Source organism: Polyodon spathula, chromosome 8 (assembly GCF_017654505.1).
Source record: "Polyodon spathula isolate WHYD16114869_AA chromosome 8, ASM1765450v1, whole genome shotgun sequence".
NCBI lineage: Eukaryota > Metazoa > Chordata > Actinopteri > Acipenseriformes > Polyodontidae > Polyodon > Polyodon spathula.
In genome coordinates this window covers 46,805,972-46,878,060 of record NC_054541.1, presented here as the reverse complement: position 1 = coordinate 46,878,060, position 72,089 = coordinate 46,805,972, and the positions used below count along the sequence as shown (strand labels likewise).

The following is a 72,089-nucleotide window of genomic DNA, read 5'->3' as shown; positions in this document are numbered from 1 at the left end:
TGACAGCATGTTGGCACCGAGCCAATGACAGCAAGTCACAGATACCAGTGGATAACAGTATAGCAGTATAACAGTTGTGCAGTATGACTAAGACTGCTGTGAGCTTAAATCAGAAAACATACAGCACTATACATTGTTGATTCAAAGGAGTAACAACCAAAGGGTTCCTGAGGGGCTCACCTGGTAAAAGCACAGCCATGTGGCATGCTGTGTGAATCATATTCCCCCTGAATATGACTTACCCAGCACACCACATGGCTGTGCTTTTACCAGGTGAGCCACTCAGGACCCAGCACTGGACTGGGTCCTGACTGTGCGAAGTCGCCGATCTTTGCTGGGGATTCCACATGGTGCGTTGCATTGGCTCTGACGTTCCTGCAGGTTGGGGAGGCAAAATCGTCAGGGATTGTTTCTCCTCACTGCAGTTCAGCAGACCCTACTGGCCAGGTGCCCAGTGAGCTCAAGAATACACTTATCCTTCAGGGGCCAGCATCTCTGAAAAATTCACTGTAGAGGGATGTAATCAGATGATTGGCTTGCCGATGAGATCGGTGACAGTCCACTGACCTTCAGTTCAGAGCCATTGGGCTGGGGTTTCTGCAGTGAGGGGACATAATGGGGCACAAAAGGGGGAGAATGAATAATTGGGCAAGCCAAAAAAAAATGAAATAAAAGAGGTGTAACAACCTTCTTACCTTTTATTAGCATAACAACATTTTCATTTAACTTTTTAAAAACATTTTGTGTAGATGAAAAAAAAAAAAAGTCCTCGAACTTCAGTTCCTGTATTACTGGTAAAAGGACCATGAAATCATATTACAGGTAGTGAAAGAGGGCATACAACCAAGTAACACTAGTATAATTCTGTGACAGAATAAAGGGGCTATAGTTAAAATAAAGCTGTGCATTACACTGTTCAAGTTTCATTATAGTATGCTCACTTCATCTGAAACAGTTGCTCAATTAAATCATATCTACAGGGGCATACAGCTATTGTACGTGATATCTACCTCTTTAGGGTGAACTAGAGTAAATAAGCATTCCCTGGCATGGTATATGTAAGTGACTAGATCAAATAAATAAGCTGCTTGCTTATACTGTTTATCTTTATGTAGGGAATACCACATGGGGGGGACGGGGAGAGTCCTCCCGGGGAAAGCAAATTATTTCATCCTAGTTAATAGAAAACAGGGTCCCAGTAGAAAAGCAATTTACAACAATATTAATAATTAAACTTGTACATGTAAAAGAAGATCCAAGGCTGGAAAAGAAGTGAACAGTTTTCTTAATAAACAGGATATGCACCTGTTGATTCATTGAGTTTCTTGCGTTCATATTGTCTCTGTAAGATTAGGATTTCCTTATATGTTTTGTGAGGTTGTCAGGTGCCAGAGTAACATTGAGGATAATATTTAATGTATGAGTGTCCAGACTTCATTTTGCTTTAACCCCTCCAGTTAGACATCTGTCTCCAAAACTCACAAAATTTAAAAGTACACTTCTGGTTGGTTACCAATGTTAACTATCCAGTAGGTTAATTATTTGTCAGGAAAGGCTGGTAAAAAAAATTTAAGGTTTGCTCTTTTCCCTGTGCTGTGTCATCTTGTTCCACCAAGGCAGCTGTTATAACCATCTGGATCCTGCCCCATAGGCTACTGCAAATATGGAACCCCAGAGAGATGCATAATATTGTCTTCGCAAGAGTGGCCTCTCATAAACAAATACATGCTAAAATGCAATGCAAATGTATGCTACCCTCATATCTGCCTTGTATAAAACCCTGCTTCCATTAGCAGCTTCACATCTGTGCGCAGCACAGTTATGAAACAGAGTCCTCAATGTTTGTTTTGTGGCATCTGTCAGTTTCAGGCCCAATCACCACAAATGCCATCTACTGCTTCTGGTATAGATTTTGCCGTTGACTCAATTTGAAGAAATGTATTCACCAACATTTCAACCAATCCAAATAAATACTTTGAAAAAGTAGGTCACTGCAGAGTCCGAGCAAAGTTTGATCAAATAAAGCTGAGCCGTCCCTATAGCACCTTGATTTCTGTAATTCAGTACACCTGAGTGTTCTGCTTCTCCGGTTACCAGTGCTTTTAAATAAATGATTTGACCATTCTTAATAATACCACTCAGTTTTGAAGAGTGCACAATTTACTGTGGCATGTTTTGGGATTGATGGCAATTCCTTTCATTCTGTATGATTTACTAACTTGTACTGTAAGCTCTTAATAGATTGTGAACACTTTGTGCTGTCCATACTTTATACTTTCCTCTGGATTCCTTATGCTTGTTTTTTTTTTATTATTTTTCGATGTTAATTATTACAGCATGGTATACTTTTTGCAATATTTATATAGCGCTCTCCTATAACCTATCTTTGAATTCATTTCACTACACTATTCCACATCCAAAGACAAGTGCTTGGAAGCTTGGAAATCATTATTGAGTTTAGAAAAAAGGAACATGCTGAACAAATAATAAACTACAATTTATTAAACAAGGGAAACATTCATTACAAGAAAATGAATTTCCCCCTAAAAGTCTCTTATAGATTGTGCCACCCTTTACACCTGATTCATTGATCGCATTGTTTTCTTTTACAAATTCTCATTGACTGCGGTTGAGATTTTGTTTGTTTGTTTCATTCATGTCAATTGCATTTGACCTAAAAACACTAATTGTATCTCAAAGCTCTATTAACTGTAGATTGAGGTAAAGGAATTTAGCGGTAATTGAATAGCGACTCTGAAATGGTTAATAAAAGCTGTGAGCAGCGACAGGTGTGCTTCTGTGTCCCTGGGGGTAATCTGTAGTCAGTATTTCTCAGTGGAAGTTATTGGATTTTAAAGAGTTTGTGTTTTGCTTTACACTGCCAAAATGAATGGGCTTTTAATCAGGAGCACTGTTTTTATTCTTTTTGTTTGGGAAAATGCCATGTTCAGTCAAAACACCAACAGGGCCAGTATACACAGGTCTGTACGCTGTGGCTTTAGAGTCCTTTTTTAACTGCCATCTGTCTAGTTCTGGGCTCATATGTAATTGGGAAACAAGTTTTTAAAACAAAGATTTACTCATGGGAAAAGTAAACTGCAAAGTGTGCACATGTCAGTTGCTGGTGACAGTTACAGTAAGTTCTCAATAACAGTAGTATTAAAAGGTTCTCTGACATTGCGATCAGTACAGACTCACACAGAGGTGTTTGATATTATCACTATCCCATTTTAACTCAAATTTAACTAAGTGTATAATGACTACCCCAGGGAAGACTAAATGCTGGGTAAAAGTTATAGGGCTACATCAGAATCACCATGGGGGTTTGAGCTTGCTGCTGGACTTCATTAGGCACTGCTGGAAAGAACGCGGACCATGCCAGCAATTGGCCTATATAAACCTACAGGAACTCGATATGCAAAATGACATGAGAATAGAAAAGTTCTGATTCGCAACGGAAACAAATCTTGATACTTCAGCACTATGTCATTTCTGCAAATATGTCAAGAGTGTGCTGGTATTTTAGGAATAATACAGTCACTTCATATATTGCAGTATCATTTTCTAAGGATGTTTGTGGTTTAACTTTATAATTCACATAATTCCAGGTTTGATTTTTGAATTTCAATTTCCTAAAAGCAACACAGAGCGCTCAAAATTGCGATTAAGATAACACACAATAGCGCCCAAACCATCTTTGTTTGAAATGAGCCATAGCCACACAATCTGTGAAATCTCGGAAGACACAAAGCTTTACTATCAGACATTTCAGCTCAATTTAAAGATAATGAATTATTGTTAGGCATATGAGTTTTGCTTACCTAATGTGCCTTTATTAAAACAGTTTTTAATTGCTTTCTAACTTCATTGCCACCCCCCCCCCCCCCCCCCCCCCCCCACCCCACCCCCCCCCAGCTTGGATTGATAGTCAGGGTCCACACTACTGTTTATAAATATCATAATCTCAACTATCTGCCAATATGGATCCAAACTGAAGGCAACTACTGCGTGGTATTTACATTGAAGAGCAAAAGATAAAGGAGATGTATTACATTACAGAAGAATCTTAAGGTTATGTTACAGGCTTTGTAAGGTGTCTGGTTTCAGTATTTTCAAACCATATTCTGCAAACTTAAATATATGATTATGCTGACTGACGTCTAAGAGGAGAAAAACATAATTTGCACAAATTCTGTTTAAATGAATGCCTATAGTTGTCTGCTGCCTGACTCAACCATAACCGAAGATCTTATTGAAAGAATAAATACAATACATAGCAAAGGTCGGCTTATCAATTGAAATTGAAACAGGGAGGAACAGGGAGCAGCAAAATGATAGCAAGTACACCATAAATGGATGAGCAATATTGTTCTATCTAAATTGATTCACCCTGGGTCTCTATTGATCTCAAAAAGCACTTTTATAAAACAGGACAGTATACTGTATCCCTTAAGTATTATCTGGTTGAATTACATGCTTTTTCTTTTTTTAATTCATAAATGAACACGTCGTCAAAACCACATGTAAACACTCCCTGACACTTGACCATACACAGCTGTACAGACAACTTGACAGCCAAGTTGCAATTCTGTACTGTAGATTGAACAAATGGTGTTTTGTGAAGCAGCCAATTAGCTTAGTGCATCTGAGGCCAGAAGCTGTGACAACGCGCTAGGGCTCTTCATCTTCAAGAGCAGCGGATCATAACCAGGCTTGCTGGAGATTGCGTGGATGCTGCCAGAGCTCACTCATCCTAAGCTGCTTTAATGTCCCAAACTGGAAGTTTTTATCACTAGCCACACAGGTCATTCTATTTTTAGTTCCCTCATAAGGCCTGCGTATTTTCTGGTTCACTGGGCCCTAATCACAGAGCTTTGGATGGTTTCATAAGGTTTAGTTACCGCTAAAATTGTCTGTTCAGTCAACTTGTATTTGTTTTTTAAACTTTCAATGAATTTGACAGGTAACACTTTACATTAAGTGACTCTAAGTGCATTTTCATAGTGTAACCTTGTAACTATACATGCACTTATACATAATTACAATGTTAGTGTGCACAGTTACAATGTACTTAACTCTATCCCTAACCCTAACTTTAAACCCAACCCTAACTATTTTTTATGTACTTACATATATCATGTAAAAAAATGTGTACGTTAAGTACATTGTAACTATGCTTAATAACATTGCAATTATGTGTAAGTACACATGTGTTTATTAAGTAACTACTTAATCTAAAGTGTTACCATTTGCCCTTGAAAAATCTGCTAAGCATACGGTAAGTGATGTGGTACAGTATGCCAATAAACCATAAATACATAATTCAGGCATTTTGAACTTGGTCTTTCATTTGAAACTTTCATATAGAGACGTGGAGATGATCCACATCCTCTCCTATTCGGGATCCTATTACACGGTGAGTCACTCCACTCAAATCGAATTTCGGTGATATTTTTACATATCTTACTTAGAGGACAGACACTTATTATAATGTATTAGAAAGCTTAGGAGTCTTACTGTGAGGGGAAAACCGGTTAGTAATTTTGGAAATTAAATGGAGTCCTGTAGTTTTAGGTACCGTTTCTTTAAATGGTGGCACAAGAAATATTGTATACTATGAACGATTAATCAGTATTCTGTTTATGCCACAAGCATATTATAAATAAATAGCAATAAAATGTGTGCATCTGATATGTGAAATCAATTCATTCAGGGATTATTTTACCTGAGGGTTTAGGTCAGCCAGGGTGTCCTCAGCTCACTGTGCACCAGCAACCCCTGTAATCTAGCCGGGGTCTATTCCTATAGTATACTTTGATTTCTGGAAGTCTTGGTAAAGCAACAGAATGAAGTAAACTTAAATGCCATTGCATTAGACCTAACCATTTTCTTTATAGTCGCTTATCTACTTGTTTCACTTTCAAATTCCACTGTCTTGGAATGCCTGCTCTAATGCTGGGAAACCTGTGCTTAAAGCACCAAGCTATAATCTATGATCTGAACTGTCTGGTAATGTTTGCTACTGTGCACATGTTACAAAAGAAGCACTTATTCAAATGACTGTTTCCATGCCTACAGACACTAAGCTGTTTCTACTAAGTCTGACTGTAAATCAAATTAACGTTAACGATGTTTAAAGGCAGTTAGCTTGTTTTAATGTTCTATTATCATTGTAAGACTGTCACCAAGTATGCATTATAGTTAACACCCAATAAAGATAAATAGCACAACATTAAGATGTCTTTTTTGTGAGAAATCTTAATAATTTCTGCTTCATGTCTCCTGATTTAGCCACAACATATGCTCATTACCTCATTATCCATTTTAAAAAGGTTTGAAAACATTGCAAAATATTAATATTAGTACCATTAGTATAAGAAGGCAGCTTAGACAAGCAAAGACACAGTAACTTCAGATTTACAAACAAATTTAAAATATATATCAGAATATGTTATCATACAATAATATGACTTGATTGGGCAGCAATACACTACACATAAATAGTTGATTATCCTTCATAAACCTAGACACCCCTCCTCCAGCTTGCAAGTGACTTGCAATTTTGATGTAGGCATTATAAATGTAAATGGTTCTCAAATTCAGCATGATTCAGGGTTCGGCTTTGTGCATACCCCTACTGCCTGATAATAATGGTCCAGCTTCCATTTGTGACCTGAAAAATATGAAAGTTCCATTCTGTAATTATTAATGCTTCATTAAATGTGGGATGTAGGGTAGAAGTAAAAGGTTGTAGCTGGGGTATTATGATTAATGCAAGTGCTTATCAGTGCTTTTCATCTGAGTTAACAAAGATGTGCCTGGAGCCCTGTCGGCATCTGAAAATCAAACACCACTGAAAGTAATGGTCTAAAGTCTATGAGTAGAATAGCTCGAGTAACTGGTCTCCCTACTGCTGAATTTGACTTTGGGCTTGTTAGTTTGGGCAGTTCTGTGCAGCTCTGTATAGCCCTACAGCTGGTCTATTCACAGGTAATCGACTCTGATTGCCTGTATGTGACATGGGAACATGCACATTGTAATTCTAATAAGGCGTGTACAACTGAGCTTTCCGAGAATGCATTTCAGTGCTGTCAAATTGACTAGTATACCACTGCTGTGTGTTTTTCACTAAAAAGATTTAGACATTAAGTACATTGCAGCTATGCATAATAACATTGTAATTATGTGTAATACTATGTAAATACACAGTAATTATATAGACACTTAATGTAAAGTGTTACAAAGAATATATTGAAAAAAATAATAATTTCAGTGTGTTCTGGAAATGCTAAAATGTAAATATGTATCACCAGGATTTGGTGAGTTGCAGTTTAGATACATACAGGGCCATAAGTCAGACAATATAAGCATAATTGCTAATGCAGGTTGCCTTTCTGTATATTTCATGTGTGAAATATTTTTATACAGAGATGAATGTATTCCAATAATTTTGATGTGTGGTGCAGATATTTAATGATGTGAGTCCGCCTGGTTTAACAGACAACATCCTAACCATCATGTTGTGTGATATTGCATCTGCCGGTTCTGTGTGTGTGTTTTTTTTCTAAACACACACACACACACACACACACACACACACATATATATATATATATATATATATATATATATATATATATATATATATATATATATAATATATATATATATAAATTTTTTGCCTAAATTATAAAACAAACGCTTTGGCCTAAATTTTTTGGCCTAAATACAAAGCGTTATGTTTGTCTCAAACCCAACACATCGCATCACCTAAAGAACACAATCCCTACTGTGAAGCATGGTGGTGGCAGCATCATGTTATGGGGATGTTTCTCATCGGCAGGGACTGGGGCACTTGTCAGGATTGAATGAATTGAGCAAAATGAATCGAGCAAAGTACAGAGAAGTCCTTGAGGAAAACCTGCTGCCCTCTGCAAGAAAGCTGAAACTGGGACGGAAGTTCACCTTTCAGCATGACAATGACCCAAAGCACACAGCCAAAGCTACCCTGGAGTGGCTAAGGAACAAAAAGGTAAATGTCCTTGAGTGGCCCAGGCAGAGCCCCGACCTAAATCCAATCGAAAATTTGTGGCATGACCAAAGAACTTGACAGAGCTTGAACAGTTTTGTAAAGAAGAATGGTCAAATATTGTCAAATCTAGGTGTGCAAAGTTGGTAGAGACCTATCTTAACAGACTCACAGCTGTATTTGCTGCCAAAGGTGCTTCCACCAAGTATTAACTCGGGGGTGGAGACTTATCCAGTTATGATTTTCAGTTTTGTATTTTTAATATATAATTTTTTTTTTCTCAATAAAACAATGTTTCCCCTTAACAGTGTGGGGCATGGTGTGTAGATACATGGAAAAAAAAATCTCATTAAATGCATGAAACTCTGAGGCACTGACACAACAAAATGTGAAAAAAGTTCAAGGGGGTGTAGACTTTCTATAGGCACTATATATATATATATATATATATATATATATAATATATATATATATATATATATATATATATATATATATATCAGTGTTTTCAAAAATACCTTCACCCTATAAAACAATTGCAATGTTGCCAGACCATTGTGATTTACATGAAAACATATATATTTTTGTTTTATTGTAATTTTTTGTAAGTGATTTTAATTCAGGTTTGTATGTGTACTGTACATTTTGAAGAAATGTTATTGCTTTGAGACCTTTGAGAATCTGGAGGCTCACTGCACTCAGCAAGATGCTCTACGTTTGAACATTTGAACAACTGCTGGAAAATAAGATGCAAGAACGGAATGTACTCCAGGGGTCCTGCTGACCTCAATAAATCAACAGAATCGTTGAGATGGACATGTTTTCTTGATACTAGCAGGAACATTGGTCTGTAAATGTACTAAAGAGGAAATAAGGTTTTAATAGAGTATCATTTACAAAGGAAAAAATGTGTTCAAGAATACAAGACTGTGCAGGCACCTTTATTATATTACATTGGATTTGTGAGACACAAACTCTTCTTGTAACATACATTCCAATATGTGGTGCTGCACAGTTGAAATATTTTGGTAACATTACATTAAGTGTCTCTAATTACTATATATTTACATAGTACTTACTTAGTAAATACATGTGTACTTACACATAATTACATTAAGAACATAAGAACATAAGAAAGTTTACAAACACTGTCAATACCTTTTAGAATTTTGAATGCTTGAATTAGGTCGCCAAGTAGTCTTCTTTGTTTAAGACTAAACAGATTCAATTCTTTTAGCCTTTCTGCATATGACATGCATTTTAAGCCCGAAAAAATTCTGGTTGCTCTTCTTTGCACTCTTTCTAGAGCAGCAATATATTTTTTATAGCGAGGTGACCAGAACTGCACACAATATGCAAGATGAGGTCTTACTAGTGCACTGTACAGTTTTAACATTACTTCCCTTGATTTAAATTCAACACTTTTTACAATGTATCTGAGCATCTTGTTAGCCTTTTTTATAGCTTCCCCACATTGTCTAGATGAAGACATTTTCAATTTCAGTATCTCCCATATGATATTTATAATGTACATTTTTATTTCCTGCGTGCAGTACCTTACACTTTTCTCTATTAAATATCATTTGCCATGTGTCTGCCCAGTTCTGAATCTTGTCTAAATCATTTTGAATGACCTTTGCTGCTACAACAGTGTTTGCCACTCCTCCTATTTTTGTGTCGTCTGCAAATTTAACGAGTTTGCTTACTATACCAGAATCTAAATCATTAATGTAGATTTAGACATTGGTATGCATAGTTACAATGCACTTAAAGTGTACATGTTTTTGAATGATTTAACCCCAATCCTAACCCTATCCCTAACCCTAACTATAAACCTAACCCTAACCCTTTTCTGATACAGTTGTGTACGTACATATATTGTGCAAAAAGATTAACAAGTTACGTACATTGTACCTATGCATAATAACATTGTAATTATGTATAAATAAACATGTATTTACTATTTAACTACTTTGTAAATACACAGTAACTATAGACACTTAATGTAAAGTGTAACTAACATATTTCAACAGCGTCCGTTGGGAATTTGATTCAACCCTCTGATTGGCTGTGACTTGAGCCACAGCTGCCATGTGTACGTGCATTGGACTGGATGGAAAAGAACAATCCTCAAAGACACCTGGTTCATTAAACATGTTTACAATCCATTGCATTCACTCTCACCCTCACAGTAAATGTGAAGATATTGCAGTAGCCAGAACATCTTTGCTGATCTGCTTTGCTAAACCTCTAATTAATCTTGTGCATGAAATAATCTTTAAATTGTAATGGTATTTCATGTTAGCTGATCAAAGGCATTGTTCTTGGTAAGATTGTGTACACACTCCAATCAGGTCATTTTTTACATTACGAACATACATTCCCTTGACTAATTAAATTAGGATTTGTATGCATGTGCCAGATGGCTATAAATTGGTGATTAAGATGTTTCTGCTGGAATGTTTACAGACTCTTAATGCATATTTTAAACTTTATATTTCCTTATTTTTAAATATATTTTAACAAACAGGGGGAATTACATTTTAAAACCATACAGAAACCCAGAAACCCAGTCAGAATCTTATTGATTCAAGTCAGACATTCAGCTTTAAAGATACAAACCCATTGTCCTTCAAATGTTTCTGTTCATACCAGTGCATTTACTTTGTCTTATTTATAACACAAAATGGTGAACCTTAATACACATATTACATTTTTTAATTCACACTTGATCCCTTACAATAAGCGTTTAAACAACTTGTGAATATATCATCTTTCAAGCAGGCAGCAGCCAGCTTGATAGTTGGAGTCATGAATAGTTATTCTCTATGTTAAAATGAAATTGCATGAAAATAGCATTTTAACAGAATGGCTCTATTGCTGTCTTGAAAACTAAGACTATTGAGAACTAAAATAATCATAAACAAACCAAATAAACTTTTATCTTGTATTACCTGACCAATTCCAAGTATATATATATATATATATATATATATATATACAGTGCCTTGCAAAAATATTCAGACCCCTGACCAATTCTCTCATATTACTGAATTACAAATGGCACATTGAAATTTCGTTCTGTTCGATATTTTATTTTAAAACACTTCAACTCAAACTCAATTATTGTAAGGTAACATTGGTTTTATGTTGGGAAATATTTTTAAGAAAAATAAAAAACTGAAATATCTTGCTTGCACAAGTATTCAACCCCCACACATTAATATTTGGTAGAGCCATCTTTCGCTGCAATAACAGCTTTAAGTCTTTTGGGGTAAGTATGTACCAGCTTTGCACACAGTGTCGGAGTGATTTTGGCCCATTCTTCTTGGCAGATTTGCTCCAGGTTGTTCAGGTTGGTTGGACGACGCTTGTGGACCGAAATTTTCAAATAGTGCCACAGATTCTCAATGGGATTGAGATCAGGACTTTGACTGGGCCACTGTAGGACATTCACCTTTTTGTTCTTGAGCCACTCCAATGTTGCTTTGGCCTTGTGCTTGGGATCATTGTCCTGCTGAAAGGTGAATTTCCTCCCAAGCTTCAGTTTTTTAGCAAGACTGAAGCAGATTCTCTTGCAGTATTTTCTTGTATTTTGCTCCATCCATTCTTCCTTCAATTGTAACAAGATGCCCAGTCCCTGCTGATGAGAAGCATCCCCACAGCATGATGCTGCCACCACCATACTTCACTGTAGGGATGGTGTGTCTTGAGGCATGGGCAGTGTTAGGTTTGCGCCACACATAGCGCTTTGAGTTTTGGCCAAAAAGCTCTATCTTGGTCTCATCTGACCACAAAACCTTTTCCCACATCGCAGCTGGGTCACTCTCATGCTTTCTGGCAAACTCCAGACATGCTTTCAGATGGTACTTTTTGAGTAACGGCTTCTTTCTTGCCACCCTCCCATACAGGCCAGTGTTATGCAGAGCTCTTGATATGGTTGACTGGTGCACCATTACTCCACTCCCAGCCACTGAACTCTGTAGCTCCTTCAAAGTGATTGTTGGCCTCTCTGTGGCTTCTCTCACAAGTCTCCTTCTTGTTTGAGCGTTGAGTTTTGAGGGACGGCCTTTTCTTGGCAGTGCCTGAGTGGTGTGATGCAGCTTCCACTTCTTGATTATTGATCCAACTGTGCTCACTGGGATATCCAAACACTTGGATATTATTTTGTACCCTTTCCCTAATCTATGCATTTGTATTACTTTATCTCTAACTTCTGCAGAATGCTCTTTGGTCTTCATTTTCCTTCAGATTCACAGCCTTACCAATGATCCTTCAACAGTGGGGTTTTTATCCAGAAAATGTGACAGCAACTTTAATGGTTCACAGGTGGAGGCCAATGGTAAGGTAATTGTGTCCTCGTTAGGGCAATTTCTTTCATCGGTGCAAACTGGGAGCTTCCACAGCACAGGGGTTGAATACTTATGCAAGCAAGATATTTCAGTTTTTTATTTTTCTTAAAAATATTTCCCAACATAAAACCAATGTCACCTTACAATAATTGATTTTGAGTTTAAGTGTTTTAAAATAAAATATCAAACAGAACAAAATTTCAATGTACCATTTGTAATTCAGTAATATGAGAGAATTGGTCAGGGATCTGAATACTTTTGCAAGGCACTGTATATATATATATATATATATATATATATATATATATATATATATATATATATATATATATATATATATATATATATATATATGGAGGTGTGTGTTACACAAGAGATGTGTGTAGTTATGTGAATATAAGACCCATTAAAGTCACATTTAAAAGTACCCACAAAAAAGCTCCATATGTGTCCACAATAGAAAACAAATCCTGTGTTAAACGAGCAATGACAAAGGCTTTAAAACTATTTTATTTTCTCATTACAATATAATTAGAATGAACATCATATTATAGATAAATTAGTTTTACAGACTTTTTTTTCACTTCAGAATCAAATAAAGCCCATTATAAGCCCATAACAATACTGTACCACTGGTATTAGGATCACACCTTACACCACCTGTCAGCAAACAAAGACAGTTTAACATTTAAAGTGGGGCCCTAATATCTGTTGCTCAAGGAGTCCATCTACAGTGCTCTTGATTCTGGAAAACGAACAATGTACAGTACAAAAAAATGTTGAGATGGTGTGCAAAATAATGTGGTTATTACCCCTTTTATCAGTTATTTATATGCTTCTTTATTTAAATATAAAGAAAAAGCTTATTTAAATACCAATAAAGAGCTGTCATGATCATATTATCCCACGTTATACATGTTCTAAAGCGACAATATAAACAAGGTATAATATATATGGTATATTCCAATTCCTGAATGATAAAGCAATGTCAAGTGGAGACATTTTAAGTTCTGACTGTCAACAAACGAGGACAGTGTAACAAATTAAAACTGCTGCTGATTAGAAAATGCACCAGACTATAACATTAGCAGTTATCTGCAGGAGGCATGTCTTCAGCTTAACACATGCTTTCAGAAGTTGCAGTGTTCTGTGTTACTATGGTGATGTGGTTCACAAAATATGGATGTGAGGGATTTAAAATGTAATCTGTGGTGTGCAGCTGCATTGCTTCCCTGGGAAATGGGTGCTGGTCAGGTGCTAGTAGTCATGGCACCAAGGACTTGGAGTAGGATGTTTTAATATACATTATATATAAAGAGAGAGAGAGAGAAGCCCCCTGGTGGTTTATTGATGTTTACAGACAGAAATGCACTATATGATTTTCATAACCCTGGTACACAAAGGTCCCTATTTGAATGATCTAGACAGCGGTATGTGGAGCTGCTGCTGTTAAGATAAACGGAACAGGCCCCAATGTGTTAGTACTGTATGTATAGGTCATACAAACATAGTTCTTTTTTTTTTTTTTTTACCTAAATTCAGTACCAATTAGCCAATCTTATTCAAATAAAGCGAGCTATTACAAGCTATGCACATTGCAAAGGGCAACTGAAAAATAAATTAAGTGAGTATAGCAGACTGGCTATTGTGCTTGAGGCCAATGAAAATACATTTTTCAGAAGAGTTTTCACTCTTAGTCATTATCTTTCCTTAGTTTAGACAATCACGAGGCAAATATGAATATGGAGTCAAAAGGCTGCCCACTTGTAGAGAAGCAGCTATCTGTTTCTTCAGAAAAGCCTGTTTTTAATCAAAACGATGGTGGTCATAGCCTTTATAAGATATAACTATAGTGGATTACAGAGGCAACATGCATTTGTGTTAACAGCACAGTTTTAAGTAGCTGACAGATTTTGGTTGAATGTTGATATCTGTCTTGACAACACAATGACTAATGTAGATTTAACTGAAATTAGTTGTGGGTGGAATATGATTCAATTCATCGTGCTTGTACAATGTATTGAAGGTGACTCTTTATTTATCAGCTTTGATGGCTCAGCTAGTTTATTTGGTTAACACTTTACATGTTCTAAGTGTCTCTAACTGCTGTGTATTTATGTAATAGTTACATAGTAAATGCATGTGTACTTACACATAGTTACAATGTTATTATGCATAGTTACAATGTATACATGTAAAAATGTTATTTTATGCAGAATGTATGTGGATTTGAGTTATATTGCTACAACTAAAAGGACATTGGAAGCTGCTTACTTATTAATGATGATAAATTTGTTGAGATCCTCTGTCGTTTAGTTCAGTTGAATAGACATCATTACATGCTGATCTAATGTATTGTTATGTGTTGTTTGTGTTTTAGAAAAGACTTTTCAAGCACAGTATTTATTGCTATGCCAAAAAGCCATTCAATCTTTATCCGGGTGGCTGATGCTTGGAAATCATCGGTACATTAACACTGTACTGATGTGAAGAATGGCTGTTATTAGCTTTCTTTTTTTTTGTATTTGGCTTTTAGATCCAGAGCTTTGCTCATTTGTGACGGGTAATCTTTTAATAGTTTATTCTGTTTGTTCATTCAATACAAATGATAGCATTCAGATGAATAACTCCTTATTAACCCTATATATATATATATATATGTGTGTGTGTGTGTGTGTGTGTGTGTGTGTGTGTGTGTGTGTGCGCGTGTGTGTGTGCGTGTGTGTGTGTGTGTGTGTGTGTGTGTGTGTGTGTGTGTGTGTGTGTGTGTGTGTGTGTGTGCGTGTGTGTGTGTGTGTGTGTGTGTGTGTGTGTGTGTGTGTGCGTGTGTGCGTGTGTGTGTGTGTGTGTGTGTGAATTTATTATTTTGTTTAAGTTGAACTCTCCACATTCTGCTCATTAGAGTAAAGGACTATCAGCTTCTTATACAGGCTATACAATTAAAATGTGTGCTTGTTTTTATTGCCAGCTAGCTTTTGTTCTTTATAACGTTGCCTTCCTAAATAGCAGTTTACAGTTTGGCAAAGAGATGTTATCAAGGACATGATTAAGGCATCATTGTTTTTTTGTTTTCTTCAGTTGAATACTTAACCTAATTAACCTAAAGGACAAGCAACCCCAAGGTATTGACCTTACTAACAAAGCATCACTGAAGGGCAACTGTGATGCTAATTGTTTCTGAACTGGAAAATCTTCCAATCAACAACTTTGTACTGGAATGCCTTTTCAGGCAGGGAAAAGTCAATTCCCCATAACTTGCTTGGTTCTCTTAATCCAGTTCATTTTAAAACACCACTGAGAAAAGATGTTACCTACGATTTTCACAACAATATTATATTTGCCACGTTTGTGAAGAATTGACGGGTGTCCTGTGTAATGGACTCTGCTGTATAATGCTGCCTCCCCTCTAATCAACTGTATAACTGTACATTCCTGTTGCCTCTTGGGATCTGGATTCAGAAAGGGTTATGGGAGCTACACATGAGTAGGTAATGGGCATGGAGCAGTGATAATAGACTGAAGCTGTTAGGATGTCTGAACCTCTTGGAAATCAATTCATTAATACAAGAAGAATGTGTGTGAGTGATTGTATCTTGAGATAGCCAGTCAAGTTAAGGTTTATCACGTACCTGGAAAAACTTGATAACCCATCAACATCTCCATAACTGAGTTGTTGTGTACAGTTGACATTGGCTCCTTGTGGAAGACAATACATCTTGTGGAACACAGTAAGTCTTCTCATGAACAACACTTTGAAGCACCAGAAAAGCAATATTTAATAGGCCATAGATTTGATATCATAGTAAGTCCCAGTTGTACATATTAACTTACTATAAGTCAACTCAGTAAGTCGCTTTGGGTAAAGGCATCTGCTAAATAAACTAATAACTAGTAATATTAATATATATAATAATAATATAATAATAATAATACAGCTGATGCATAGTTCATAGTGGTTCATTCACCTAGTCTAGAGATCTTGTAAAGTGATGGTGGGCCACTATGAAAGGGTGCTATATAAAAGAGAAGATCTTCTTCATCTTCTTCTCTTCTTCTCGTCTTCTTCTTCTTCTTCTTCTCTCTCTTCTTCTTCTATTATTAATATTATTATTATTATTATTATTTATTATTATTATTATTTTTATTATTATTATGTGGGAAAAAGAGACAAGGAAGCACAGTTACAGGATGCCATTGCGGCCACCAGCATGTCTATAAAGTGTTAATAAAATGATGTGTTCTGCCTCTTAACAGTTAACAGGCCACTAATGAAAACCATATGTGCTGATCTAATTCATTTATTTCCCTGGTAAAGCAATTCAATAAATAAGTGTATGAAGCTCATCCTCATGCTGAGGACTTCTTTCTGACTTTGGAACTGTTTCCGTGGCAATGGGTATGGATTTGGACAATCATTTACAATTGAAGGGATAAGATCTCAGACACTGCTTTGAATACACAGGCAGCTAAGTAAGCCTGTATCGTTGTTAAGTATCTGTGTTATCATAGTTTACCCTGGAAAATGTGCACAGTCATTTTGCAATATACCATGCTTTTCCTGTGTAATGGTTTACCTCACTACTCCATGCATTCTCCATAGTAAACTGCAGTAAGCTTTTATAAAGCTTCCAAAATGTTATTGTCGCAGAATGATTGCCCTGCACAATGGGAAATTAGTGTCAGTGTATGTGGAAATTAGTTTTTTTGTGTGTCTTTTTGGAGTTGATTTGTGTGATTGAATTATTGTTTACAGACAAGCGCTCAATTGAGATTTGCTGCCTGCAAGGCTTGGTTGAGGGAAAAGGCAGCAAGTGATTGGTTGTGCTAGTCCTCAATCAGCAGGTAGGCAGGTCTTGACCGAGTGTCCGTCAGTTCAAAAACATCCACGGGAGATGGCTCGAGGCTGCTGCAAGGCAATGAAACTCTGCGCTACGGAGGTCTGGAATCCCTCTGGAGAGACTGCTGACTACTGTATGGGTTAACCAGGGTCATGGTCACAGGGCTTGGATATGACATAATGATTAGTAGGCAGGCTCTCCTTCTAGAAGTACAACCAAGTTTTCCAAGTAAATACATGTGTACTTATACATAATTATAATGCTATTATGCATAGTTTCAAAGTATTTAATGTGTAAATCTTTTTTCACAATATATGTACACAATTGTATCAGAAAATGGTTAGGTTAAGAGTTAGGGTAAGGTTTAAAGTTAGGTTTAAAGTTGGTTTTATGGTTAGGCATAGGGTTAGGATTAGGATTATATCATGCAAAAAAAGAACACATTAATTATATTGTAACTGTGCCTAATAGCATTTTAATTATGTGTAAGTACACATGTATTTACTAAATAACTACTATGTAAATACATTGTAATTCCAGACACTTCATATAAAGTGTTACCTATGTAAGAATTACAGGTTCTGATGCAGGTTAGGTTTCCTCTGCTTTATCCTACTTTATCCTTTACCTGCCCCTTTATCCTTAGTAATGGGAAGCTCAAGAAGCTCAAGCCTCGCCTTTTCATCCTACCTTCATGCTGCCACATTCATCCAGTCAGTGCCCCTCTTAGTAAGCCAGTGTTCTGCACAGTGGGTTGTTTATGGTAGTACTTGTAGCAACTTCATTCAGAAAGCTCTGGAAAGTCACATGGCTTTTACCTCGACATGATGTCACAAAGCCCTTTCTAGTGTGCATGCATGCTTTAGGTTAAGTAAAGCTTATCTAGTGTTACATAGTTAACCAAACACTTAAACTCAACAGCAACACAACTGCAACCCAGTTTAAACCCTTAGTGGCAATGCTTTTAGCTACAGGGCACATGATATTATAATGCAATTACTGGGGCAGTGCATTAATCATGCTGTGTGGGGCTTATAAAGTGTGGACACACTTAACAGATCAGGTCATTGCATGTAGCACCTCCTTACTAATGCTAAATGATAAAACAGTGGTTATAGCCATGTACCTGAAAGGGATCTGTTGCTAAGTAGTTACTGCTAAAATAATTACCACATATTGGCGCTAATATTACTCTAGTTAGTCCCTCTAACGATATGTAGTTGCAAAGCAACCAATGTAATTTATGTGCTTAATGTAATAATGTAATATAAATGTAATTTATATATATATATATATATATATATATATATATATATATATATATATATATATATATATATATATATATATATATAAGCATTCTTAAAAATGAGTGTCAAAGTAAATTAAAGAAACAAAGTCAGATTAATGTTTTATATTGCCCTCCAGCTTGTTTCCACTTTTTTCTTCACAAAATGGAATATTGTATTATCATAAACTGTGATGTGATTTCCACAACACTCAAGGTATATTTATATTTAGTATATTTATTTGATATAGGAGAAGTTTTATTTTTCAAATAATATTAATGTCTAGATACTAATTAAAGCAGTTCAATTTATTATTATTATTATTATATTATTATATATTATAATAATTATAATAATCAGCTATATATGTATAAATCTGCTGAGTTTGAGGTAATGGAGAAAAGCATCTCACAGAAAAAAACAAGCTCAAGAGCTCAATGATTTCACAAAAATACCAATATAAATAAAAAAGGATTGATGACCAGATGTCACATTTATTAATATTAGCACTCTTTTTTTCTTCTCTTTATAATTGTGTGCCTATCGTATACATCTACAGCACTACAGTGTAGATTTATTGCATGGGTTTTCATGAGTAATACAGTAAGATGTGGTTCTCATACACGTTATCAGTGAAGACTGAACCCAGCTAGCCCCAAAAAAACAAAGAAGACAGACATCGATAGCTTGTGTGCAAGGTCATTATGTACAAGCCGTGATGTCAAGATGTGTCCATTTAGTTTGCTTTGTTTCCATTGAGCAGCAGCTTCTTGGTTTATCATGGTGTGTGGTTCACTCTTTTGGGTTTGGCTCAATCTGTCCACATTTCTGGTGACCATCTGGCAAGATCCGTTCACTCGCAACCTTTTTTCTCAAGCAGAAGTCCGTTTCCAGAACCTCCCTGGTTATGGTTAAAACCCAATGTCCACTGTGACAGCCGTTCACGTCAATGAGAAATGCTGTACAACGCTGCAGTCAATAACCAGCACCAATATAATATTAATAGCTAACAGCCTTTTTTTTTAAATAAATATCTCTATTGAAGACGCCAACAACATGTTAACAATACACATCTCTAAATATCAGAAATGTTCATTTTGAATCATAGACTGTATATTGTACAAGGATTCAGACATGCAAATTCATGCTATAGGATTAGAACTATATACAGCAACTATCATATAGTTTAACATTAACATATACTGTATATATATATATATATATATATATATATATATATATATATATATATATATATATAGATAGATAGATAGATAGATAGATAGATAGATAGATAGATAGATAGATAGATAGATAGATAGATAGATTGACTGATTGATTGATTTTAGTGTTGTTGTTTTTTTTTTATTTTGTTTTACTTAATATGTAAATCCCCACCATAACAAAAGGGGTAATTCAGCAGTTTATGTATGGCCACATTTAATGATGTATATTCTATGTTTATATATTCTATATGGCTGGTGAACAATGTAAAACATGCACCGCAAGGAGATAATACTTGTTGTTTTTAGGGCTGTTTTCAGGTAAGTGTTGAATAATTGAAACATTTCGTTTTTTATAAAATGCCAGCCGTTATGTCAGTGTTACCTTTCTGTCACGCTTGTGTCTTCCCGAAGCCATTAAGAAAGAGAGCTGGCCTCTGCTTGCATGTACCCAGTAATGACAACCTCTTTGCAGTTATCTGCGTGTATAAACAACCGAAGACACTCAGTTTGGGAGCCTGCTAGTCGAAACTCCAGTTTGTACAGCATACCAGGCAGCAACCAGCACAATATATTGGCACATGCAGAAACAAGTTGGCTGATGCATTGGTGTCAGCGAATGGTACAAGGCGCACACACATAGTCAGTGCCATCTGCGTCCCAGCAAATTTAACAACATTGCTTTCAAACGATGAGACAGGATGATCCATGCAAAAAAAGTGATCAAGACAGGGGTCCACATATCTTCAGAATGGATAAAAGTCACAGAAATGAAGCGATCCAAAAAAGTTATATCATTTGGAAGCACATATTTTCTTTGTTTTTATATATGTATATATCTATATATTCTCCCTAATATAAAACATGTTATTCAGCATACTGGCCAATGAGATCCACTAAATGTCCTCTTATTGCCAGAAGTAATACAGGACAATTAGTTTAAAAAGGAGATGCACAATGTTTAATAATGTTAAAAGTCAAAGATACACAGTAGGGATCTTCTGTTTACAAAATATTTCTTGCCTACTATTCACAGTTGACCTCATGTACAATGTAAGCTGAACTACTGTACTAGTGGCTAGATTTATTACTACATGTAATGACTTCCTTTATGCAGTTACAATGCTTGGAATTGAATTCTACTGGACCCACTGCTGCAGCCTCGTTTTACAAGACTGATGGAATGGGAGATCGAGATCGTCTCAAAGGACAGGGTGAGCTGTAGGGTGAAGTTACTGGAGACAGCCTCAGAGCATTGTTAGCCAAGCCAGTTATGTTGTTTAAGCTTCTGGATTTTTCATATCCTTAATGCAAGAAAACGCACAAGACAATAAGTTTGAGTCAGCCTAAGAAATTAAACAAGACACAAGACAAACAGTGCAAGACTTTCCCTCATGCATCTATCCAGAAACACGCTGTTTAATATGTATATATGTGCCCATTAATTAACATGCAATTAGAGAAATATTAGCTTTCCAGTTAATGTTCTTAACCCAAACATAGTAGAAATAATCATTTCAATATATTAAGAGCTGTTATCAATGCATTAATAAACTTTAATGACATTTCCAATTTCATTCAATAACATCATACCTGTTTCTTAGTTGGTTAATTCTGTGCATTAATTAATGGACACAAAACAATATATTACTAACGGTTCCATTCATTGATAAATTATGCGTTCATTTCAAAACATACTAACATTCTGTTTTATAATAATAATAATAATAATAATAATAATAATAATAATAATAATAATAATAATAATAATAATAATAATAATAATAATGTAGGTGTTTCTTAAAATCAGTAAGCAAACATGACATTACAATTATGGATCTATGATTAAATAGTGTATGGTATATTGTCTCTTGTAGGAATATACCTTAAAAACAAAATACATGTCAAACTATAATTATTTGCAAGCAACAATAGCATGGGCTATTTAAATCCATACTTACATAAGAACTTTCAATGCACTTGTAAGTGACCATTTAAATGGATTCTTAAAGCATCACATCTATAGAATGTAACTTAAAAATATTCCAGGAACATTGAGGATTGTTCTTTTATAAAGAAGCATCAATATTCAGTACAATTGTACCTATCTGGTGAACTCAAGGGAATCTATAATACTGGAAAGTCTTTGAGATACAATTTCAACTATACAGTAGGTTAAAGAATAAAATACACTTTAGTTTACAATCTTTATAATACATTTTAATCTGGACCCCAAAGTCTACATATAATAGTGTACTTGTATCATTTATAAGGGGAGTTTAAATTCCAAATTGTATTATTTCATTATAAGAGAGTTACAGTGTTATGGAACTTAAAATCAAGCATATCTCTTTATCAGTGCGTACAAAAAGACTCCAAGAACATATGCTACATTATAAAAGTATGGTGTGGTCATTTTGCAGTTTACTGTAGCATGTATCCCATGGTTAAAGGCGTACAAAATAAGGATTTCAAATCCATTTAATTTGGTATTATTGGGGTTTGCAATTTTATCACTTGTCATCCTTTTCTTTTGTTGAGTATCTTTTGGTGTTCTGCTTTACTTTTAAGGATATAAAGACTTTTGCACCCTGGCAGCTCATCGATGTGACACTGAAGACACAAGAAGTGAGTAGGAGCCAGGAGCAGCAGCAACTTTTTAACTGTTCTTGACGTTTTGCACATATTTTTAGCATAAGGAAAAGGGTGACCAGTTATAATGATGCTAGTGCTTATAAGAGGCAAGACAATGGATTGCGAACCCTTGATTAGCAGTCCTTCACTACTACAATTGCACTACACTTTTACCATGGCATAGTCCAGTTAACTTTTATAAGGGATTCCCCATAGCATTGCACTGTTCTATATGTGTAAATATAGTAAGCACACAGCATGGCAGCGCTGTTGTCTAGTTTCATTGAGCAATGCTTCTGTAAATGCTTTTAGTTTCTTGTTTCTGACAGCTGCATTTAATCCTGTGTTTATGCCGAATGCAGCTGATATGACAAGTTGACTGCCAAGTTCTGGAAAGCGCTAGAAAAAATAACAATATATGTTTCAGCACGTGTGTGTGTGTGTGTGTGTGTGTGTGTGTCTATATATATATATATATATATATATATATATATATAATATATATATATATATATATATCCTGTTCCCTGTCTGCTTGCATTTCAGCATTTCACGGATTGCATAAACAGCACTGGTCATATATAAAAAAAAGCAACATGGAATGTAGCTGTTCTCAGCGGAAAGTTCTTATGTAAATTAAGATAACCATGAAAAGTTTATGAAATGAAAAAATATATATACCTATTGTATTTTTCCCCCTTTTTCAGTAACACTTTATTTTAAAGGACAGTTCTAGTAGACAAGAAAAGAAAGAAGAACACAAATTAGAAATGGGCTTTTTTCATATTTACTCCTCCCGGCCTCACAAATAACTAATAAAATCAGCTCATTCATAATTTCTGTGAGTATGGTTTTAATGAGACACAAAGCTTCTTGATATAGAGGGAAATTGCTTGCTTGTCACATGTGTGGTACCAAACCTATTCCCTTGAAATACAATGTAGCAACTTAATATCCGTGGCAGAATGCTATTGTAACACACAACAGTCATATGACAAAATATGTGTTTGATTGAGTAAACTAAAGAAAGGAGTGGGACAGGGAAAGGAGCACGTGAAGTTCTGTAAAGAAAAGTTTCAAATTGTGGCCATTGTACTTAATATCCTACATTGATGCAGTTGCCTTATATATAGTTACTGAGTCATGTAAACAGATGCAAAGGCGCCACAAGGGTTCACTGCAGGTGTCAAGCGCTTAGTCGCCCTGTGTATCAAGACTCAAAGCAGCACATCTCGTCATGTTCTGTTTGCTCCTATAAAAACAGCAGAACACGGTTTCATTCAAGTCTTGGCATGCATTATGATGGATGGAACTAAAATGTATTTATTATATTGTGTGAGTATATATATATATATATATATATATATATATATATATATATATATATATATATATATATATATATATATACTGCTTATATATTTGTCACAAAAACATCAAATTGCCTGGCATTCTCCCAGGAATCAAAGTGGTGCATTTTCCTTCCCTGTTCACGTGTCTGCCGTGCTTGTGCATGTGCAAATGTAATTATCAGGGTTGATCCAGCCAGGCTATTTTTCCACCTGCTTGTTTCACATAACGAGTACCCAGAGCATTTGTAGTGGTGTGTGGGGAACACACCCAGGCAAGGTTACTAGCCTGCATAACCAGTGATATTTGTAAATTGATCCTTAATAAAAGATTAGAAATGGCTGGCAATGACGAGTACTTTTTTGTCCACTTTGAGCTCTGAACTCACCCAAGGATTTGATGGTGTGTTTAAAGAAGCAGTTTTCTTTAAACCACTAAGAACACAGGATTTCGATAACTGCATATACAATTATACCTTGATGCTAAGTAATTAGAAAAGGATTTAATGGAATCAGATATATGTACTGTAATTAAAACTTAACTTCTAATGTACCTCACTTCATGATTAATTGCTATTTAACTTCAGGCTCATTGATTCTTTCACAAGTGAATCTCTCACTTTAATTTCTCACGAAACAGTGTTCACATATTTCCACTAGTGTACAAGTGCTGTACGTTAAATATTCTGCAATGTAGTGCATCTAGTAGAATGCTAAAAGCAATGAACAAGTAATCTACAGAAAAGTTTAAAATACTTGGATGGCCTTAAGGGGCTCTTCCTCATGATTACAAAAATGTTTTAATAATTAAAAAGCAGACAGAACTGCAGAATGATTTTAACATTTCTTAAAAGGACTGCAATATTCATTAAGGATAGGAGTTGCAGAGTACAGCACAAGACCTACCATGCTCTTAATGTTAAACCTGAAATAACCTTCAAAAAGTTTAGTTATCCCCCCAAAAAAATATTTGGCAATTAATTATTATGGACAGATAACATCTGTTTCATAATAATTAATTAAACTATGTATTCATTTATTAGTAATGAAGGCATAATTTCAAATCGAAAAACAGAACTTAAAAATAAAGTGTTACCCTTGTTTTCTTTTTTCGTACAAAATACAATGTGGCATGATAATGGAATTTGGAGGGATATCTCAAGGGACTAAACTGATTGAACTAGCTTTAAGCTGTGGCAGTCTTCCGGGCAGATCTATGTAGCCTTTATCTAGTGAAATACATCCATACCTTTCCTGATCCCTCCACCTGTAGAACACGTGTACTCGCTTGTTGTCAGTAAGAAACATGTTCCCCCTCTTCTGTTGTCGTCTCTGGTGCTAGACCGTCTGATTGGGAGCCTTTCGTCAGGTGACAAACGCAGGTCACTTCCTCCACTGGCTTCACCTGACAACACCAGTCAAAGCACCACGCCATTTACAGACAATCATGAATTATACTTACAAAGAGCTGTAGAGTGCTGTGTAATCACTGTACACCGAAACAATATCAAACACCAACATCGAACTAACGCTATAAAGATGGAGAATGCAACGGCATAATAAGCTGGGTTACAAAAGTAAATTAACAGTTTTAGTCTGAGCTATGTGTGCATATATTTGCATGTGTGACATGTTCTGGGTGCTGGAGTCCTAGATCTAAGCATTATCCAGGTCTGAATCCCCTAAGGGTGTTTAGCGCCTTTCGTTATTTTTTTTTTTTTTTTTTTTAATAAGGCAATTGGATTTCATCTTCTAAATAGCAGTGGATCTAAATATGATTTCTTTAACCCCATTCGAATCCATCCTGCTTGCGCGCTGACTGTTTCACCACCCTTATTATCAGTACCTAATACAATAAAAAACAATACAGTGTCGAACATTGCAATTAAAAGACAACAGTATTTTGATCCACTACTGTTTTAAATAATTTAGGAGACCCATACGATGCAAAACTGCCATATAAATAATGGTATTGTACAGTTCAGCATATGCGTATTTATTCATATGGCTAGGCGCTTGTGTTTGATTACACACCATGCTGAACTACACTGTCAACACATCACAACAAAACAATACATTTTGCCATCAAGCACATTCACGTGCAATTTTAAAATAAGCACATATAGTCAAAGAGATGACATGCACATTCCATTCATAAAAAAGCACAGTAAGCTGAACTACACAACTTATTTTAGAATGCAAGGACAGTAAGTGCACTGGAGGGTGAATGACTAGAAATGATCATAGAAACAGACACAATATATTCCCCACAACACCTGCCTAAAAGGGCTGCTATTTTTACCATTCATTTCCCTCATCCTGGGGCTTGATTCCATGATTTCACTATATCTCAAACGCTTGTGGTGTACGTGTTCATTCTGCCGGTTTCCTTGGAAACCAAGGAATGAAAATGCACTGCATGGAACCGTGGCTTCTGTAATCAAGTCTCTCGGTAACAATAGCACATTGTGTTGATTCTAAAGAACGAGCTAGGTCTATATAGTCATCGTTTGCTGAACGAATCTGCATGCTCCCATACCTGATCTGTTGTGTTCCATCAGCCTGTTCTCCCTGGCATGACAAGCGTCACTGAGGGTGCTATTGCAAGGCATGTTCAGGTCAGTCTTGCAGAGCGTAGGGGAGCCACCTTGAGGAGCTTGAGGTATGTACTTCTTTCTCTTTCGTGGAAGCTTCTGCTTGGCCATGGCTAGTGAGTAGTACATTCCAAAGTTATTGACGATGACGGGCACAGGCATGGCTATTGTGAGCACCCCGGACAACGCACACAGAGCTCCCACCAACATGCCCGACCAAGTCTGAGGATACATGTCGCCATACCCAAGTGTGGTCATGGTGACAACCGCCCACCAGAATCCGATAGGAATATTTTTGAACTGTGTGTGGTCACTAGCAGTTGGGTCATTGGAACTTGCTCCTAATCTTTCGGCATAATAGATCATGGTGGCAAATATTAACACTCCCAGAGCTAAAAATATGATGAGCAACAAAAATTCATTGGTGCTAGCTTTCAGGGTGTGCCCAAGCACTCGTAGTCCTACAAAATGACGGGTTAGCTTAAAGATTCGTAGAATCCTGACGAACCTAACAACCCTCAGGAAGCCAAGAGCGTCTTTAGCAGCTTTGGATGAAAGTCCACTCAGAGCCATTTCCAGGTAAAATGGCAAGATTGCCACACAGTCAATAATGTTCAGGAGGTTTTTAACAAATTCAAGCTTGTCAGGGCAGAATGCGACACGCACCAGAAACTCAAGAGTAAACCACAGTACGCAGATGCCTTCTACATAAGTCAGAGCGGGGTCCGTTACAATCTCGTACTGTGCATTCTGATCAGATAGGCTGTCGTTCCTTATCAGTTCAGTTTTGTTTATGATTGTATTAAAAGCCTCGTGGGTCTCCAGACAAAAGGTGGTGATTGAGGCAAGGATAAAAAACAAGGAGGCGAAGGCAACAAACTGGAAGAGAAGAAGACAAAGGTAAGAACAATCTCAGACATTCATGCTCTGCAGAAATGGAATCAAGAGAAGTGAAAAAAAGATAATACATATTACATTGAATGCCATTGAGTATATCACAGAATTTTGAATGTCAAATTGAAATTTACATTGGTTCAGTGTTGTTTTGCTAAACTGCTCAGCAGAATATCCTTCATTTAATTACTTGTCTCCACTTAAATCCAGGTCAGCCAAAGTTGGAAATAATAATGTGTCAACACTGCAAATGACAACCAGCTTTGTCCTACCTGCCTAAATAAAGAATATGAAACCTCCACCAAAGGTCAATGGGTTACAGCCCACAGGTTCTGCCTCTTAAGTAGGAGATTGCTCAGTTGTGGCAAATCATAGATTTTACTAGTGTGTTGCACAGTTGTGGAATTGCATATAAGCAATGATGGGAATGTCCTGTAAATACCCAAGGTAGTTCAGATTGTCACCTATCCACAAGGCTTTGTCAGCTGTTAACCATTGAGCACCACCAAACCTATTGAACACACCTTTTATTAAAATAACTGAACAAGGAAGATAATGACAAGACTACTTGGGCTAGGCAATGACTATATAATCAATGACCTTGAATTTTTATAATAATGTGGTAATTATTGTGGTAAAGCTTTATTAAAAATGTATATTTTCTTTTTTTATTAACCACTGACATAATAAACTAGAATTATGAAATAGGTGTGTCTCTTTTTGAGAAAGATGTATCTCAAATCTCTTCTCTCATTTTCTGTCTTTATCATGTCAGCAATGCTGCCAATGCTAATTACTGAATAGGCCATTAATAGCTGTTTCATTTTTTAACCTGTGGCCATGTCTATAATAACACATCACACACTTTATAACAAATCCATTTGACTTGATGTTTACAAGCCTTTCAATCACAGATGCCATTCCCCTAACATTATGCTCACCAGGGGGTTTGGTTATTGTTCTCAAATGATTTTTTTGCTGAATAGTTGTGAGTAAACAATAAACCATGGCAGGCTGTGCAGGGTTGTGCAATAACCATACACCTCGGGAGCGTTGTCGTGTTTTAATCAATCCCTTGTGTAAGCACCTCTATTTAAACACATTTTTACCCAGCAAGGGATACATAATGTGAGAGAGTAGAAAATGCTGATGTCATATAGACTACCAGTCTGAATTTATCATATACACCCATTCATACCAGTCAAATGAGGTTCAGGTCAAATAAATATTAAAATCTCTCACTTATCTCATGGGTGTTTCATGCAAACTCTGGACCGGTGTGAACATCTGCCTTATCGTCTCCATTATTGTCCCTGCTGTTGTCTAAATATGTTCAGTAAATATAATACCGTAATTCATGCATACAGGCACTGTATACTCAATAAAAAGAAATGCATCAACAGAATGAAGGTGCATCAGCATTAAAGCATTGAGGTAAAAAGAGTTAATACTTGTTTAATAATTACAACCATGGTACCATATAGCAATATACTGTGCCAGTATGCAACAGGTTTGCCTAGGTTTTCTTTTGGGCAATACAATGCAAGCATAATGGGTAACACTTTACAGTACGTCTCTCTAATTACTGTATATTGACATTGTAGCCACTTATACATGTGTAGGCTACTTACATATAATTACAATAGTTACAATGTACTTCATGTGTAAATCTTTTTGCACAACATATATACGTACACAGTTGTTTCAGAAAACAGTTAGGGTTAAGGTTAGGGTTAGGGTTAATATCATTACAATGTTATTATGCATAATTACAATCAATTTAATGTGTACATTTTTGCACAATATAACCTTGACCCTAACTCTAAACCTAAACCTAATGCTAAACCTTTTCTGGTCAATTGTGTACACACACACACACACACACGCACACACATATATATATATATATATATATATTTACAGTATAATTGTAAATCTCGAAACACTTCTCACTTCTAAATCTTTTGTAGTCATCTTTGAATTACTTTGGTATGAATACATGTTAATTTGGATTCATATGTTGTTTTTTTCTGACTTTATGTGAACGAAAAGACACACATTTGCCCATTTTCCCATTGGAAATAGTGATATTTTGAAATATCACTGTCCTGGTCACAAAAACAAAGTTTGTGGGGAATAATAGCCATTTTCTATACTTTTGAGGCATAAGCAATTAGGAAATAACACTTACTACCCAGGAACAAAAAAAACATTTTTTTTTGTTACAGTGTAATTATTCTGCTGGCTGTGTGTTTGATGTGTATCTCCATCTCTGAAAGAATGGAGGAATACAAATGAATCTTGAAATATGAACACTTTAATGCCCTAATTAACAATTCTGGCGGTCCATAGTGAGAGCATGGATCTTATTTGACATGAGGATGTATTTCTGTATGCCAAGGAAATGTAACACAAACTTTGAAGAACCACAAATTAATAACTTAGCTGGTAATTTGATTTGGTAAATTGAAAGAGTAAGCATATTCTAATTAGTTCAGAATAGACCTAGCAGAAATCAGGTTGTGTCTGTGTTATGGAAATATTTCCCAGTTATTGTTAGGGGGTGGTGCTCCTAATAAATAAGCCCAGTAGGCATAATTACAAATCATTGCATACATTATATTACATTTAACAATTAAAAAGACAATTTGATTTAAAAATGATCAGATCATAGCTGTGTAGAATACAAATGACAGAATACTGGAAGCATCCTGAATTACATTGTAATTCACAATGTACTATAAGCAAGGCATGCCAAGGAAGCAGGAAGAAAAAATATAAACCAAGACATCTAATTGACAGATGAATTGGAGATCACCTCATAAGGCAGGCTGATGCAGAGTGAAATTGGAAATGAAACAATCATTCAGGTTATAATATTCCATATGAAGCAATTGCACGTAAAGGAACATGAAAGCCTTTGACAGATCTTTGCTGAAATGTGCATGATGAATAGATGACTTGTTTTTCATTACTCTTATCATAGATTTAGCCTCCTATAGATAGGAGCTTATAGATCAGATTGCATTGGGAATAATCCAATACAAACTGATGATTCTATTCTATTATATTGCTGTTGATTGAGTGCTCTGCTCCACCTCCTGCTGGGTTTGATACATGATCTATCTAGTCTGTACTTGCTGCCCATGGCCCAACAGATCTTGGACAATACAACAGTACCCCTAAGATTCTCAGTGGTCAAGGTTCAACCAAAGAGGTTTGCTCCTGAGTCCCTGTCAAAAATGTATGTTTCATGAACTAGGGGTCAGGGGAGTCAATGTATCAAATTGAAATCACTCTGACTAGCTCTGCTTGTTTTTAGTAGCATGTTCAGTGCTTGTTTTACATTTGAAGCGCCTCACTATTTTGAGTTTGTGAAAGGTGCTAGAATTAATATAACATGTTTGCGTTGTTGTGATAGGACATGGTGAGGAGAGCTTGCACTTTGACCACGTGATGTTCTGCCTTTTCTTTGAGTTAATAAAGGCATTGTTCCTTCTCCAGAAATCTCAGTTCTGGCACCTTTCACGACTACAAATATGAAAACAGGAACCCAATGACACAATGTGTGAGAATGGCCAAGCTTTGTTCTAGTGCTTCAATACAAAAAATAGAAGGCCGCTAAACATATATTGTGGTGTGTGTGTGTGTGTGTGTGTGTGTGTGTGTGTGTGTGTGTGTGTGTGTGTGTGTGTGTGTGTGTGTGTGTGTGTGTGTGTGTGTGTATATATATATATATATAGATATATATTTGTTTGTTTGTTTGTTTACTTATTTAACTGAGTATAATAAAAAAAAAACTGTTTGTAAGACATGCTTATTAATGCAAAGAGGGCTTCATAAAACAGGAAGTGTTGTAGTGTTTGGGCAGGTGATAAAACTGTTTGCTTGATTAAAAGCAGCACTTCAATAATACAATTCCATTTTATATTACAATTCACACTGTTCATAATGTTAATCCTGATCACAGTGTTTTCTGTTTACAATCTCTGATGCAAAACAAAGACAAAGCCATCTTATCATTCTTTACCCCATGTCAATGTGAACAGAACACATGTTTGATTGTTCCATTATCGCATGATAATGGCCTTGTTGTCTAAATGTCAAGATCATAATGTGTATTGCTTCGTGAAACCTAAGAAGGTGCCCCTTGCCACTGCTGACATCTTAGTGAAATGCAAATGTATTTCACATACACAAGACATGACATTAAGAAATAATGGGTGTTTATGAAAGTAAGGCTTAAAGTCTCTGGCCTTTAAACATGAACATGGGGTTAATGTTGCAGTAATGGTATTTTAGCCTTGTAGGTGTAAGTGTGTGCATATTTTTAGAAACTGTCTGTGGGAAGATGTTTGCGGTTGACATCACACCCGGAAATGCAGGAGACAGGGTTGTGGGTGAATAAATGTGGTGGTGCGCCAGTTTATTAAACAAAACAAAACACTGAACAAAATAAAACGGCACCAAACCCCAAAACAAGTATTGTGCTGGTACTTCCAACACGCTTAGCAATTGCTTTATATTATTTCACCTCTCTCTCTCCCATTCTCCAGTGCCTGAACACACCACCCTTTTATCTACAGCTGTGCCAGGGCTCGCTTGCTAACTTGCTATTTCAAAACGGAGACAACATGAGAGTGGATAAGACACCTTTAATATGCGGATTTCGGAGTAAGGCACATGGTGCACAGGGTAAGCATTCTGGCTGAGCAAAGTTTATGATGTCTGCTTGGGGTTCCTAATGTTCTTAATGTTCTTAACTTAGCAGGTAAGCAACATTCTCAAAGACTGTTTCTGTTCCTTTGTTACAGTGGACCCTACTGACCAGGAGTCTGATAACCATTAAGCAGACCTGTCCTTTTGTCCACAGAACCCGTTATACCAATATATTAGGCACTTGTTTGGTTCTGGTTTTGTGGAATTAACTTTTCACCTTTCTAAAAAGTGAAGTTATTTAAAGACTGGAGTAAAGGCTTTGAAAATATGCTCGACAGCACCAGGAAGAGACTGAACGAGACTGTGGGACTCTACAGATTGAAAGATTCTGCTAGAATATGTAGTCCTGTATCAATGAGTAGGCCAGTCCCTTTCTCCAGAGTGTTTACTCATCTTAAATGAAGATGACCGCAGATGCACATCATACACAACAATAAGCATGAAGGGAAATCTCCACAACCCCACAAGCAATCTTTGTGATTACCATTCACCCTACACAAATAATATTGTATGTGGGTCAAGCTGCGTGTTTGGTCTGCTGTTTTATATAGCCTTTACACACAGTACATTGCATCTGTTAGGTTCTCTACATGAATGTCACTTAATTGAAATCACAACGGTCTGAATACAGTTAACCATAATACTGTTACAACATATTTCCATTTCCAAAAAACATTCAGATAGACAGACAGACAGACAGACAGATAGATAGATAGATAGATAGATAGATAGATAGATAGATAGATAGATAGATAGGCAGGCATACAAACCATTACTGGTGGTAATAATACAACAAAATATTAGAAAACTTAAGTTGAAAACATTGTTAAAAGCTATCGTTTGTACACATCCCCACAGTTTGCTGGCTTTGAAAGTTAATGCTTGCAAATCATTCTCAAAGTACTTGAAGTAAGTTTGGACATGACAGTGGTTTATTTTTTATTAGAATTCTGCACAAGGAAGGGAATCAATCAGCAGGCTATCAGTACATAAACATTTGATGTAGAATATTAAAGAAATGACAGAGCAAGCAGAGCATTTACTAGAGAAATCATACCACTTTCCAGGCGTAATCTTACCATCTACAGCACACAGGGATGCAGGTCTATCCAGAATACAGCTTAATGTTGTCATAAATAAACCAAAAAGAAACACATTCACAGATCATCCCTTTTAAATCATTAGATTTGTATATGGGGATGAGATTTCTATATCTTACACACTACTTGAATAAATGATTGTGATACAGTAAGTAACCATTTAAGTACAGTTCAATGCTAGATTAGATTAAAACACTGTTCAAAAAATGTTTTTCAACTAATTTCAGTTCAGTTCACATGAGCACATCTGAGTTTTCTGGGCACTTTGCTCATATTTAGAGGATCAAAGGTGGGTTACAGCTGAGAAATCATATCATAAAAATGTGAACTTCTATTCGCTATACACTGAAGTATGTGAAGTTTTGAAAGAACCACATGCTATAGAAAACTAATATATAAAAAATATGTCATTAATATTTCTTGAAAGTAGAAGGATGGCTCTCTTTAACCGAGAATTGACCTAAAATCTCGGTTGACCTAAAATCCCTTGCCAGAATACAGCGCAAAAATCATGGGGAACACTGCACTTTATAAAGATCATACATCACAGCGATCCTGGCTACACTCCATAGAATCCCCCAGTAGGAGAAGTTGAGTTAGAGCTGCCTGCCCAGTCAATCCTCTTCATCGGTGCCTGCCAATAGTGCTCATGACCAGTAGCAAACTGTGCAATTAGCAGCAAAGGACCTTCATTTCCTCCTGAGTACCTCCTCTAGACAACACCCATCTGTTCTAGCCAACTTGTTTATTTATTTAGAGAATGTACACAGCAACACACACCCTCGGTTTTCCGTAAGCATTTCCTGCAGGGGCCAGTATTCATATTCCACAGTCCCAGGTGCGCCACCCAGAAACACCTCTTAACAAAACCAGGACACTAAGTGCTATTTATGGTGTTGGTTCCTAAATCCACTGCTCAGGGTCCATTGCCTCAAGCAGGACCTAAATAGCAGTAAATATCAGTTTGGCATTGTTTTTCAGAGTGCATGAAACACCAGACAACAGAACAGAATGTGTGGTAATTGTGCTTTAGATCAACACTGCTACAATGAAGCAAGCACGCCACAGAAAGACACCACAGTTGCAATGTCAGGTTTGTTTTGGTGTTTGTTTCTTCTATACACTGGTGAGGCGGTGCAACCCCTTAGTACTCAAACACAGTAAATATGGAACGCAGAGCCACATAAACTCAGTAACACCAACTGCTAATAATATGTTCGTTAACGTTGTTCTGTTTATCCGTTTTTACATTTAACTTCTACGATTCTATTCCTGACGTCACTGTTATCTAACGGACAGAATGACTGGGATTCTACATCATCAAACTCAATGTAAACACACAGGAAATAATATTAAACAAGATGTTCTTTCTCCTTTTTTATCTTTGTGAATAGTCCAAAATTTTACAAAATAATTCAGCCAATAATAGGATGGACTAGGTCCTCAACATTTGTCATTAAAACTATTTTGTCAGAAATAAGTGGACAGCAGACCAATCCTGGTGTAGAAACAGTAGCTGGTGGGGTGCCTGGAAGAATGTGCATTGGTAAAACGCTATCAGAGAAACAATTATCAGTGTTGTTTCCTGATTGGCTGAAGGATAATTTAGTTCCCTTTCACACTGATTCGTGTCCAAGATCATATAACAGAGGTTCACCTTTGGAATATTAATCGCTCTGCTACTGCAAACGTTTCTAATTAATGGCCAGAGATATGGAATAACACATTTACATGACTCACGAGACAAATACCTACCGTAATTACACACTTGTGGCTTTGCTTCACTCTGTCACTCATGAGTAATAAGATCTTTGCCTCAGTCTTGAAATAATCGGTTGTATAATTACAGCCCCTTAGTGGTTAAAGTAATACTGAAGACTGGTGTGCACCAACTCATTATTTTTCATATAGATTGAATCTAAACCCAATTTTCACAGTTGCTGGCAGCTGTGATGATCATATTGTACCTTGATGCGTAATAATTTTCTGACAGAATGAATACATGAGTCAATATGCATCCTGGTCTTACTTTAACCTCAGCGATTGATTAAATGAGGGTGGTGTTGCGTGGTGGGGGGGCTGATAATGCAGGGACGGGATGCATGTCTTCAAAGCTAAACAAGAATTGCATCAGGACAGCAGCCTTTATTTGTGTAGGACTGCGTTCAAGAGGAGAACAAAGGGGAATCCCCTTACAGTGTCTAAAATAACTGAACAGACATCAATAGGGAAACTAAAGACAACCTTTTTTGCTTAAAACGGTGTCTTTAATTCCTGACAATTATTTCCCAGTTAACATGTTATACAAGCAACGTTTATTATTATTATTATTATTATTATTATTATTATTATTATTATTATTATTATTATTATTATTATTATTATTATTTAACTTTATTTACTTTACTCAAATAGTATAAAAACACTATACATCTTGTTGAGACAAAAAAAAAGCAAACTAAAAAAAAGAAATGATTCAATATCCTGAATGCAGAAAAACCGTTTTTATATTTTTGGTTGCTACTTGTACAGCTGTCGTAGCATCAAATGTCTGCCTCTTTGTTGAGGAAAAATGTAAGATGAAAAAGCCTTAAACAAAACCATCATATCTTCCAGACAAAGGCTTTTTTTTTTTCTATAGACCTTGCTTTATACAGCTTCCTTGCTTGGCAAGATTTTTAAAATCCAACAGTTTTTGTCAAGTAGCCCAACAGAGTGTTTAAAAATAGTATCGCAAAAAAAACTCAGAGGTTTATTTTGTTCATCATTTATATTTAAATAAAAAATGGAGGAAAGGCACAAAATGGTGCCAGACATGTATTATATATTCACAGCTTTGACAAATGAAATTTTAAACCTGCAGTATAATATCCTGCCGTGATACAGCCAAATGCAGGCTATGATTATATTCAGAGTAGAATTCTCAAAAACAATTATTTATGGATTAGATAGACATTGTAGTGTTGGAATGCTTCTTCTTCTTCTTCTTCTTCTTCTTCTTCTTCTTCTTCTTCTTCTTCTTCTTCTTCTTCTTCTTCTTCTTATTATTATTATTATTATTATTATTATTATTATTAAAAAATTAAATCATTTCAATACCATCTCGTAACATCAGATAGTGTCCTGACAAACAATAATGATGCGTACTAATAGCACGCTTACAGCTGTGGGATTCCACAGTGTGAATTGGCATCAGTGCATTGACAGCCAAGGGAATTCACAACATTCATGTACATCACAATGTATTGACAGCATGAAAACACGTTTCACCAGGCCTGATGAATTTCAACCACAGAGGCGTCCAGCAGGCAACATGGAGATCAGGAACACAAAGCCATGTTCTGAACTCAGCTCCTGTGTCTCGGACAATTATTTATTTAGAATAATTCTTTGTCACATCATTTCCAATGATGTACCCAATGATGTATTAGGACCTAGTCTGTCCCCAAAACACTGTAAAATTGATCTCTACCGGGGGTTGAGGTTCCTAGCCAGATTTGGTGCTCGGATGATGGTCTATAACAGATAATTGATTAAAAAATATTAATATTCCCGTTGTTGGCAATGAGATCTGGGCAGCGATGTATGTATTTCATTGATGGCACAACTGTCTTGTAAACAAACATTTTTTTTTTTTATATGTTGCCATCTGTCTAATAAGTATTTATCTTGGATTTATATTTGATTCACTTTTAATTAAAGCTATTTGTGCTGCTAGTAATTTATACATACAGCAAGGCAATGTAATATAATCTCTTTAAGGAGTTTGAACTGCATATGAACAGTGCTGGTTAAATGAAAGGAACATTTCCTTTTTCAATTATCTTTGTGAAAAATGATATTCAAAATATTTTAATACAACCAATCATCATAGCACCTGTCACTTCCATTCTTTTAGTGTCATATGTCATCGTGTGATGCCATCAATGATCAATCGTTTACCTCTAATCACACTCTTTGTTGTTGATACTACCGGCTGACAACCATATTGTTAAGCGTTACTATCTGATGTTTGCATTGCAAAAATAGTGAAATACTGAATGCAGTGAGTGAAGGGTCCTCTTACACAGTAGTGTGACCCATAGAAAAACAAATAGGCTAACACTTGCTGTCCAACCACTCCCTTGTTTTATCGGGGGCATCAGGGTCCAATATAAGTCCTTTATGCAACCTGCTTTTTCTAATTTTTCGTATAAAAAGCAGCACACCATTTTAATTTGTACTGCAGAGAGTAATTGCTTCTCATCATCTGAAGTCTCCAATTTATTTAATGCGTCTTCCTCTCCTTTCTCAAATGCACAAACCCGCTGCATTGAAATAATCCATTCCCAACACAGGAAGCTTGTTGCTAGGGAGCTGACGTCACTGCCCAGGGACTTTTGAAAATGTTTATTCACTGTCACGTTATGTCTTAAATAATACCATTAAATATTAAACATAATACATATGAGCAAAAAAATTGCAACTGCAGTGTATTTGTGAATTCACATGCACCCCTGCCCCCCACTGCATTTCTATTGATTGTTTATAAATCTGTAACTGGGTCATTGCATATCAATTCACTATATTACATATTTATGTTCTGTTGAGTTGTCTGAGAAGTGCTTTACTTCAGTGTCTTATGCAATTATTGCTCTTGAGTGTAGATGTCCTTGGCAGGTCCACTGTTACTATGAGGCTGGTTATATTTTAAAGCCAAAGACCAGGGGTTCAAATCTTTTTTTTTTTTTTTTAACTCTAGCGAAGTGGCATGAACAAAGCTACCAAATTGGGGCAAATCCAGTTAAATGGTCTAATACTGTTGTGCTAATATTCTGGTTTTAATTAATCTACTTTAATAAAATAAACTGTTATCACAAGGAAACAATTACATTATTATCTTAATAAATACCCCTAACCCACAGATGCTAATCCAGCACTCTCTGTGGAATCAATAGCAAGGCAACTTCACAAAACCTGCACGCAAAACCATTTCCCTGCTTAAAACAAAAGGCTCCTAGAAAAGTGACATTTGATTCAGAAATATTCCGGATTTGTCCGTCGTCTTTTTGTATTTTTTTTTTTTCACCTGAATCCTATAGCCTACTGATACACTCTTTAAAGAGATTCAGCTGTCACCATGGAGATGAGAACCAAAACAAGCAATATAATCAATAATAAGATGCAGATGAGCAGATGAAAGCATAAGTTGTGACAATCATCAGAGCCAGGAGTCTGTGAACAAACCCACTCAGAAGGGAGAGACTCTTTACAACGAACAGGGGTTTTCTACAACAAATGCAAATGTGCAGGGTCTTTTATTCTTATACTGTAAGCTGGTTCAGAATGCAATATTGGGCCTGCTGCCTTACAAGAAAAGGAGGAAAGGTATTTCCTAAGAAACCTTATTCTCTCCTGGGTACATTTTCAAGGGCTATGCTGCACTGCATATGCTACTGCTGGATCCTTATTTAATTTCTTCTTTAAATTGACCTTCACTGGCATTGGAAAGAAAGATCGACCTGTTAGATATCACATTCACCCAAGGTTCTTCTGACTGAAACGGACAAGATAACAGCAGCCTTAGACAACATTGTCACAGTGTCTTTCTGTCTAAATAACTAGAAAGAATGTTTTTGTTTTTTTAATCTAGGGAGGCAGTGATTGAAAATTAAGTATGCATAATAACATTGTAATTATGTGTAAGTATACATGCATTTCCTAAGTAACTATTATGTAAACACATAGTAATTTATAGACATGAGACACTTAATGTAAAGTGTTATTGAAAATGTATTTTGAAGTTTCTTAACTTTTTAATTACTGTTAGTGTATATTATTAGAAATTATGACACATGGAGACACATACATAAGGCAGCCCTTTGTATTGTGTAACCATATCATAAGGCAGTAACAGAAATAGCTTCTGGCTATGGCTCCTGACCCCAAATTCAAAGATAGGCATGATCTGTATGTTTTATAAAGCTGTAATAACAGTACAAAACACCCAGCAAGCAGTGGTTCTGGCAGAGACCTCACTTTAACCTTAGATCAAAACATCAAACATATTTCAGGTGTTTCAAATACCAGATCAAATTGTCAGTCAGATAGCTAGTATCATAAATAATACATCCAAAGACCGGCAAGGAAAGGACTTATATTTGACCTCAATCCATTATGTCTCCACTGTGAGCCAGAGTTCTCCTCCCCTCCAGCCACCTGCTTTGGCTTTGTCTAACGGGGGAGGGCAGCTATCCAACACCCCTGCCAATGGCTTCCTTACGGTCAGCATCTCCACTTGTCTGTGAGCTAATTTATGGGCAGGAGTACCTTGGAAGACAGGCCAAAGAATGTAGTATAAATGATGTATAATATACTGCAGTTGTGTCTAGTCCAATCTTTAATAATAATCTATCGCATGAGTGAACTAGTATTAGAACCAGGTTTGTGTCCATTGTCCTTATCACAAGACCAAATTACTTATATATTTCCATATTGTCCCCAATGATATCCCAGGTCATTACCAAATGCTCTTCTGAGGCCTAAGAATAAATTACTGGATTGGAAGTAATCTGGAGCACTAACATGATCGTGAGGCCAGACTAATCATTAACATGATCGCAAGGCCAGGATAATCATTAACATGATCCTGAGAACAAGCTAATCATTAACATGATCGCAAGACCAGACTAATCATTAACATGATCCTGAGGCCAGGCTAATCATTAACATGATTGCGAGACCAGGCTAATCATTAACATGATCCTGAGACCAGGCTAATCATTAACATGATCGAGAGTCCAGGCTAATTATTAACATGATCCTGAGAACAAGCTAATCATTAACATGATCCTTAGACCAGGCTAATCATTAACATGATTGCGAGACCAGGCTAATCATTAACATGATCCTGAGACCAGGCTAATCATTAACATGATCCTGAGAACAAGCTAATCATTAACATGATCGCAAGACCAGACTAATCATTAACATGATCCTGAGGCCAGGCTAATCATTAACATGATTGCGAGACCAGGCTAATCATTAACATGATCCTGAGACCAGGCTAATCATTAACATGATCGAGAGTCCAGGCTAATCATTAACATGATCCTGAGAACAAGCTAATCATTAACATGATCCTTAGACCAGGCTAATCATTAACATGTTCCTGAGGCCAGGCTAATCATTAACATGATCCAAGATCAGACCAATCATTAACATGATCCTGTAACTTCATTATTCCCCTAGGGCCCCTCAATAACTTTATTGTCAATCACTTACTGTAACAATGCATTTTAATACAGTTGCAGTGGCTGGGAGGGCCTTTACAGTACATATGCATATTGCAAAAGACAGATTTCACATTTGTTCATCTAACAGGTCTTCATGAGTCACCCCAGAGCCTTCAGGGTTCACTGAGTTTGATTTGAAAACCAGTACACATGAGCCAGGCAGCACAAGAATTTCCAAGGGTATCCTTCACTGTGGGTAGTTATCTGTAGCTTTTCTGCAACAGTTAGGGGCTAAAGAATTCTCTGCTGTGTGAGGTTAATTGAGATTTCAGTCCTAGCACCTCAACATGCCTCTTGAGAATACTGACTCACTCATTAGTGTTGAGAACCATTCATTATGTATGGATCGGACAGGACCAATGTTGAAATGCTTTGCTTTTTATGATGTGCTGCGGTATCCTTGCTAGTGTAAAAGAGCAGTGACTGGGCATGAACTGGCAACCACACACACTTTAACATCATCTCAGCGACAGGGGACAGACTCTGTAAAGTCAGTGCATCACACAACATTGCACGTTACACAAACACCATAGAAAGGTATAGATGACATCAATAGGAAACTAGGACTGGTGCTTAATGAGGCGCTAGGATTGAACCCGTTTTGAATAATAGCTCCTGCTGTTGCCTGCCTGGACCATAAATCATACAAAGAATTCCTGGCCTTTGTTTTCTAAATCACTTATTAATTTGGCATTTTTCCAAAACCGAGTACCTGTAATTCTATATGGTAAAATAAATAATGCAATGCATTCATCAAACAGTATGACAACCATTTTTATAATACTTCAAGGGCTAAGTTGTCATTTTTTAACCTTGGCGTGTAGTTCCAGGGGCAGGAGCTAAGGCTCCTCCCCCTCTGTCTACCCCCCGTCAATCTCGCCCTCATCTTAAAAGCCCTGCTACCTCAGTGTATCATCGTCAGGGTGGTTCTGCTTTCCATTTTGTCACTTCAGTCTCCCCCTTGGGGGAGGCACCAGTGTGTGCCAGCTTTGGAGGTCCAGTTCCAGATATCACCTCAGAATCCCCCTCTGGGGATGCAAGCTCTTTCCCAATGAATATTGTCTGACAGCTCTGTCCTATTCACTCTCAATAAGTTCAAGCATTTTTCCCTTTCCCATTTCCATACATGGCACCTTTGCTCCTATTCCATGAAATGTTGTATACATATGCAGTCGTGATTTCATTCATTTCTGTTTTATGGCAGCAGAGATTAGATTAAAAGGCATGTTTATTCATTTATAATTGATGTGCTACTGAACATTCTTGTCAATCCCTGAAAAAACCTCAATGGTACAAACGCTAAACATGATACTACAATTCCAGAATGTAAAATACATTAATGAAAACTGGAGTTTAACTAAACATTTTAAATGCACGTTGTTTATATTACAGGCAGTACTTCATTCATCAGATTTTTGTGAACTGAGTAGAATTTGCAAAATGAATATGGATGAAGTGAATCTTTCCATTTTTATTACTTTATTAAAACTGCTAGATTGTTGAGATGACTTATCTGAACCAAGGGCCTTCAGCTCGTTTATCATTCTCTTGATGTACTCTCTGTTTCTCAAAGTCCTCCCCAAGCAGAAGAGCTCTGGAGCACAATGAGAGGATTCAGATTCTTCAAATTAACTGAAGTCCCACAAAAACACCCTTTAACTTTTTCCAGTGAAATGTATTTGTGCTCTATGAGATGCAAGATAAAATTAATTTGAAAATTAAGTTACATTAAAGTTCAAATATTTCAATGTACTTGTCTACACTGGTCTAGACCCTGCATTAAGGAGAATCACAAGAAGTGACTGAAGAATCCAGAAAGAAGGTAACTGGGGTCTTTTCAAATAGTATTATTTGTGTAAGCAAAATTCACACTTGTCAGCAATAAGACATTATTGTTAATTGAAAAGAACCATCTGTGTCAGCATGAATGCATAAAATGCAATGCCCCACAATACAATGATGCCCCTTCCTCTCCTCATCTTCTCAATCATAACCTCAACATTATTTTTGTTTTGCTTCTGAAGTTAGTTTACCAGTTGCTGCACTGGCAAAGCTTTCAGGGGAAACTCTGAAATTTTCCAGTGCTACTAGTTACTCGCCTTTCATGAAAACCTCATTCACAAATATCAAATTAAAAAAAGTCTCTACCCTAAAAAGACGAAATGACAAAAAAAAAATATTCCACTGCAGTTATCTGCCTTCCTGGTGCTTTTTACATAAAGAAAAAAATACCATTAGTCAGGAACGAAAGCCTACAAGCTCCTGCTACACACATACATACAGCTTCCGAGATTCACAAAGCCAACCAAAACAGTTCTCTTTCCACAGATATGCATTACAGAGAAGATTAACTGCATCCTGTAATGAACTGCTTTAAGTTAATGGAATTCCTATTTAAGTGTAGAATCTGACACCAGCCCTTTATATACTATGTAATGCTGGTCATAGGTGTGTTTTAGGCCTGCTAAAATGATCTCAGAACTAATCTTTGGGTGACAAAAAGTTTCCCCAAAAGACGTTGCAATTTTTCAGTTCTACATTGCTACCATTACGAAAAGAACTGAGGAAAATTGTCTTAACAGAGAGCTGCTATTAAAAGATCTTTAGTGAACATGACAGAGAGCCTGTACACTTCCTGGCAAACACTACCTTCAGCCACTAGAGGGAGTCATTATGCTTCCTGCTGGGATGCCCTGTGGATAGTGGTGGGTGGTTTACATTTGGATTATATTGCATGATTGGGTTTCATTGTATACACTAGGCACCACAGTGTGAGCAATGCTACATTTCAAATTAAAAACAACCAATGCTTGGTTTCTTTATTATTGTTTAGTGTTTGTCACAGAAAAGAAGCAGTATTGACACCCAGTAACTAGATTATATAAGGTCATATCTTTGTACATCCCAGCGATGGCCAAAGGGTTATCTCGTATAAACATCTCCAATCAATCAACAGCCAGTGTAATCTACGTCCAGCCTGTGGAATTGGAAATTCCTCATGTGCACAAGGTTAAGCAAAGCCAAGGTCAGAGAGATGCTGGGAGGCATCACAGTGTAAGACTATCCTGTCAGTGTACTGTTTCTAACTGTGACCTGATAAAAGCCATTGTCCAAACGCCTAAAACACATTTATTTGTCACACTATCAGTCCAACAGTTGCAGTTGATGCATGCTGCTCTTTGAAGAATGTATTATAGTTATAATTGGGGTGCCAGTTTTTTAAAGTATAGGTAGAGCCTCTGATTTTGATTTATAATCCAATAAAACACCCCCGATACAAAAAAAAATGAAATCTGTGCTGTGACCAGGGTGGCTGGTGGTGACTTAAGACCCAGAAGACAGAGGGCATCCAAATCATTGGGAGACAGTCAGCATGGTTTAGGAAAGGGAAATCGTGTCTAACTAACCTGCTTGATTTTTTTGAGGATGCAACATCGATAATGGATAATTGTAAAGCATATGACATGTTTTATTTAGATTTCCAGAAAGCTTTTGACAAAGTCCTACGTTAAAGATTAATTCTCAAACAACACAGTAGGGATGCAAGGAAATGCATGTACATGGATTAGGGAGTTGTTAACATGTAGAAAACAGAAAGTACCTATTAGAGCAGAAACCTCAGAATGGAGCGAGGTAACTAGTGGAGTACCACAGGGATCACTATTAGGTCCTCTGCTATTCCTAAACTACATTAATGACTTAGATTCTGGTATAGTAAGCAAACTTGTTAAATTTGCAGACGACACAAAAATAGGTGGCAAACACTGTTGCAGCAGCAAAGGTCATTCATAAATGATCTAGGCAGCATTCAGAACTGGAAGGACACATGGCAAATGACATTTAATAGAAAAAGGTAAGGTATAGCAAGCAGGCAATACAAATGTGAATTCATATTATGTAAATAAAAAATATAATATCTATAATATTGTGTTCAGTTCAAGTCAGCTCGCTACAAAAAGGATATTGCTGCTCTAGAAAGAGTGCAGACAGGCTTAAAGAATTGAATATATTCAATCTTGATCAAAGAAGACTACGCAGCGATCTGATTCAAGCATTCAAAATTCTAAAAGGTATTGACAATATCGACCCAAGGGACTTTTTCGACCTGAAAAAAGAAACAAGGACAAGGGGTCACAAATGGAGATTAGACAAAGGGGCATTCAAAACAAAAATAGGAGGCACTTTTTTACACAGAGAATCATGTGGGTCTGGAATCAACTCCCCAGTAATGTTGTTGAAGCTGACACCCTGGGATCCTTCAAGAAGCTGCTTGATGAGATTCTGAGATCAATAAGCTACTAACAGCCATCGAGTAATATGGGCCGAATGGCCTCCTCTCGTTTGTAAACTTTCTTATGTTCTTATGTTCTTATGTACTATAGATATCGTGACAGAAAAAAATGGCGAAGCATACAGTATATAAAAAGAAAAAGCCCCCCAAAAAAAAACAATTTCCATAAAACTCGAAAACAGCTAAAATTAAGCACTAAAAGACAGAAGCCCTAAGCATATGTAATAAATACAAGACCCTTCTTTCTATATAACTCTATATACATTATTCTGGTGTGTTTCACCTCAGGGGTGATTTATTGGCCACTTTATTAACATCACTAAACACAAACTATAAAAAAGTTGATATATATATATATATATATATATATATATATATATATATATATATATATATATATATATATATATATATATATATATTGGGGTTTTGGTATTTTGATCTGCCACTGTTTAGATCATTAAAACAGAGCCCACAGTATACATGGTTGAAGTGCAATAACAACTGAGTTCAAGCAGAGCTTACATGACAAGTGTCCAAACACCAAAGCTAAGTGGTGCAACAGTTCCCAGTGTAGTTGCAAAGTGTTATGCAAATTATGAAAATGGCAGAGCTCAATGTTCTATTATACATATATACACAGATGAGTAAATGCAGAATGTCTGCGGTGTTGAATGTCATGCCAGTCAGCCCCCATTGCAGAAACCCATTTTGCTTGGGTACCAATGATCAATGATCCTCAAGAACATTATAAACAGCTTGCTGACAGGTGGCATTGAAACAAGATGTCCCAACACCAAGTCGAAAGCGCTACAGCAAAAGTGTTTCCCACACCCTGTACATGTACAGCATACAGGTGTGTCACTCTCAGTCTGCTGCATATAAACAAACACCAAGAGAGATGTATTCTAGTAGAAAATTGAACACAAAAACAACAAAAACAGCAGTTGAGAAGATCAAGACTTTTCCACACCAACAGCCTGTGTTTTTAGAGTACCTAATGTTAGCTATTGTATAGCGGTCCATGACTAATGCTAATCTGGGCAATCAGCCATGCTTGATTTCCCTATTACATTTTAATTTGGCTACAGATGTCACCCGGCTTCACCAGTCTCCAACAGGCATCTGGTAGCCTGGGATGATGAAAGCCAGTTCATCTTGACTGGTCAGTGGACTAAATTGCACACTGTATTTCAACAAATAAGATCCGGAGACTATAACATACTGAGTTAAAGATGGGCTAAGCGGTGCTGCAGCATGCTTACCCAGGCTTCATATCATGAGACTCGTATACAAGTCACAATGAACGGCACTGAGAGTGGCTGCACAAGATTTCCAAGCTCATACAAATCTTCTTCACTGAAGGGCAAATTCAACAGCATCACTATGGCTGATATATTATTTAAGTAATAATTACTTGCTATTGTTACATAATTGACCGTGGAGACATACACATCCTGAAAAAGTCACATTGATTTAACAGAAACTGAAATATTTATGTGAACTATTAAGATGTGAACAATTACCATCTACTCTCTAACAATAGTCTCAGTCACCATAATGGCTGTATGTAAAAGTCTGTAGTTGCCCTTGCCTGCTGTCTTAATGCTATTGTTTCTTAACTGTTCTTTACGTGAACACCACAGCATCAGGATTCATGTTAACTTGAAGAAATTTCATTTCATTTATTCTTGATAGAAACAGCTGTTCTGCACACACATGCACGACCCAGCAATCAATCTTGGTGAACTACTATTTAATTTCTGCTTCATAAATCTGATACCTGCTAACAATTGGTGCTTTAGAAAACAATTAGAAAACTCAAATCTTCCACCCCCGTATCATTCCAGGACACTACCACACTGCAAAAGATCGTGCTACATTGCACTTGCTGATACTGGCTGGCTTGACTTGAAAATACAAAGTCTGGGAGCTGAAGTGCATTGGTAAAGCAAAGTGTGCAGGCAGGCAAGGCTTCCTTAGAGCTGTGCACGTGTGTGGACATGCGCATTGTAAGGATTGTGGAAGCAACTATAATCATTTTACTATTCATCTTAATCCATGTTATTGATGATACTTCACAACAGAAGGCAAATTCAATCAAACATATATTTATTAAGCTTACATTATTCAAATATTTGCATTTAAAGATTATAGTAATACAGAAACACAGTTATTGCAATTATACCTCTACAAACTATATAATGGTCATCTAGTTTAAATAGTTACAGAATAGGTGTGAGATATCTACCTGAACTGAAGTCCATTCTTTCAGGTAAAGGAGTGAAGGATGTCATCGTGAGTGTCCTGAATAGCCCAATGATATTTGTATGCTACAGCTAACAGATATTATGCCATTTACTTCAACATGTGTTATGACCACTCTGCCACATACACAATCTTTGTTCTGTTCATTCTGCCATGAAAAAAATCTTGATAAGAGCAGTTTAACCAGACCAGTGGATTCTTATTGTGAACCTTCATAACTCTTAATTCAATACACACAATTTAGCCCTTCTGTATAACGTATATCAGTAACAAATGTGGAAAGTTTTGACAGCCTGGACTACCTCTGTTCAGCTACTACTAGTACCATTACTAATTATTAAATGGGTCCTTTCTTTTCTTTTTCAATGCCTGCCACTGTTTGTTTTTTTATTTCTTCTAAACTTGATGAATAATCAATCACAATAAATAAAGTCTGAATTCTGGAACCCCCTTAGGTACTTTCAAAGTACTCTGCCTGTCACGAATTAGCTACTAGGAATGCAACCACTTTCAGACTATACTAAACATGATGTCAATAACACCTGATCCTCAGTAACCTAGACAACAAACAAGGAAAAGAAAGCAGTCTTGCACAGCTAGCAGGATGACAGAGAGGCAATATGCTTAAGCACTGAACCAAAGGACACCTGAATGGACATACCTTTTCATATGTATTGTCTGAATACTGCAACAGGCATAGCATATGACAAAAAACAACAGTGCAAACACATACAGAGGGTCCCTCTCAGAGTACATTTATCTATAGATTTAAAATGTGTATACAGTCAGCAGCAATGCAATTCCAATACTAATATTGGGGAACTGCTGTGCTTCATGAACAGGTTACTAAATACATCTCAAAATTATGTTATTAAATTCATCTCTAAATGATGCGACTAAATAAAAAAAGTTTGTATGTGAGTTACTGTGAAGTCATAACGCCAATATTAGCCTTTCTTGTTCTATTAAAAAAAACAACATCATAGTAAAGTACCTGTGTACTGCATATGCAATTGCAGAATAAGTTTGTCCCAGCTCTGATTGAATACCCACTGCCCTTTTGCTCCAAGATGATATGCTAGGCAGAAACTAATGGAGACACAGGCTGGGAGATTCTCTCACATCCCCCTTTAAGAGAGTCGACCTCGCCCCGAGTGAATTCTATTTATGCTCCATGAGGTTAAGGCTGCATTGTGCACGTTCTGTGACAGATTCCTTTGCTATAGGCATACACAATGCTGTGTCAGGCTGGGACAGATGCATTAGTACGAGGGATGTTTATGTACCCTTGTAATATGGCATAAATAAAGCAACATGACAGTTACAATGTATGTCTCTTTTCTTTATTGCTGTATATGCTGTCTGGTCACTTTATAAAGACCTCGAAGCTGCTTTCCCACTTTGTTAAGACCTGTCTCCCTGACTGGATTTGGCATTGTCTAAATTAGAGATTTAGAGATGCAAATTAGGCTGCAAACAGTTAGAGAGGATTGTCAAGTAGGAAATATTAATTAATTGATTAACATCCCTCAAGGCATGTTCCAGCTCCTTGTGGAGTCTATGCCACATTGTGTCAAGGCTTTGATCAGGGCAAACAGTGACCCAACCTTTATCAGGTACAGGTCTGAATAAAGTGGCCAGACGAACTGAAGTTTAAAAAGTCTAAATTAATAAAATGCCCCCAAAAGTATATAAAAATGTAATTGAATTGTTGCAAGCATCACTGGAAAGATAAGCACTGTGGAAAGCTAGTGGATTACCACAGACACTGTATTTGTTTGCCAGCGAAATGAGCAGGCAGTTCTGATTGGAAATGTAGAAACTGAGATGCCGATGAAGTGAATTGCAAGGTTCTAGACTGCCAGAAGAGATTTAATAAGGGTTCAAGGTTCTATTTCTTTCACTTGCCACCTACCCATTAACATTCTGCAAGATGCATTGGCCTTGTTTTTCTGTCTCTCCTGCTATTCAGTAATAACTGTGCTGAGCACACGCAAGGGCAGGCATTGCACAGATGGTGCCCATGCTGGACTTCTATTGTAGCCAACCCACTGTGAGAAGAGCAAGTTATTTTCATCCTAAAATACACACATACTCCCTGCGTTTAAAGTATGTGCAATTGCAGCTCCTCAACCTTAAAACACCTGCATTTCCTTATATATATATATATATATATATATATATATATATATATATATATATATATATATATATATATATATATATATATATTTTATTATGTTTAATATCATAATACTTGTATGAATCTAATTTGGCAAGTGATTTCAATATCCATCTCTCCAACCCCACCCACTCTATCTATCCATCCCCTGCTACCCACAAAGCTTTCCGTCAACCGGACCTCTCCTGCTCCAGGGCCTGCTGCCCCTTCACCCTCTCTGTCAACCCTCTGGACCTGATCACTATTTCATCTCTTTTTTTCTGTCTCTCCCCTCTCTCCCTACTCCACCTAGCCAAACTGTCACCACCCACTGTAACCTTCCTCTGTCCTTGCCTCCATCGCTCTCTCTCACCTTCCTCCAATCGACTCATACTCTCAACGCCTCAACTCTCTGCCACTGTTCTGGTCTGGTTCTCCTCCTACATCTCCGACCGCACCAACCAGGTAACCTTGCGCGGCTCAACCTCCACACATTACCCAGGAATCCCCCAAGGTTTAGTCTTGTGTCCTCTCCTGTTCTATCTCTACACCTGCTCCCTGAGCCCCCTCATCACATTCTTTGGTTTTCTCATACCACTTCCATGCTGATTAGGCTCAGATCTTCCTCCCCTTCCCCATGTGACCCCACCAAACCCTACCTGTCTGTCTGCTATCTCCTCCTGGATGCACTCGCATCACCTCAAACTCAACCTCTTGAAATCTAACCTCCTTTTCTTCCCCTCCTCATCTTCCCCCTCCTCTGATCTCTCTATCTCCATTTCTCTGAAATCCACCAAGCTCTCTCCCTCCTTTTCAGCCAAGAACCTTGGAGTAGCCCTGGACCCCTTCCTCTCCTACTCCCTGCACCTATCTCCACTCTAGCACGCACCTGCCATTTCTTCCTTCCTACCTCCAGACCCTCATCTCTCCCTACACCACTACCCAACCTCTCTGCTCTGCCTGCACTAGAAGACTGGCTGTATCTCCTCTACACTGCCCTGCCTCCAGAGCCCGCTCCTTCTTCACCCTCACCCTGCAGTGGTGGAACGACCATCCAACGGACAGTCCCTAGCCACCTTCCGGCACCTCCTCAAGACATACCTCTTCAGAAAACACCTCTAAAACTCAACTCTTCTGGTCTATATAGCACTTTAACTTTAACTTGCATTTATCTGCTCCCTATTTTACTGTATTTAATCCAGCACTTAATCCAACCAAATCTGTAGTATTTTGTATTTCACCTGCACTCATATCTAACCCTGATGTAACTATCAACACTGTTTATCTGCTCTTGAACTGACCCGATATCAAATAGTACTGCATTTTGTATTTGCTCTTATTAGGACCGAAGTCATTTATTTTCTAACTTGCTCTTAATTGTACTTGATATGTATTTTTTGTATACAACTGTAAATCGCCCTGGGTAAGGGCTCCTGCTAAGAAATAAATAATAATAATAATTTAGTGTTTTTGCTTAGATTATCATATGCCAGGGTTAATAACTATTCTAGCAAAAAGGTGCAACATTGTAAAATACCAGTACAGAATTCCAATCACAATCTGCAACAATGCAGCAGTTGAAGCTGTATAAAAATGTAAGATCAATTAAAAAAAGGCTTTCAGAAGTGAAGCCTGACAAGCTTCTAACAAACAGCCAAACATTGACATATCCAGATATCCCAAAGTAAAAAACAATATGTGCATTGTGCACGTAGCTTTCGCTTCCATAAAAGCTAATGACAATTCAAATGGAAACCAAGAATCATCAGATCCAGATATCCTTTCTTATTTCCTGTGCTGTCTCCATTATTCTGAAAGTTTTCCAATTGAAAAGACCATGCACAATGTTTTCCTTCCGTCTTTGTTTTCCACTTGAAGGGTCTGTTTTAAAATCACACAACTTGCCTCCAGGGACCTAGTGTAATTGCTCCAGCACCAACCTCTACTCTCTTGAAACTCAAGTTGTGTTCCCTTTTTCGGTTCACTCTGCACTAGCACAGACTTAACATCTTTGGTCATTCAGATAAAAGACTTTGTCAATGACAGCGTCGTTTTTTATCCAGCTAACTTAACTTAACTCCTAATATTACACAGAGCAAGAAGACATTTTTAGGAATTGCTTTAAAATGTAATCTTGGAGAGAGTTGCAGAGTTTGGAAAAAAAGAATTATCTGAAAACGAGACTCATCTCTCCCAGGTCCCTTATGATTGATTGCTGGAGCAGGTAACCAGACAGCCGCTGGGAACCCCACAGATTGCAGACATTACATACTTATTTAAATGTAAATTTAGAATCAGCTGTTTGTTTGTTTTTTTCCCCAAGTAAACTCAACTGCAATAAGCTACTAGACATATAGGTACACTAGAGCTTGCAGTCTTACCTATACATCTAAAAGAAGACAGACGGGCAGAGATCTGGACAGACAAGAGGTTTTATAAATGAGTTACGTGGAATAGAGGGGCTGTATCTGAGCTATAGTGTTTAAAAAACTGACATTATTAGCGATTTTATAGTTGTGTCCTTAACGACATCACTTCCATTGTTCACGTTGCTGGTATTTAATCTAATATCAAATACCAGCAATGTGAACAATGAGATGCATTTTTTAACCTCATGTGGCCAACAGCAGACGTTTATTTTTATTTTATTTTTAAATTCTAATGTTAAACTGGCCTTGGGTGTTTGAAACTGAAAGACTTTTAAAAAGGGTCCTTGAAATCACAAAAAAACAGCCAAGTTAAAAAAAAACCTCTTGCTTAATTTGGGATTGTCACATTCCAAGGCTCTGTGCAGTTCAGACAAGATACAAGTAAAGATGTGACCTTAAAATGTCAAGCACATTACACTGTACCTTTGTTATATTATCACTGTTTCCGGGCATCAAGCATGTATGGGGTTAACATAGGCTGCAGAGCAGGGCACTGCTATTTCACAACAATGTGTTATAGGCTGCAGAGTGAAGGGCTGCTATTTCACAACGTGTTATAGGCTGCAGAGCGGGGCACTGCTATTTCACATCAACGTGTTATAGGCTGCACAGCAGGGAGTTGTGGAGCAGTAAACAGTTTTTGGTTTGTTTCTCATGCTTCGTGGGTAGGAAAAGAGTATATAAGGCTCTTGAGTATATAAACAAATGGCAGTTCAGTTTGCACCACTAATGTATGCATATAATATTTTGTTATATTAGAAGTATATACTATAGACTGTTAACTTTGTATCCTTGTGTAACTTGTTGTTTATTTTTAATCACCAGCGGGCAAAACCCTTGAAATCCTACACTTTTTATTGTCATCATCTGTCATTTCTGTACTGACATAAATCAATGACAATGCATCCTTTTAAAATGTTGTAAATAATTATTAAAACAGTCAGTTGAGGGTCCCCTCATCCAGTTATAGAGCTGCCACTGGGAGGGCTGGATGAGTCACACAGCTTGGATGGCATCAGTTAATGTCGAGGCTGTGCAAAGAGCAAACTTTGCTGGGAACCCTGAGGGGGGCGTCACATTGGCTCTGACTCTCCAGGAAGGCAAACTGGCAGGGATTGCTTCTCCTCATTGTACAACAGTGAACCCTACTGGCCAGACACCAAGAGCATTCGGAGTGGATAAGATGCAGGGCTGGTCTCTGTTCTCCGGGATTGGCAGCCCACCCACCTCTGCTCTGGATGCTTGGTGTAAAAGCGGTTTTGGCTTTAGGCTTGTGAGATCGGAGGATGCTCACACGCCCTCAGAACGTCTGTGCTGTGTGGGGACTCGCTGTGGTGAAGAGAAAAAAACATAATTGGACATTCCAAATTGGGGAATAATACATACAAATAATAATTGGTCACTCTTTTTTTTTTATCAAGTATGAGATAGTGATTGATGAGTATCCTGATTCTTCTTGGATATAGAGCTGTTTGCTGTTCTCATATAGATAGATAGATAGATAGATAGATAGATAGATAGATAGATAGATAGATAGATAGATAGATAGATAGATAGGCAGACAGACAGACAGACAGACAGATAGATAGATAGAGATTTATTTTTATTGTTCCAAGAACTTTATTGTATCAAAAAAATCAATGACATTTACAATACTATACAAAAGAAATAAATCTCAAGCAAGTTAAGTTTAAAACATTACAGAATGTAAAAACAATTGTCCACACAGCCATTTCACTCTCTACTCTAATACCCCAACTTCCCGCACATACCAATACCTCAAACATAATTCAAACCAATAAATTAGCACAACACCCTAATTATGTATAATAATTACAAACACATGACTAAATGATCTTCTTCCACCAAGCACACCACCTCCCTGATTACCCAGACTGTCTGAAATAGCTCTAGCTGATGCACCCATTTCTAAAAAGTAAAATCTACTTTAACTCTTGCTGTCACCAACATTTTAAAAACAGGCACTGCCGCATCAGTTAATACCCATTCATTTTATTCTTCCTACTCTTTAGACTGGCCATTTTTGCCTGGCGCAGTAGGAAGTTAGCCAACTGACTTATATTTTTGTTCCCTTTGGTGTACTTCACCCCAAAAAGCGTAGTTTAGGTAAAGTTCAAACCATTGCACTGAATAATTCCTTTAATACCTCAAACAAAGGCTGTAACTGTGGACAAAACAGAAAGTAATGAAATACTGTCTCCCTTTTCAAGCAGAATAAACATTTATCATCCACTCCTGGCTGAATGGTGGCGAGAAAAGAGTTTGTGGCCACGATGGTGTGCAATGCTCCCCACTCTTTCTGATGTTGGTGTCCTGTACAGATTCCTCCATGCAGGTGTGATGGATTCCTCTGCCAGCAGCCTCTCTCACCAGTGTATATCAGGCATGCCCTTTAGACTTTTAAAATGCTGCACTTTCACATATACCCTGTATATCCCTTTTTTCCATTGACACAAACTACACCCTGTACTATTTCCCGACCTGCAGAATCTGCCCCAGGGTGTCACTTGCTCTATTGCCGGTCCAATTTGCAGGTCCAATTCTGGAGGTTCTAACTCCAGCACACTTTTTCCTATAGAAAAAACTGGCTTAACTGCTGTACTCCCTCTCCAGCCCTGATAAATTCCTCTCTGGACCTTAAAAGGAGAGCACAGCCCACCATTGATTTTAAGTACACTAAAATGTTACTACAGAGCAACTTAATTTTTCCCAAAAAACTAGTCTTCTTGTTAGAGTACTGCTGGCACAATAATCGGGTCTGAACTTTACCCACATGCCACCATTGCTTTACTGATAGGAATTCCCGTTCCCAAAATTTTTTTAAACATTTTTAAAAATGGCTGTCTTTTAAAAGTTTAATATTAAAATGCTAATAGGAAGAATAGACACGTGAGGTAATAATAATCATATTTACACTGACCAAACTATGGTCAGATAGCCCTGTGGGGTGAATAGTGCATTTGGTAAAATAATTTAAATGACGCTTAAAACATAAAAAGTATCAAGTGGAGCTGGACAGATATTCACAGCACTACCTTTAACCCAGGTGTACTGCCTAATATCAGGATTCAAAGTTCCTATATTTAGATTCTGCATTGTAGAATTATAAAAGGAGACAAAGATACAGATAATGGTGAAAAAGCACACAGAAAAGAAAAAAAGCTTTTGTAAAATTAACCATATCTAGTTTTAAGAGAGACCTGCACTTTGTTTATTACATTTTTTAATTGATTTCTTTCTTGTTTTTCCATACCCAGTGCTACTGCATTACATCTCACTAGCTGCACAGAATTTAGGAAAACTTTTAAATCAGGAAAATGGTCAATCACTCCAATCCCTCTTTCCCTTTAACTGCTTGTAGAAAGGCTTGAATGCTTTCAGTACTGTACCCACCTCTCGCTTGCTGACTAGACGACAATCAGAGTGGCTGAAGGGTCAATGTCATTATCTTCATTTTCACTAAAATCAACAATAGCATTGCCCACTGTGTTCTGTATCTGAACGCAATCAGCTCTCCCAGAAAACTTGCTCTCTGATTCAATTAAGCTGAGCTTTGCTGTTTTAGTGTTGCTGGTTCCTGCTTTTCTTTTCCCTTTGGACATTTTAAACCGAGAAAATGCCAATTCTTTCTTCACACCCGCTTCCATCTCTTTCTCTAACACTGAGACAGTGGCTCTGACACCTAATAGCTCCACTGAAGGCGTCTTTCCAGCTCTGTTCACATTATCTGCTTCTTTCTGTGCTGTATCAATTTCAGATAGTCCCTGTATCTCACTTTCCTTATCTACCGCAACATTAGACCCCAACCCCGATTGAAGTTCTTCGGTCTCTCTCACCTCTAATTTGTCTGCCGCGCTGCTAGTTGAGGGACAGCTACCCATCTCTCTGGCTCTGCTGCACTCTCACTCGCCTCAGGATTCCTTACCCCTTGCTTTCATTGTCTCCTGAAGCCTGTTTGTCTCGGTATTCCTTACCCCTTGCTTTCATTGTCTCCTGAAGCCTGTTTGTCTCGTGATTCCTTACCCCTTGCTTTCATTGTCTCCTGAAGCCTGTTTGTCTCGGGATTCCTTACCCCTTGCTTTCATTGCTTCCTGAAGCCTGTTTGTCTCGGGATTCCTTACCCCTTGTTTTCATTGTCTCCTGAAGCCTGTTTGTCTCGGGATTCCTTACCCCTTGCTTTCATTGTCTCCTGAAGCCTGTTTGCAGTTCTTCGCTACATGCTCCTGATGCCCACGTTTAAAACATTTCATGAGTTCAGATGAAGCAAAGACTATGTATTTATTCACTTCCACCCGAAACCTAAAAGCAATATTTAACTCTCCGTGTGGATCATTAAAGGGCTTCTGAATGAAACGACATGTTTGAAATCAGGGGATTTACAGCCCAGAGGAATCATTGTAATACTTGACATTATCTGTGACGACCCAGCTCTCTCACTATGAGTTAATTTTTTTTTAAAAAGGAGAATATTAGAAATTATTATTTTCCTAGCAGGGACCACGAGAGGCAGGACAGAAACTAAAACTCTGTCAATTATTAAGCCTTGCTGAACAATTTCCTGAACTAATTTCTCACTACTCAAGAACACCACAACAGATTTGTTCATTCGTGAAGCTGACTTAATATTTTCACACCCAAGTATTTCTTCAAGTTCTAATACACATTTCTCAGCAGGGACTACCGCTTCCACTACAATCTTTAGACCATTTCTTTATAATTGGCTCTTGAAATCACTCCCTAAATGATGCATGTTGTATTATCTGAATAGTGAATTTGCAGCCATTATTTTTAAAATTATTATTTAAAAAATTAACAACCATCTATCTAGATGTGCCACAATAAGATCTGAAAAATGGCATGGATACTGCTGCTTTTGTCCAGCTCTGGCGGCAATGCAACTTTGCAGGCAGCCATCTTGAGAAAGTCTCAGACGGCTTTTCAAATTTCTATTTCTAACAAACAACTATAAAGTGTTAATAAAGTAGCTACAAATGCCACCTTTACTCCACAGTAAAGCCGCACAGCACTCAAGCCAGCTGAGTGTTAGGAAGAGAGGCAATGCAGCTGCTAACCCGCAGGAGTGAAGCCAAAAGCAAGGCTGGAGGCTGGGAGAAGGAAGTGGGCTAAAGCATGGCAGTAATTGCAGATTACATTTAGCCTTGCCCTTTTGGCACATCCCCAAGCTACCCCATGGGTTCCCTTATATCGATCAAGCTTAGCTGAGCGACAGGCAGGAAAACAATAGGACTGCCAAACACCTTTAGCAAGCGGGTGACGGTTACTGTATTCAGAGATTTCGTTTTCTATGGTTGACTGTGATTTGATTGCCAACCACGGTTTGTCTTATCTTTTCAAATTCTCTGCAAATGAAAGTTTTAGATTTTCAAAATGCTCAGGTCTCCACACAACCGCCCACCTATGCATATATTTGGTCTTTTTTGCTCACATTTTCCCAGATGTCTTTCATGTTCGAAAGATTAAAGCCGCTAAACAGTTTTATAGTTTCTCTCTATTTGTAATACTTATGCTAATGCTGGCATAGACTTGTGCTCAATAAAGAAACAGTATAAATTCTCCATCCATCAAGAACTGATTTTTGAAAAGTCTTCCAAATAACACTGCATCTTCAACTACCATTCCTAAGTATAGTCAGTTTAGTTCTTTCACTCAATATGATGCTATAAAAAGCATGTCTTTAATGCCCTTTCGGAGAGGCATGCTAAAAGGACATGTCACTCTGCTTGTACAGCTGCCAAATTCCATGCAAGCAAGTCTGTCGCTACTGCTTCACTAGTAATCGGAGCGTCTAAATCGGGAAGGAATACAGTTTAAAATGACACTGAGGGACATCCTTTCAGATGTAATGAGCAGTAAAAAAAAAAAAGGTGAACAAAAGTATTTCACAGCTGTGTTCCTGTGCTTTCTAAGTTGGTTCTCAACGCAACTTCTGGCACCATCGGAGCTCAGCACATGTTTGGCCCAGTTTATCAACAAGTTATACACAGAAAAGCAATGTTGTGAAAATAAAATACAGCTGTTACGACTGGTTTCACAGACCCTGATTGCTAAGTCCAAGATGCGTGCTTTCCAGGTGTTACTGTCACAAAACAAATAAACACTAATCTGAGGGTTGATTCAAGGTCTCAAAAGTGTGCCTTTATTTTATTGTTGACAATTGTATTTTTCTTTAGACAAAATTTGCATTCTATCCCATTGTGCCTAAAACAGACATTGTCAGGGAGTGTCAGGACACTGATATTGAAAGTCTTGCTTCGTTGCATGCAACTGGAATGGATTGTACTGGAAGTCAGAATCAATTTATGTTAGGGCGTAGTCAATAAGCCACATTTAATTATATTTTCTATTCACAAATAAATTATCATCCATGTTCTTTGAGGGAAAACTGAATTGTCAGTGGGAAACAAAGGCTTTGTCCACTGTCATTTCAGCTTAAGAGGCATTTCTGCTGTAAATAGTGTGTGTGTGTGGGAATGTAAGATTGGCAGGGATGGGGTTAAATCTATCACTGTCAGCAATCACAGGTATGCCAATGCCCAATTAGGTAAATAAACGTGCACACCAGCGCTTAAACTGCAGCTTTTGCCTGACTCTGAGTCTCACTGCTGACGCTATCCTTTCACAATCAGAGGCTTGATGTGGCTGAAGTGGAGCATTGTTTTGAGTGACTCTTGAAAGGCTTGTTTACTTACAGGGGCTGCATCGATGGCATGATTATCCCAGGTCCAGAGTGGTTCACCTGGTCCCTGCCCTGGCTATGAAATCTCACTGATCTTCACTATGGGACTCCACCAAGCTCTGGTGCTCCCACATACTAAAGAGGCTAAGTGGGTAGAGACAGTCACCTCACAGGGCTATAGTGGCCCCTATTGGCCTTGACACCTGTAGGGGTGTCCTTTGTCCTCTAGGGGCCACTTTTTCGCCAGCCTCCACTGCCCTCCGACCTTCAGTTTGCCTGAAATGTTGTGAGAAGCTGCTGCAACGAGGGAACATAATTTGACATTCTAAAATTGGGGATAAAATTATTTTACATACTAAATTAAAAGAGAAAAAACAAAAACACAAGTAACCCACCTTGCAATGTGATTCTTTGACCTTGTGCTTCTCAGCCTCATTCCCATTGCTGGCTTCTTTAAACCTGCTGGTAATGTGACAAGGTCTTCATTGTTTGGAACAAGGCAATCAGTCTCCTCCGGCATGGAGGTTAGGGTCTGCCGCAGAGGAGAACAAATACCTAACTACTTAAAGGAAGATGAAGTCTCCTAGCTCTGCAGCGAGTTTGTAGATCTGAACTCTGTCAGGCCGGAGGGTCACTCCTTTCACTGTGATGAGAGGACTGGTTGACATCTGGGAGATGGGAATAAAATGAATCGCCAATGATTCCTTTTCAAGTAAACCCATGACTGGGTGAGAATGACTGCAGAAATCTTGTTTAAAGACCCCAGTTATGGGAATACGACTCCCATTGCATAGCAGTTTGATCCACCCCTGGTTTCACTATGAGTTTAAAAACGATGCAGCTGAGCTTGTTACCTTTGCACTATGGCTAATCAAGCTCAGATTTAAACCTGGAATAGATTAAACACCTATGCAATATGAGTCTTATGTTCATCCTTTGACCCTTTGCATTACACCAGCTGTTTCTTAATATAATCTATTACTTTAAAGCTAGAAGAGTATAGCACTGCAAATCACGGCAATAAACACACCCATATGATTATGCTCACAGATATATTTATATCCAGAGGGTTGGTGTTTTTTTGGGGGTGGTCTGTTTGTTATAACAACTTGCCATTGTGTGCGTTTCCTTCCCCAACCAGGCCCATACACATTTCAAAATCAATCCAGCAAAGTAATTCGCAAGTTATATGAGTCAAAAGCTTTTATACAAACAAACAAACATCCAAAAATCCAGGGGTACAAAGGAGAAATCAGAGTAGAAATCAATATTACAGAAAAGATCTATTCTTCTGGGTAATGCTGTGACCTTTTCTTTTTTTACTTGATTTCCCTTTCTGTTCCTAACCACATAATTTTTTGGTTTGTGGTACAGTAGGTCCACAAAGAACAAGAACACAAGAACAATATTCTGGACAGTATAAAGAAGGTTACAATGACAGTTGTAAAGATAAGAAAAGCTTGCATACTGTACATGGTGTGCCTTTGCATTTCATGGAAATGTAGATACGCTAACGATACCTCAAGAAATCACATGGTTATTCATAACCTGTCAGATTTAACTTAATCAAGACATGTTCATACAAAGTAGAAGAAAATGTAATAAGAAAAAAAGTAACTGCAGTACTTAACTGCAAATTAGATTTGTTGGAAGCATACATGAAGAAATGTCAATCCCCATTTAAAACAGTATTTAATTTGCCCTGACTTACTCCTGACTTCTGTATCCCCAGCGCTATGTACAAGGCTTTGACATGCTTGCACAATAAATGAACTATAAAAGGTTGTATTGCATTATCAAGGATAGCTAATAAAGAACCATACCATGCTTGTTAGGTATTATTAATTCCTGACAACGTTCAAGACTCCGAGAGAGACTATTATGCACATTGTTGTCTTACCGTTCTAAAAGTTTAAGTATAAAACCAATAAACGATGGCTGGGAGGCATTTTAAATTGGGGAGAAAGGCGTTCCCTCCATTCTGTAATTAACTCTAATGTTTTTTTGAAAGCAGAAAAACTATAATAAAAAACTGGAAAGTGCTTGAAATGTATAACTTGGTTGCTCTAGTAGTGGTTCTTGTTTTGTAAAATTAACATGCGGTTTACCTCTTAAATAAAAAAAAAAAACAAGAGAATAAAAGACTGGAGTAAAGTCTTTGATATATGGACCACACTGACTAAATGTCATTTCTCCCAGATGGTAATAATGATCCTTAGTATTATTAACTGCCATTCCACTTGCCCAGTTATGTAAATTTCTGGCCCACTATATCACAGTTAATTGAGCGTTATTACTCCCCATTTGATGCTTGTCATCTGCGTACCCTTATATCATGCTAATAAAAAATAATAATAAATTGGATTCAGCTCATAGGGCTTTGAAGAATTATTTTTGCAAATCTTTCCAAACTAAGTGTCCAGTTCCATCAGGCAGCAGAAACCTCTTCAATATGAGGTTATCTCCTGCATGCACCGAAGGCAAAGCCAGGGGGACCAATCAAAGAACATTAGTCAATATATAAGACAGCAACCAGAGACTAGTCTAATAGGAATTTTGTGGTTTATAGCAAATACTGTAAGTACTGTGCTGTATCTCTCATTACAGGTAAACTTCATAAAAATGTTCAAACCACTACAGTACAAAGGAATGTAAGAACATGAATTGTCAAAGGCAATCTGTTGGCAATTACCAACAGATTTTGTATTACACATGGTGAACTTTTATTTTCCTATAAATGTTATTGCTGAAGAGGGCTTTTGTTGTTCAGTACCAAATTCAGATCTGTTCAGTTATCCAGCTTAAGACTCTCACAGTAAATTCTATTAGTTAAGGTTGCCATCAAAGAGGCCTGATAACAACGACTTCCTAAGTAAACCGAGTTTATCAAAGAGCAAAGAAAAACTTGAGAAATCAGAGAATGTCATGAAGTTCCAGACTCTTGATGTAAAGCTGAGGGATCATGAAGACACGTTGCGGCTTGGAACAGTTTCAGGAGGCTAGGTTTCAGGCCACTGCATGGCACACTGGGGGAGACTTGGCTATTGATAAAGCAAATTGTCTCAAACTAGGTCTCCCAGTGGTCAACTGGAACCAGGTTTCAAGCCTCAATTCTTGAAAACACTAGTTTTGTGTTCACTCCGCTTTACATCTGTCCTGGAAGCTTTATTGGGGCAATTATCTTTTCTGGTGCAATAGGCAACGGTTAAACCAGCAGACCATATCTTCTGTATTAACCAATTTTGCTGACAGAAAAGTTGTAAGGTATTAGGGAGGAGCATGCCGGGATAGATCTTAATGCCTTTGTGACAGAAATATAATGAATCCTGTGAAGGCTCTAAGCAAGGACAGAATTCTTCGGTCAGTTTGGAAGAAGGCGAGACCCTGTTGCAATAACGTATTGTATTGGAAGGGAAACAATGTAGCAGCCGCAGATTGTAAAGGCAGCTGTATTCGTTTACCAAGGGGTCATGCGTGACAGCATATAAGGGGGATGGAGAATCGTTATCTGTTCCTTTGTATTTGGTTTGTAGTGAGAAAAAGCCAGAAGGACAGTGAAAGTGTATTGTTACCAGAAATTGTGCGTGTTGTGTTTTTGTTTGTTTGTAATTGTCTTGTCTTGTTACCAGACAGTTAACACAGTTCCAGAGCTGTCGCCAGGGGCCAGCACGAAACCGGACAACACTGCAACTTTGTCACAAATGTAATCTTTCATACCAAAGCAGATAATGTATAGATGAGCTTAGGCTGTTTTTAGAAAGACATGGCTGCGATAAGAGCAGACACTGAAGTAACCTGTAACAATACTAGCAAATGCACAGCCACATGCAAGAGCTTCTTAGGATAGTTTTGAGATAGCGAGTGTTGTATAATCCCATTGTGCTGTGGAATTACTGTACTGCAGTATATTAATGTTGACATCTGTGGATTGGCTGCTGTGCATCCCAAGGCCAATATCACGTGGATATCTATATCAACCATGCATTTTATTTATTGATTATTTGTAATTGCTTGAATATCATATGCTTTTCAAAGAAAGACTTATGGTTATAGTTTAAATAATGCTCACTTGACTGTGTTACATGTAAGCTATAGAATGGAGATGTTGAACTAGGCTGTGTAAGCATTGGACATCTTAAATGGACCTGCTACTTTAAATCTATTTAGTGTTGTGTGCTGCGCTGCCATTACAGACTCTGCCCCCTGTCAGTGAGATAAAAGCTCTGTAACCACACCTGCAGAGGAGCCTGGCTCTTTTGCACAGTGGTTAAGACTCTCACATGCAGTGTGCATGTATGGTGGTTGCCAGTTTGCTCTCCAACCGATCCAACCTCAAAAGATGTTGTAATCCAAGTACTAAATGATTTGTCCCATAGTGCACAACCTTTAAATCTGTTTACTATTATTTATTATTTATTTCTAGCAGACGCCCTTACTAAGACTGTGGCATGAGCATTATAATTACAATGACCCCAAAAATAAATTCTAGCTCCCTTGTGAAGTAAATGGGCCTGTTGGGCTCCTGAGTGGTGCATCCTGTAAAAGCGCTCTGTGTGAGTGCAGGATGCGCCCTATAGCCTGGACGTCGCCCCACAGCCGACCATGGACGGGAGTTTCCAGGAGGCAGCTCTCAATTGGCTGAGCATCGCTGGGGAGGGGGGGTCTAGGTCAGCCAGGGTGTCCTCGGCTCACCAGCGACCCCTGTAGTCTGGCCGGGCACCTGCAGGCTTGCCTGTTAGCTGCCCAGGAGCTGCGTTGTCCTCGGACGCTGTAGCTCCTGGGTGGCTGCATGGTGAATCTGCAGTGTGTAAAGAAGCGGGCGGCTGACGGCACGCGTTTCGGAGGACAGCGTGTGTTTGTCTTCGCCGCTCCCGAATCAGCGCAGGGGTGGTAGCAGTGAGCTGAGCCTAAATAATAATTGGCCATTTCAAATTGGGAGAAAATAAAAAATAATTGGCAACGACTAAATTTTTAAAAATAAAAAATAAAAAATAAATAAATAAAATAAAAAAATTAATTTAAAAAAAAGTAAATGGGCCTGTGCTTGAATATATTTGAAATGTGACAGCAATAAGAGAGGAATCCTTAGTGGAGCCATGTCTCCAAAACACACCATTTTTATGTTGCGAAACAAAAAAAAGGTTTCACTGTGAATTACACAGCTGAAAGACTTCCTGACATCAACAGGCTTCACAGGAAGGACAGTTCTCAATGAAAACAGGGAAGCATGAGCAAGCATGTTTCCATGACAACCAGCACAACCCGCAGAGGTAGCCTCTTTGAACAAGTAGAGAGGCCAGACATCCAAATTCCAGACATTTTTTTTTTTTTTTGTACTTTTAAATGATAAATGCAGACTCAGTCTTAACAATTATTAATGGCAGACTGAACAATTTATCATCAAAATCTAAAGCTGGCAACCTGAAAAGGAAAACACTTCACATTTGTGTATTGCCTGGAATGCTGCTAACAAACAGTTATAAAGAAAGCTGAGCTCTATAGCTGAGACACTACTCACACCGTGCCTGTGTAATTCAATATGGTGCTGGCAGATTTGAACCGAGGAAGACTGTTTTGATAGATGCAAGTTTCTTCTTTACGGTCTAATAGTTTATTTCTATAGTGAATTAAAGCAGAAATCAAATCTATGACACTAGGAATGTTTTAACCTTGTTTATGCCACATTTCAGTAACAAACCTCACTATGTTACACAATTGATGCCTATTGATGAAAATCGAGTGATGCAAGCTATTTCACTCAATGTTTTTCCTTCTTTATGCAAGTCAAAGTTGTTATAATAGTAGAAAAAACTAGTGGAGTGTTTGAGTAAATAGCTGATACTGATAATGCATCAGAGTACAAAAATACAACATGTCTAAGACTTTTGCACAGCAATGTGTGTGTGTGTTTGTGTGTGTGTGTGTGTGTGTGTGTGTGTGTGTGTGTGTGTGTGTGTGTGTGTGTGTGTGTGTGTGTGTATATATATATATATATATATATATATATATATATATATACACAACATCCCATTGTTGGGTGATTGAGTACTAAGCTGTTCACTTAGGAGAGGGGATAACTATCAACCCTGAAGGGTAATGACCAGCTCTATGGCCATGAAGAAGAGACACTGGCAGCCACAGCCAAGAAAAAATCATATCGCCTCCCAGCAGAAGCCATTACCTTTCCTGAGGAGAGGGTTTATACCGAATGCACTGTATATAAATAACAGTGCTGGGAGCAGACACGCCTCAGTGGGCTGAGCAGAGGTTGCATTCTCAATGAATGGATCGCTATACTCAAAACATCATAGCAAACAAATGCATGTTCTCTTGCTCTACTTCTGTGGTGCATTCAGTCCTGAGCCGGCGAACCTGAAGGCATTTTATTTGTCTTTCTATCACCTAATAACTGTACTCAATCTCAGGGCTCTTTAATCTTTTCTTGGCAGCTTAGTAACAGGTTGAAGAAACGAGATTTCGCAAGAAAGCTCTTCTTGTGTTCAAATGCACTTCTGTCACTTTAGCGTTGATCAATGTCAAGCCTAACTACAGGTTGGGCACAAAACTTGATGCATTGCAGCACATGTGGGTTATTTGTTATGCAAACAGAATACAGGTGTGTTTTGTTTAAAATGTACAAGCTACATCCCCCGGCTCAAAGCCAAGAAAAGGCCACATATCTAGTAGACTTTGATTAGAGGTCTGTTAGTATTGTGCATGCGTTCAGCTGGCACACAAATGGCTGATTTTAGGAATGGTCTGGAAAGTGATTCTGGAGAACAGACCTTGCAGCGTAGTTCCACCCTGAACATCCCTGAAGGAAAATGAATCAGTAATCCTGAGGAATGGATGCATCCCTGCTGATCTTATCCCTCATGGCAGGAGTTTGACCTCCTAACAGTATACTGGTATATATTTGAACTGAATAACCAGCTTGGTGAGCTTGGTTTGTTTGACTCTTAGCTGGTTATAAATGAACTTTTACTTTGATCGCTATAGGAACAAGTATCACAGTTACAGAGTTATAACCTCCCTGTTTAAATTAAAATATAATAACGTCCTGCTTTCACATCTTCAGTGAACATAAATAAATACATCACAGTGTTTATTGTACAGAACTATTTATTTACCATAAATGTGTGTTTTAGTTACCAAAGTAATATAGAAATATGCAATCCTTCTTTTGTGCAACCAAATACGTGTTTTTTCTGTTTATGAATCGTTATAGATGATCAGAATAATAATCAACTGTCACTCAATTACACCTTGTTTATTTGTTTTTTTTTGTTATGATTAAAGATCACTTTTTTATACAGATCTAATATGTAGCATTGTTTAATTGTTGATTGTAATATATATGTTCAAATTGTATCTATGTAGGCCTATCTATTTATTTTAATCTTAAACTAGCAACAACGAATTATAAATTAAGAAAGATTCTGGGTAGGATGCAAATTACACCTTACGGTACCATTGTTTGTAAATGTATGTATCTGCGGTAGATTTGATAGTTTAGCCTACCAGAGCTAACTTCGTTTTTCGTTCTCCCGATATATTATGCTAGATATAAATGCCGCTGTAAATGTCCTGTTTAGTAATTAAAAAGACCGACACGTAACACAGTATTGCGTTTGTAGTCTCGTGGAGAATGTTAAATATGCTTAGTGGTAACTTTTCAATATGAAATACTACATTTATGAAAAAACAAACTTGATGAAACATCTGTAATTTCCATATATACACTACACATTCCATGATATATGTGTCTCCTTGCGCCACCTGCAAGTCACTCGTAACTGTAGATGTACAGTACAGCACACACCTGTAGCAACTAATTCCACAGGAGATCAAAGGAAGCTTGCAAAAACATTTATTCTCATACGGTATGTGGTGAAAATGCGAATTTATTGCCAGCTATTTCTCACTTTAATATATTGGAACATGTTTAATATTGTCCTATAGTGTATTCAACAGGGCACAACACAGGTACACACACACACACACACACACACACACACACACACACACACACACACACACACACACACACACACACACACACTACTATATAAACAGTATATTTTTTGTGTGTTTTGTTTCTTTAAGTCTACATTTCTGAAAACACTTTCTTACAAACGTATTTTAAAATATACTTTCCCATACCTCCTAACCCCCCAGCCTCCCCAACAAAAGGTTTCCATAACAACTTGGTTTGAATTTCTATAAACCTCTATTTATAGAAGTATCGCTTCAGATTAAATAGAAAAAGCTGAGCGGTGCCCATGTGGTATTTTATCATTATTTACAAAAGGTATTATTGTCTTAATCTGTTATATTTTACGGAGAAAAAAAGATAAATGTGATTTATTCTGAATGGCATGTTTTAATGAGATTATCAAAGCATCCTCTGTCTGTCTAAAATGACAACACCGCTTATGGTATATGATGATTTATGTGGTGCAATGTATAGCCTATACAGCACAACTGACTCATTTACTACAGACGCACGCTTACAGAATTCATAATGTATGGGAGGAGGGGGGGGGGGGGGTGAGTTTGTTTTTTTTTATACCCAGATCTTTTGTATATTCTTAAACAATCAGATTGAAAACCAAGGTGTAAACATTTGCTTTACAGTGTATCACTAAAGCTTTGCCAACACCAGGTGAGACAGATCTTTAGATAGTCTAACCCCCCCTGACACATTATTATTTGTCTGCACACTCTGCATCGTATTCATTCTCATCTCATAGCCCTTTACTAAATAAACAGTGCTATTGAACTTATTACATGCAGGACTGCCATTGAACAGAGCCTGACATTTTTAAACAACTTTGAAATATTGTTAGACACGCGCTGTTCAAGATCGGATAATTTTGGAGGTACTGCAGCATCCTGTTTTTCTTACCCTTGCTGATCTGGAAGAATAGGGGTCTTCAAACAAAGCCCACACAACCGGTTGCCACTTTTTCCAGCGGCTGACTTTGCATTCAGGTGACGCCACGTCCTCAATGCCTAGCCTCTTGCTTACATCTTCGTCCTCCCCGTCTCCCGGATCCCCGCTGATCTCAAAAATGTCGAGCGCCTCTTCTGCATCCCTGTGCTGCCGGTAAGTCATCCAGCAGCAGGGCTCCACATCAGTCTCATCGATTCCCCAGAAAGCCAGCTCTTCCTCGAACAAGGGGCCGCAGACATCAGCGGGGCAGTGGAGTTTCCCGGTGCGGTAGTAGTTAAGCACATAGGCGAAAACGCCCGGGTGGCGATCGAAAAAGTATCTGTTGTTCTTGGGATTGAACTCGACTTGTTGCCGCTGATCAACTCCAGACTCTGTGTCAGACTCAGAAGCAAGCAGAGCAAGCCGTGTCCCCGGCAAGGTCTTCAGCGTGTTGCGGTAGGTTTCGTGCCTGGTGCCCCCAACATTGAGGATTATCCTCTCGTTGTCGTCGATCTTGCCCATCTCATCGGATAAGACATGACTCGATAAAAAACTGGAAAGGGAAGCTTTTTTGTCTAGCTTCTATTTTCGGCTGACCAAATGCAGTAACCCCTTCTACATGTTGCAATGAGTACAACAAACAACATTTAGAACACAGCCCTTCAGTGTCATTCCTGTTTTTTTTTTTTTTTTTTGTTTTTTTTTTTTTTTTTTGTAGCCTATTATTGTTTTGGTTTATTTTTTCAGTTGTTTTGTCAGATGAAACAAAAAAGGGGTCTGGCTCTGTTTCGGTATCCCTACGTTTCCCCTCTGTGCAATTGATCTCAGACAGCAGGGTTTTGCGAGCGTGCTGCGTTGTTGTGCAGGGTCTCAGTCCATTCCCTTTCTTCCTTCTTATTCTGCTTTCTCATCCACACAGGTGAAGTCCAACAGAATGGCAGCTCATCTCACGATTGATCAGTCTCCTTGTGTTTTCTGTCCTCCTTGGGGTGCTGTCAATGTCGGTCGTTGAAAGTGATCCATCCACACCGATCCCCCCCCCCCCCCCCCCCCCCCCCCCCCCCCCCCCCCCCCCCCCGACCCCCCCCCCCCCCCCCCCCCGCAACACAAAACTCTCTTTTTTTCTCTAGAAAAATACCACAGGCACACCCTAGTCACATTCACCACTGTGCTGATACACCACGGGATCTCTATAGATTCTCCTTATTTGTTTGCTTCTGTCCAAATGTGTTTATTTGAAAGCGGTGGAAAGACCTGCCGGTTTACACACAAGCAATACAAAATTAGCCAATGACAGATATTTCCATCGGTAAACAAATAAATAATAATAATAATAATAAATGTATATATTGAAAATATTATGTAATTGTTACTTCAGACATCTCCAGACAACTTGTTGTGTATATTTTTGGTCTGCAAATATCTATAGTGAACGTTAAAAACACACTGAAACGCGATTACGTATCAAAGGAAGATGCTGCAAGTATGCTGTTGTTCCTTTGCAGTTCCAAAAGCTCTTTCTGACAGGTATTGACACGGCACGCGACGTCTTATAACACAGTCTGTCGTTGATTTGCAGCATATTTCTTCTTCTTTGGCATCTTTGCCTCCTCCTTTAAATACGCCCGTCAGTGTGCTCAGTTCCACAGCTACAGGAGCTGTCCGTTCAGCACATGCAGCTGTTCGTTCTTGTTCTTCGTTTTAACGAACACAGTAAACCCAGCTCAGAAGCACTGTCCGTATCTTCAGTATTACTGTGTTTCAGTATGTCGCTTTACTGAAAGAAAACCTGCTTCTGAGCACCAAGGATATATTTTTTTGACAGATGGAGAAAAGGCTGCCTCTAGCTACAGGTGTTTCGCCTGCCAGCACTCTCACTGCCGTCTCCTTTGTGTTACCAACTCCTGGCTATATAGGATAGGGAGTTATTGTAAAGGTGCAGGGTAGGTCGGATTATCATAGGGATTTAGCCTCTAAAAACATTTCTTACTGTAACGTTAATTTAATATTAATATGATATATTCGTTGTACAGTATATAGTTTATTCAATCATAATGGACTGTTAACTATCAATATGCTGTGTTACGTTCAATAAAATTATGTTTTTTTTTTTTTTTTTTTTTTTTTTTTTCTTGATGTGCAGAGTATGGTACTAAATTTGTACACGAAAATATGACTTTTAATAATTTGTGTTAAAAAGCTTCTGGCTACAAGTCAGATTTATAAGTAAAGGTCAATAAAACGCTTTAAAATACAGCAACCTAAAACATGTTGTAACATTATCATACCGATATTATGTAATAAGTATTACCAGTGAAGGTATGAGTGTGAGGTGAGGGTTTACATTTCTACATGTATGACTGAAAGATATATATTGAGAAGGTTTGTATTATAAGACATTATTAAACAAGAGCTGCATGCAATGTCACTTCAGGCACAGCCTCTCGTACTACTCCTACATTAACCCTATAAAACAACAGAAAGGGTGTGATTTGTTATAAATGTGATCATTATTTATTTATTAATATTTTACCGTCTATTTCATTATAGTCTATTCTTTTGATCTGGAAACAGCAGTGCAAAATGTGCTTTATGTAAAAACCAGTTCATGTTTTTACTTAAGCATTCAAAATGAACATTCAAGGAGTGATAACTTAGGCGTTAAAATCAATTTTCTAGCCACTGCATGTGTTGAAGAGTCAGGAGCTATGACTCAAACCTGATCAATCAACACACAAATCTAAATGTCTCTTCTCCCAACCCCAAATAATGAATGATTCTCAACTCTGAGTCAATCATAACAATGAAAATTCAGCATGGCAAATATTTAAACTAGAAACCTTTGTAAGGTAATTTATGTTATAATTATACATGTAAGCATTTTGCCTTGGTCTGTTGCATGAGCTGTGTAATCTCAATACAACAGGCTGTCGAGTCTGGACTGGAACAGAACCTGTTCTTATTGGATGTGAAAATTCTGAGCAGTCTCACGTATGTATCCCTTTAAATCCATCAAGCCTTTTCAACTGTAGTTATTGAAATAGTTTATTTTTTTATTATTGGTTCTGCGATTACAGCTTGGCACTGTGTTAAAGGAAATTGCTGGAAATCGAGAGATGAATCACACATGAATCATCACAGCCTTCCCTGCATGAATCAGACCATATCCACCGCATCACTGTCACACTCTCATTCCACCCTCAATTGTTGTCTGAATTGAAAATTGGGATACACTAAAAAAAAAAAATTAAAAAATCCTTTCCTTGTTGTTTTATGAGTGATTTTTCATTTATAGTTAAAGCTAAGACTGTAAAAGGTTGTTGATTCCCCCCAAGCATTACTTGTCATCTGTAACAGCCCTTTTAACAAGCTGTGAGCATTCCCCCTCCCGCTTCATCTCAAGAATGCCTTACAGCACCATCACCAGCTGTTACACTGAAAAGCATCTAATCTGTATAACAACAAAAGTTATAAGCAAATAACCAACTCTTCTCAATGTATAATTATACAAAAATGCCCTTTCCTCAACTCAAATAATTAATTGTTAATGATATATTATTTGAAACAGTCAAGGCCCTCTGCCAAGAATGCTTTAGGACATGTGTACATCTGCCTTTTCATGTGTTGATGCCCAGCCTGCAATGGTATGTAACAGACCCACGATATATTCATGGCTTTGTTAACACGTCTGTCAAGTGTTTTAAGGAACGCATCGCTTGGTCAGTTGTGCTTGGGTTCATTTCATTAATGAAGAGCTGCAACTGAAAAGACGCTCTAATGTGTTAGACTCACATGGCTCTCAACTGGCTTTCTTCAATGAATACATCTCAATGAATAAATCACTCAAATTACTCAACTTTATTAGGATAATTTAGTGCTGTATTTATTTAGTTACTGACTGACAATACAAGATTTATAAACATACTTCACAGAGGTAACTATATTTGCTAGGTTTGGTCGTGGGGGTAGATTGTATAGTTTTCTATTTTCAATTGTACAATTTAAAAAAACACATTTTAGTAATCAACAGGAAATCTGAAACACACACACACACATTATGATTGATATATATATATATATATATATATATATATATATATATATATATATATATATATATATATATATATATATATATACACACACATACTAGTGCTGGGACAAATATCCAAACAGATATTTTTTTACAAAAATCAGATTGAAAAGAAGTTTGTATTCACTACAAATGACAAAAATACCATGCATTTATTTAATGTCTCATCAGAATTTGCACGACAGTTTAAAAAAATGTCAGGATTAACATGACAGCTCTTCAGCCTCTATTTAAAAGTTTTAGACAGCAAAGAGTAAACAAACCAGATTATGCATGCGCATGCATAGTGATCTCTATGGAAAGACATCTGGGACAAAAATGCCTTGTGCTGCTTTAGAGCGAGTCAGAATCTCATGGGACAGAAAAAAGGCAAGCACATCATTCTGAAATTTTGTGTAGTGATTTTTATATAGATTATATATAGTATATATTTTTTGGTTGCGACTTTCTGTTATGTGGAATATAATAAATGAGAACCAAACCAGTGAGTTTTTTTTCCCCCTTTCACTTTACAACGCCATTTCCACGTTTGATTTATTCGAAGGGTTTGAAGTTAAATTTCCGTTTTTGTTTGCTTATTCAGCTACAAAAAAGCACAAGTAAACCTCAAGTTATTACATTATGAAAACACATCTATGGTCACTGTTTACTGTGAAGAAACAGCATTGGCAAGGAATAAAAAAAAAAAAAAAATATGGTGTCAGCATTATGTACTAGTTATTTCCAGAATAAACAAAACAATGTTTAACTTGAACTGCTATTTGGCATCCATTGTTTTGTAGTTAATTCACTGGGGTAAAGTAAGCCCTACACAATGTATTATTTACTGCTGAGATACTTTTCTGTTTTAACGTGTTACACACAGCAATACAATGGCTTTTATTACTTTTTGAAAAACA

General features: G+C 37.4%; 1 protein-coding gene across 2 annotated transcripts; it reads right to left on the bottom strand.

The window, feature by feature from the left end:
* Positions 1-19,844: 19,844 nt before the first annotated feature.
* Positions 19,845-68,130, bottom strand: LOC121320054 (potassium voltage-gated channel subfamily C member 2-like). 2 transcript variants are annotated; one of them, XM_041258207.1, is made up of 5 exons: positions 67,071-68,130; positions 26,254-27,187; positions 24,964-25,119; positions 23,047-23,097; positions 20,950-21,035 (listed from the first exon to the last, which is right to left on the bottom strand). In XM_041258207.1, exons 1-4 carry the CDS (start codon positions 67,617-67,619, stop codon positions 23,069-23,071), a joined length of 1,668 nt encoding a protein of 555 aa, XP_041114141.1. In that variant the 5' UTR covers positions 67,620-68,130; the 3' UTR covers positions 20,950-21,035; positions 23,047-23,068. The 2 variants fall into 2 exon arrangements, with proteins under 2 accessions (XP_041114140.1, XP_041114141.1); XM_041258206.1 differs by lacking the exon at positions 23,047-23,097 and having other exon boundaries at positions 19,845-21,035.
* Positions 68,131-72,089: the final 3,959 nt, after the last annotated feature.

What these genes read in the sequence shown, in the direction of transcription:
- LOC121320054 (XM_041258206.1), bottom strand. Translation starts at nt 67,619, where the DNA reads ATGGGCAAGATCGACGACAACGAGAGGATAATCCTCAATGTTGGGGGC. An exon ending in GATGGAACACAACAGATCAG is followed by an intron (nt 25,120 to 26,253) that starts GTATGGGAGCAT and finishes TGGTGTTGTCAG; the next exon opens with GTGAAGCCAGTGGAGGAAGT. An exon ending in AGGTGGAGGGATCAGGAAAG is followed by an intron (nt 21,036 to 24,963) that starts GTATGGATGTAT and finishes TCTTGCATTAAG; the next exon opens with GATATGAAAAATCCAGAAGC.